Source organism: Lepidochelys olivacea (assembly GCF_965140295.1).
Source record: "Lepidochelys olivacea isolate rLepOli2 genome assembly, chromosome: 4".
NCBI lineage: Eukaryota > Metazoa > Chordata > Testudines > Cheloniidae > Lepidochelys > Lepidochelys olivacea.
In genome coordinates this window covers 50,896,901-50,957,848 of record NC_140414.1, presented here as the reverse complement: position 1 = coordinate 50,957,848, position 60,948 = coordinate 50,896,901, and the positions used below count along the sequence as shown (strand labels likewise).

Here is a 60,948-nt window from a genome sequence, read left to right as displayed (position 1 = left end):
GGGAAAAGCGCTTTTTTATTTGGTTCAGCATAAAGTGGAACATTAGAAAGCTTATTAACCTAAATGTGTGGGGAGTAAAACATATAAGGCATTCTTTCTGCACAATGCTAGCATTCATAATAGTGCAAATGAATCAGGTACCTCTTTCAAACTGATGTGAGGTTAAATGTTTGCTTAAAATCAAATTTATTTTTTTTTCCTTCTATGGCTTGACAAATAATTCCCTATATCACAACCTCCTTACAGTAATAAACTTAGCCCTCATCTAGAAATGTTGCTGAATTTAAAAGTGAAATCAACTGTACTTCCCTCTTCTCCCATAGCCAATAAAAAAATTTTAATCAAAGAGAACTTTAATATTTTAAGTCACATCAAGAGTGAATCTCTGTATGACTCAGATCCACCATTCCTTCTTTGTTATGTGCAACAACAAATTAATCTGACCAGCAAAGTCATGAGATGAATCTGGTTTCTCAGGAGCAGCAATGTTTAAACAAAGTATTGTTTCAATACAAACATTTCCCCTTCCCAAGATTATCCATTAAGTATCAAAAGGTTACGTCTCAATTTAGTTTTAAACATTTGTTTGAAGTTTTTAATTTGATAACTTGCATAGCAAGATGGAATGTCAATAAGCCTATTTTGTCAACTGAATCCTCTGGAAGACTTAAAGTTAACAGCAAAGTTCTATTGTTTCTTTATTCTTTCCCTGCCCCAATAAGGAGGGGTTAAATGTTAAAATGTATTATGTAATTGAATACTGATAGTAGTGGGTGGGGGAAAAGAAAAAGGGATTCTTCCATCTGCCCATATTTCTAAACTCACTGCTGCTTAAACTTAATTACAACAATTTCATGTCTGCCTTACGTTGATGCAGAATTCCAAAGACTTCAGGCTCTTATAACATCCATTGTTATGATACATATGCACTCTATTCAGTGCACAAACAAAATCTCTCTCTATGTACTGTTAATGTTATTGCTGATAGCTTACTCACAAGTTATTGCCATTCGTGGTTATTTAAAAAAGTTATGTAATCAGACTGTGAGCTCCCTCTCTCATCAATTCTAGTCCAGAATAGAATGAAATCACTTTATCTTGGTCTGAATGTAAAGAGCTAATCACAATTTATTGCCTTTCCTTTTAATTCTATTTAAAAATATATATTTGTCTTTTTTTTTTTTTTTTTTAAAGTAACGCTTTAGTGTCAGATGCTTGGATGTCCCAGTACATACCATTAGTGCATAAGTGGCTGGCGTTGGGAAATCCTGCTGACTAGTGCCTTCAAGTTAGTCATGCCCACTTGAATTATCATCGTATTCCTGGAGGGCAGGTGACTGGATAATGGTAAAGCTGCTCTGTGGATTGTTCCATAGAATGCAGTAAGCCATAAATTTGTCCCTTTCTCAGAACTGGACAAACTATCTTCTAAATGTATTCCTTCCCCAGAATTGAAGAACTTAAGAGTATGGCTCTGTGCTCAGACTGGGTCTTTTCATGTTGTTACTGTTGTATCACTAGGCAGCTGCAGCTCAAACCTGTCCCCTTCATTTTTCTCCCATAATTGTGGTTAAAACTGACTACCTGTTGTATGTATTTACATGTAAACTCTCTGGAGTTACGGAAGATTTAGAGCTGCCATGTATACTGAACTCTAATACACCAAAAACATTTTGCAGACCTTAAAGACCTGCCACAGTCCAAGGAAAGTGAGCATTTGTAACGGGTTTAGAAATGCTGGATGGTTAACTAACCAGATTTGATATAGTATACACTAGTTAATTTAACAGCTTGTGCTTTTGGGGAGAGGAAAAATGCTTGTCAGTGCTGTTTTGCTAAAGAGAGACAGATGCAACCTCCCCTTCCCCCCCCCCGTGTTTAATGAATTCTTTTAGTGTTCCGCCAAAGATTCCATTTTAATAGTGATGTTGTCATGTTTCCTCAAGAAAGTTGCAAATAAAAAGATTCAAACTTCTCACAGAAACAGATTATAAGGACTCAGGGACAGGGGCCAAAATCGTAGTCTTAAGTGCACGTAAACATGTTTATACAGCTTGTTTATCTCTTTGTCAATCTGTAGCCATGTCTAAAACCCCATCCTCCCCTCCTCACACCAATAAATAATGCAGAGTGGGTTTGTAGGCAGTGCCTCTATTGACCATGGTGCTGAAGATGTCTTACTGTCCAGTCAGGAAGCGAGGATACTTCTCCTAATAATATCTGTCCTCCTGTTGATAGTGCTGTTTGGACTAAGCCTTTGCTGTCTGCATTTTTTCTCAGCCACCTCAGTTTCTGAGTCACTCATTTCAGCATCTGGAGCATACCCATCATTTTCCCTGTCTGTCTTTAGTTTGCTCTTTGCCCTGTCCTTAGGCAAAACTCTGCCCATGCCCAAGTATGGATAGTTAGAGTTTTGGTGGCAGGTCTCCTCCTGGATCTCTCCCTGGTGTTGTCTCTCCCCCTTCTTTGGAATTCGGAATCCGCCCCAGTTTTTCACTGGGCTTGTGGGTGTAGTAGGCACTTTAACTACAGGCCGGTTACAGTTTATTTTTATGAGAGACCCATTGCACTTAGGCACTATATCCCTCCGTGTGCCAGGTGCTGACCTACCACCTGGATGGTTCACAGACCTTTTGTTTTCTGATTGCCTCTGAGACACTTCTGTGGATGTCAGTGGCTTGTGGCTGTGCTTGGAAGGCTTTTCCTTCAGTTCTGCCTTGATTACCTCATAAGGGGAATGATTGTCTCTTCTTTTCCTGTGGTCTGTCATAACTATCCCATTTCTCTGTTGTGCTGATACAATGCGTGCTTCTGCAAAGGCCTTTTCAAAATTTAAAAAGGTACCTGGAGTTGCAACACCTTCCCTTCGGCTGGGCTGCTTGAGCAGGGATTTGCTGTCACTCCCAGAGCTGTTCCTTACTCTGTCTCTCTTGTGTGATTTTTTCAGTGTGTGTGTCAGAGAAGTGCCCATTTGCTTCCTGAAGAAAGCAGAATGCCACTTCAAATCCTCTATCTTGGGAGCATCAGGACCCAAAGGTGGACTGTTGAACAATACCACGTTTTCTACTGAGGAGGAGGAAGGCACACCTAAAAGCAACACAGAGAAATTACTTCACAGTTCAGCCAAAGCAAATCACTTTCCCGATATAACAACTGCTGCTTTTTACCTCCTAAAATTCCTCTCTTAATTTTTTCTTTCCTGCCTCCAACTTGTTTTTAATTATGCTGGCGCATGACCAGCATTTAATGGTTTTCATAATGTCCAACATCTGACAGTGATCAGCCTTCAGTAACTCTCCTACTTACTGGAGCTCTAATTATATTTAGATGCAATTTCCATAGCACTACAGATACTATAGCTAACATGTAGCTCAGATTTTAAGGCCAGAAGGGGCCACTGTGTTTGTCTAGTCTGATCTCCTGCATAACACAGGCCCTAGGACTTCCCTGTATTACTGTTTCAAGTCCAATAGCTGTGTTTGCATTAGAACACAACTTCTAGACAAACACCCAATCTTGATTAAACTCTTTGGAAAAAAGCATCTTCACTTAAATAGACAAACTACCACATATGTCATCATGCATGATTTGACTAGCTGATTGTGCAGCTGACTAATTATTAAATCCTTAATGATAATCTAGTTAACCTTTTCAATGTAGCATTTTCCTGCTGGAGAAGCAACTATTTTCAGTGAGCAGTAAATGGGTGGGAATGATTTTTTAACATCAGTTTGCTGCCGCATCAGAATTCATGCCTTTAAACCCACTGTCTCGCAGACTCATTCAGAAGGACTGTTAGTCAAAAACTGAACTGAGTATCGCTGAGTCACTTCTGGAGTAGTAGAAACGTGCCTTTCGTTTGACAGATCACAGCAACATGCTTGGTCTTAAACAGCATGTGCTGAAATGTAGACCTTTCCATTTCCAATTGATTTTAATAGGTTCACAATGCTTCCAGATGGGGTCCAAAAGATGAGTTCATCTTGATGGTGTTTTCGAAAGGGTTTAATCCGGGAAGGATAGAAAATGAAACATTTGACAGGCAAATGGACAGGGATGTGATTTTTCTCTTACTTATGCAACTTTTTTTGGTTGAAGAATGAATACAAATACATGCAGAAAACACCATGACAAGCAGAGCTATCATTGTCTTTTCTTAATCTAAACTTGGAAATGCAGAAAATAATCCATACTAGCCAAGGAAAACCAACATTAAATCAAATGAAAATCTGTTAAAGAGGTGATTTTTACCAACAACTCATTTTTCTTTATAACCTATTTAAAGGGACTCTGTCAACCTGAAGTTTAATCCATTTTAAAAAAAAAACAAAAAACTGACTACACCTGCTGCTGGGTCCATATTGCCAAAATCTGTGGTTTTATCCACACACTTTCCTTTTGTTCTTAAAAATGTTTGCTCTCCCCTGTTGTTTGAGACTAATATAAACAACATGAGAAAATACTAAACCTACAAATAGAGTGGGGGGGGGAAGTGAAGCTGACTGCACGGAAAGTGCTGTCAAAAGTACGAAGAAAACAAACAGACATAAACATAGATAGATCCAAGTTACAGTGATCTTAGATCTTATTTGTTGCTATAATCGGTCCAACATTTTCAGAGAAGTGTGATTTCAGCATGAACTATAACAGCATAAAGGTTCTGCACACACCCAAGCTGATGGGCTGCTACCACGACCTGAAAAGAAAACCTCTAGGAACAAGGGGAGTTCTTTCTTCATGTCCATTCAGTGCTGGGCCTTTCTGATAAGGTGCCTAGATGCATGTCAGCTCTGTGGACACCCATCCACTATGAAACTGAGCTCACCAAACAGCTATTATTACTATTAAATGTTTATAAGGCAGCAGCTCCTAAACGCCACAACCAGGTTGGGCCCCATTGTGCTGGGTGCTAAACAAACACATAATAGGTGACAGTCCCTGCCCACTAACAACTACCAATAGTGGAAAAAAAATTGGTTATAGCAATTTAGGAAGGTTTTGAAGCAGTGAGCTAAAACAGAAGTCTCTTCATCCCATTTCCAATTCCTTGGGACACTCAGTTCCATAGGGATAGCTAGTTAATTCAGGCCCACTTACTTATCTATTTCTATGGCTTCTCATGTGACTGTCCTTAATATGTTGTAGCTGAAAATTTAGAATATACTGGCCCTTGGTTCATTAGGGGGTTTTTCCTCCAACTTCCCGGTGCAAAGTGAACTAAACAAGAATATAAGGGTGAGCTTCAAAACAGTAAGTAGACCTTAACCAAACCATTTTGTTCCTCTGCTTGGATGTGATAATGAAGTCTGTGAAACATACCTGAAACTCTTTCTTGATCCATAAGTTTTGTGTAGAGATTGAATATCTGTTCCTGGACTTTGCAAATAGATCTCTTAATCTTCTCCCTTCGGGTCACCATGTAAGTCAGATTCCGAACCTAGAAAATGCAAATAATGTCACTGAGCTTAATGATAGTAAAACTATAAACTGTACCAGGCTGGTACAGAATACAGTTTGTCTCTGCCTCTACAGCTTGTTAGCTAAGGAGCAAATGTATCACTCCTAAGTATCCTCCTCTACCATATCTGATGCTCAGAGAATCACTGAACCGTGGCTGCATAGAGAGAAGGTAGCCACAACATGAGGTCCTTGAAGTTGGAGGTGGAAGTAAAAGGAGAAATAAGGAGGGATCTTTGAGGACCATACCCACATCTCTCTGCTATTGGATACATACATACATATTTTTAAACATATATATATATATACACACACACACCTTTTTAGTTATGTTTAATAGCGTATAGGGTCAAAATTTGGGTTGTTGTAAGAGTGTCCTTCATGAACCTTCCATTTTAGTCTCATTTGGGTCAATTAATACATGCAGTAGGGCTCCTATGTATGCCACTGTACGACAGACATAGCATGACTGTTGAAAGAACTGGAAGTGAGACCAAATTATTAATTGTTCACTAGGCTCTGTATAGAACAGTCACTTACCCTACAGTAACTGATTCTTCAAGATGTTATGGTCAGTGTGGATCCCACTATAAGAGCACATGTACTTCATGCATGTGAGAGTGGATTTTTTTCCCCACTAGCAGTGTCCATCAGAGCTGTGCATACGCTCTGTACTTCCTTGTGTGTTTGTCCATGCAAGAACATAGAATGGGGTTGCCCATGACTCTCCCTCATTTCCCTTAATCAAACAGAGACTGTAGTACTGCTCTCCTGATCTTGGCAACTGATTTGGCTGCCATGTCAAGTGCAATGTTTTACAAGACAGTAGGTCACTCTACATAGCTGCCTAACAGATCTGAGATTGGAACAGACTTTCGGAGAGAGACGTTAACCAGCCATCTGACAGCAGGTGGAAATGCACTGTGTGATCCACTTAGTGAGTCTCTGTGATGAGATGGCTTGAGCCAGATATTGCCACAATGAGATGGGGAGACAATCTGAAAGGCTTTGTCTTGTTGAGCTAACAGCAAGGCTTTGGAGACATCTCGTTGCTTTTCTCATTGTTGAGTGCAGTTTTGAGAAGACAATTGGTAAGGTGTTGGAATTCCATCTGAATAAATCCAAGATCACCTGAGGGATGAAACTGAGGTGTGGTTTCATCACCACTTTGTCCCTTTGAAAGGAAGTATAAGATGGCCAAAGCACAAGAGTTTGGAATTCACTGACTCTCTATGCTGATATAATGGCCACAGGACTGACTGATAGTAAGGTAGCATACTGAGCACTCAGACAGTGGTTCAAAAGGAAATCTTTGAAAGGGAGTCTGGATGAGCTGAGGCCTGTAGGATTAGCCCATAGGTGTCTCAGCAGTATCAACTGCAGACCTTAGAGGGGAAGAAAGTTCTCTGCTCAGTGACAGGGAGAATGTATGCTCCAGTGATGAAGAGAAGTAGACTTCCTGTAGGGGGAACACCAGCATGTAACGGTGCTTTCGTATCAGAGTCTGTGTTGGTGCTGTGTATATCTCAGCATGGACCTGGTTCTGCCTGAGCTTCACCCCTCAAGTTCGGGGTCAATGTTAGTGCTGGCAAAATCTTTTGCATCACAGTCTGTTCGTTCCCTTCATCCTTGATGCTGTGAGGACTTCAAAGACTGTCACTGAAGAGTTTGCTGTTTGTCCTAAGCTTCTTCTTGAGCTTCTGCCTGAGTGCTCAGAGCATTCCCTTTCAGTGCTCAACTTCTGAGATGGTAGTACCAGCTTCCATATTAAAGCAGGTCAGTTTTGGTGCCAATGTCAGTGCCAGGTTTTTCCTTGGCACTGTATTCTTCACAGTGGTCTTAGACATTGTTTGTCTACTCGATGGGGTAGCAGATGATGCTGGCTTGTCCATTAATTAGATTCTGGAGCTTTTTTCCTTTGGGTTTGATGAGATTTTCCATAGACTGTTACAGAAGGTGGAGTTTCAGCCTTCCAACTTATGACTTTTGAGTCCTCACAGAGAAGGGGATAAACATACTGTCATGTGCTTGAAATGTGTGATTTCTCCAGACAGAAGGCATGCCTACTGTATCCATCCTTCAGGGGGAATAGTCTATCACAGAATGGACAGGACTTGAAGCCCCTGGGTTTTGAGTCTGCCATTAGAGAAACCCTGGACAAAGGGGTCTGCTCAGAGAAGTTCAGTCCAGAAAGTTGGTGGTCAGTTCATGTTAGTCAAAACAGAAGATCAGAGGTGGTTCTGATGGTTTGCAGAAGGTTTTGCAGAAGTTTAGTCCTAGCTAAGTACTAGTGGGTTGGACACTTGCTAGGTTCAATCTCACTGCTGTGGACAGTAAAAGAGATCTGAGGGAGGCTGTGAGAGCATGAGGTGGCACGCACTGCATTGACAGACACTGCTAGTCAAAAGAAAATTTGATCACGCATGCATGAGTGCCTACAGTGGGATCCACACAGACACATATTTGAAGAATGTTTTCTAAAATATAAATCTTTTTCTGATTTCTGTGGTAGAGGATTTTTTCTTGATTTTGTTGCTGATTGGGACAGTCACACAAAAATATCACAAGAGAGAAACTCCGCATTAGGACCTGGCCTAATTTTTAAGCCATGACCCCAAACCTGAGTCTGCGCCATCGTCACCAAACTGTGGAATTGGCTCTCTGCTTCCTGTCATGAGGTTGGCATGGTAGCAGCTGCATGCCCTGTGCCAGCTGTCCACCACCCCCTGCTGCTCTATGTGGGCTGCAAAACAAGAGGCCCACAGTGCACACAGAACAAAGAGATGGTTGTAGCCAGCAGAAGCAGGTATGCTACTGCCACAGGAAGGTAGATGTGAGGCAAATCAACACAACCTGCGCCCAAGAGGGGCTGGTTATTTTCCTATCCCACCCAAGCTGGGCCCAACACTTGTAGTCAGGTCCCAGCAGGCTGCAGAGCTATATGCCCTAGCATCACCGTTGAGTTATCTTCCTGTGAAACTCAAAACTTCTCTGAGATTACAAATTTAGTGGATGAAGTATATATGGATTTCTCTGAGGCTTTTGACTCGCAACAGCATGACATGCTGACTAAAAGGTTAACACTGTACAAACTCAATATGGCATGTTAAATAAATTAAAAACTGGCTAACCGATCTCAAAACATAATTGTTAATGGGGAATCATCCATGAGTAGTTGTTTCTAGTTGGATTCTACAGGGATAGGTTCTCAGCCTAATGCTAATCATACTTACCAATGATCTCCAAGAAAATTTAAAATCATGTTAATAGATTTTAAGACCAGAAAGGATCATTATTAGATCTAGTTTGCCCTCCCATACAACAAAGGCCACGAAATTTCATCCAGTTACCCCTGTATTGAGCCCCATTTGCAGGTGACAGAGAGACTGGCAGAGTTGTAAATAATGATGAAGACAAGTCACCTATGCAGAGCTAGATTGCTTGGTAAGCTGGGTGCAAACAAGCAAGGTCACACATCTAAGAACAAAGAACATAGGTCACATGTACACGATGAGAGACTGTATCCTTGAAAGTGCCAATTCTGAAAAGGACTTCGGAGTCAGACTAGAAGATAATCAACTGAACATGAGCTACCAATCCAAGCTGTGGTTAAAAGGGCTAATGTAACCTTTGGATATATAAACAGAAATGTCAAGTTGGAGGAGAGAGGCGTTATTACTTGCGTGACCATTGCTGGAATAATGTGTCCAGACTTTTAAAAGAATGTTGTAAAATTGGAGCAGGTGCAGAATATTACACAAGAATAACTTGTGACGGCTGGAGAACACACAGACTTAAGGAGTTCAACTTATTTAGCTCTTCAACGAGAAGGTTAAGAGGAGACTTGAACACCTGTAAGTGCCTATGGAGACAGAAGATTTCTGATACTACAAAATGCATAAGAGACACTGACTTGAAATTGAAGCTACAAAAATTCAAACTGAAATAAGGTATAAATGTTTACTAATAAGAGTAATTAGCCTTGGAACAGTTTTATGAATGGTTAGGGTAGATTCCATCACCTGAACTCTTTAAATCAAGACTGGATGTCTTTCTAAAATGTATGCTCTAGTTCAACCACAAGCTTTTTGGACCTGGTAAAGGATCTGCTGGGTCAGATTGTATGGCCGGTAATGGTCCCTTCTGGTTTTTTAAAAAAAAATATCTCTCTCTTTGCCAGTTAATCTGAGAGCAAAAGTTCAATTTCACATCCTTGTTAAGGCAGATGTACTAAGGTAAAAGACCAAGCTGATACCATTCCATTACACTTTTTAACATTCAAAACCCAACCCAATGGTATACCACTGTCTACTCAAAATACTATGTACATATTTCTGGTGAAATGCTGACCTCACACTGTTCTGTTAGCAAAGTAAAAACAAGCCAGCTCCACATCAAAGACACAAGGAAAGACTGATTTGGTTTTTCATTTGTTTGAAAAATGTGCATCAGCAGCAGGTACCACCAGGAGAAAGTATCACAAGCTAACTGCTTGTGATAGTGAAAATATATTACCCAGAAGTGGCTGCAGTACAGCCCACGATGTCACCAATACTGAAGTGAAGTCCACAAAGCGTACACCTACACAGCAGCTGGGAGCAAGTCTCCCAGCCCAGGTAGATCGACTTGTAAGGTAGTCTACTAAACAGAGCAGTGTGGATGTTGTGGCACTAGTGGAGACTCGAGCTAGCCACCCGAGCTTAGACCCAGAGAGTCAGGTGGGCTTGAAAGCCTGAGCTGCCACCCAAGCCACAACATCCATGCTGTTTTTTAGCATGCTAGCTAAAGCTGAGCTAATGTGAGTCTATCTACTTGTGCTGTGAGGCTCACTCCCAGCTACACTGCAGACATATAATCTTAGGATTAGAAGGGACCACAAGGGTCATCTAGTCTAACATATCCGACACTGTTCAGATTGAGACTGGGCACTAACTGCCAGGACCTGTCACCTCTGCGGGCTGACATGCTCTATTCAAAAGATGATAGCTGCAACTTGTTGTGCTCTATACAAATTCAATGCAATCTTCAGAGCACTGGGTTGGAACAAAATTTGGTTGCCCACATCCATTGGCAAAAATCAAGGGAATATATTATCACTGATTTAGGTTGTGAACTCAGCTACCCAAACACAACAGCTTCTCCCCACAAGCATAAGCTTGCATTGGTTTACCCTCTCCAAATCCTGCCGGAGGTGCGTGAAGAGCTGCAGTCTCCTGAACAAAACATCCTGCTCCCGCTTGGCCAGATTGTCCTCTTCGTCTTTCTTTGGGGTTATCAAGGGCTTGTTGAAATTGCCTTTCCTCTTAAGCTTCCAGTACTGGTACAGGAACTCCATCAGCTCTTCAGGCAGCCGCAGGGCCTTGGCCACTTCCAAGACATTGACAAATGTGTAGAACTCATCCTCCAGCTGCTGGAGCTTTTGCTTGCGGACACTGACCCTGTGGGCCTCCTCCTGGTTTTGATCAAGGCTGTGAAAGGACTCTATATGGGCACAAGGGGAGCTGTCCTGTGTCCCATTCTCATGGCTGGTGTTTTCACTGAGGTTTTCATCATCCAGTTTCTTGGTGGAGCTGTGCTTGGGGCAGTAAGACTTGAACTTGACCTCATCGTTCTCCGCCAGGATGGTCTTCATCTCCAAGCCACGGTCAAATGCGCATGTGACATGAAAAGCTGTTCGGCAGTTTTTCACCGAGCACTGCAGAAAAAATAAACATGTTTTAAATAAAAAGTCACATACTATGCACAAAATACCTACGCAGCCACGGCTCCTTTGAGATCAATGCTTACACCAGCACAACTGCGGTACAACACACCACAGTACTGGGTTTTGCATCTAAGCCAAGTACTTTCTCACTACTAGGTTTGCAATTTAATGCTGTCAGTTCAAGCAACAACGTAGCGGTCTCACAGACATGAGTGATGAACTTCCCCTGGGCTTATCATACGATTCAATATGAGCAACTCCACAAGAGGTGGTTTCTCATGGTACCACTGGAGCTAGTCACTTAACGCAATATCATGACAGGCAAAACGATCCCCTTTGGGTGTGTCAGCACTCCAGAGAAGAAATACCCTGTGGCTCCCAGCCAGTCGGATACTTTAATTAACATCTCTCACAGCACCTGGAACTGGCCACTTTTGCAAACTAACGAACAAATGAACAAGTGCTACTTAAAAAGCAAGGGCCCGGTGGGATTCTTTTTCTTTTATCATCAATTTAGAATGTCACGTATTAAATCAGTGACATTCACTACTTCAGTCACTTAGTGCTCTTCTACTTCACATGAGAAAAAACTACAATTTGCTTCTTTTGTCATCTCCCAAGCTCTCCCCTATCTCCCATCTAGCCATTATGGAGCTAAACTGCTTTAGCACTTGATTTTATCTGTAGCTAACTTTCTTTTGCAAAGTGTTTAATAGCCATAACCAGCCATAAATAGAAAAATAATTTTTTTTAAAATCCCCCCTTGACTTGGACCCTTGTTCCCAACATAGAGAAATAGAAGTGGAAAGGCCTGTCACAGACAAACTCTGACAGGACTAAACTATACTTAACCCAAGTGATATAACCTTAAAGAGAAATGCACTGCGGCAGGATATTTATACAGTGATTTGTAACAAAGCCAAGTATCTGTCTCCTCTGGGTTTTCCAGCTCAGGTTGACTCAGCAGCCAGATGTCAGCTAAATGTATACTACAGAGTTTAAACTGCAAAGGTTTCAGATAAATATTCTTTAATAAAATCAATACTTGGAAAGGATATGAAAAATGGTGAAACCCTCTTTTGCCCTTTCGCCTCCTCCAAATAAATGCTTTGTGGACAAACAGGGCAACAGCAGCACAGCTGGATATTAAACAACACAAAAGAAGTGCTTTTTGCAGCAAGTTCCATGGTACTAGGAGCTCTTAATAATTTGCTTGTATCAAAAGTAAAGTTCTGTTGAGTGGAGAGGAAAGCTTGTCTCATCTGAAGGAAATTTGAACTGGGAAGAAAATGCAGTCTTGCTTTTCCCAGCTTGCAGCAGCTGCTTTCTGCCCATCCCTATGCACACATCAAGCAGCTCGCTTTTTAAATTAGTGTGAACATCTCATAATATAAAACATATCTGGAGCAACTGCCTCTTCTCCCTCCAGTCATTCAGTTGATTATTACCTTTTTTATTACACACTTCGTAAATTCTGTTTTTTTCCTGCTATCTAAAAGTTTCACAACACAAATTTAAAGTATTTATAGGCCATGAGAATACTCTCGCATTCATGTTTCTTGTATCACAAAGCCCCACTAATACTCTTTGGTGATGTCACAGAAAACTGGAACCAAGAGTATTTCTCCAAATGATTTTTTTAAATGTGTAACTTTCTACTGTGGCAGCTGTACAGCATACGTATTATCCCATTCTGTTATTCCAGAAGACAGAGGTTTTCAGAGCAAGAATGTAAAGAAACCACAACAAAAAAAATCTGTATTCAGTATGAAACTGCTACAGAGTTACCTCAAACAAGTATTGGGGGACAAAATAGTTTGATCTCTCCATTATTTAAGTTTCCAAGAGACAGAGGACAGGACTGTTTTATTTATTAAAAGGCAGTGGACAGATTAATTTTCTTTTCTTGAGATGTGTATTATTTCAGACCTTAACTGAAGTGCGAACAGCAAACAAGGCTGCTGACAAACAGATTAAACGGTTTCACTAGAATGTCTGCTGAACTGCTATTTTATAACTTTTCCCAGAAAACGCCATCAGTGCCTCAGCGACAGAGGAACACAGGAGAGAGTGGCACGATCCAGTGATCTAAACTCAGAACTCGGAGCTCTACTTTTCGTCTTCCAAGTGCTTTACTACATACTTTGTTTTTTTTATTAGATAGCACAACTCTGCCGACAATTAGGTCATCTAGCCTTACTTTCCCCAGCAAAGGCAGGACACCACAGGCTGTAAAATGCATTCAAACATACCTGTGGTCTTTCTCACAGTGATACCAATAGAACTAAGATTCAGATCTAAGCAATATGTACTGTAGATCTCTACATATTGTAAAACTGCTATCAGAGTTAACACCCCTTTACATAACATCTATATACTGTCTTGTATCCTGAAGGATCCCAAAGTGCTTTATAAATTTCACAAGCTGATGTAATGTATACAAGGAACCTCTTCACTCACTTCTGAAATGCAGGTAACTCTGGGGGAGATCAATACTGTTTAACACCATACTGCAATACCACAGAACGTTTTACAATAAGTGAAAAATCCGCATCCCATTGAAATTTTAGAGATAAATTCATTAGGAAGTATATGACCCATACTGGAATTTTGCCAAGAATGTGAATTGGTGATAGGAAGCAGGATATTGGTGTTCTTGCTTTAGTGCTGGATACACAGCCAAAGATTAATTCTTTACTGTACATGGAGATAGTTATTTCCTTGAACACGCTGGGCCTGATTCTCCCATTGCCTTGCACCTTGTGCAGTCATTTACACCTGTGCTAAGTGAGAATAAACATCAAAATATTAGTGTTTTACAGCTACCTTACAGATGTGTAAACGATTCTGTAAGGCGCAAGGCAATGGGAAAATCAGGGCCAGAAGCTTTGATTCTAGAGAATACAAAATATCTGCAAAGCCAGCCACCCCTAAATCTGCCAGATTTGTGGCTTTTCATCACCAGCTGAAGAAGGGCCTTGTATTTCCTCTGCTTGAGGCTCATTTGTGCTCCTTTGTAGCAGATTCTAAGCATGCAAACTGTTCCTTTCCTGCGTACTCTGGAGCTCAATGGCAGAGATTCTCATAACTGAACTAAAAAGACCAACAAATGAGAACACCTGATTATTTATCAAATAAAAAAAGACTATGATAGTATAACTCCTTTCTTACCCACAACCGCAGACATTACCAATTCACTTTAATTCCTGGTAGACCCATAGGCCAAAATCTTTACAGTTGGGCGCTATCTAAAGTTAGGTGCCTAAATCCATATTTAGTCACCTGATTCACAGCCTTATCATGAAGGGTGCTGAGCATTCTCATTCCAATTGACTTCAGTGTTGGCTGCAAGTCTTCACCATCTCTGAAAATCAAGCTGCTCATCAGAGGGAAGATTTTCAAGGGGAATTGGGAATCTAACTTGACAATCACCTTGAACATACGTGCAGGTAGATTTTAGCACACAGTTTTTGGCATCCAAGTTTAAATATTTTGGCCACAGAAAATTACACACTTTTACAAATTAACGAGCAAAAGAACAAGTGCTACTTAAAAAGCAAGGAGAATGCACCACAAAATGTATTTTGTTCATTGAACAAGTATGTTCATTCAAATTTCATTATTTATATTTCGGTGTTCTCATAAACACACCTAAGTACATTTGTAAAAGTTAGGAATCCTTAAACTATAACCTCCCTACATTACCTGCTATTAAAACTCTACTGAGATGTTTTTCTGTGCAAACTGGGCAGGGAATCAGGGGTTCTATAGAATGCACATTTACATCTATAACAAACACACTCATGTTAGTTTATTACCTGTATGGATGCCCCAATCTTCTCATTGCAAAGGCTGCACACTAATGCCCATCTACTGCTGGGAATGTGAGAGACCTTGGTTATGGGCTCCATCTTTTCTGGGCTGCCAATACTCACCTAAGCATCAGAGTGAAAAATATACAGTGAAAGATAAGCAGAAGGGGTGGGAACCATGAAAATATTTAGGTGCCTAAACCCCAGACTTAGGCACCTAAGTCCCAGCTTTGGCTCCACTGCAATCCACAGAACTGCCACTGAACCATGCAGCACCTAAACTCACTCAGCACCCAAGTTTTTCAGGGTAAGAGTTCCCTAGGCACCTGTATTTCTGTCTCTTAGCATGCGCAGCACTGTCTTGCTTTAGGCGTCTGGATGCCTATCTCACGCCAAAGCCGCAGAATGATCCACAAACCAGGGGAAGACAGGCATTTGCATGTAGGGCGCAATCCAGTAAGCATGCTTAGCATACACTCCTCTGATCAGCATCTCCCACTAGCTAGCTTAGGTGTCTCCCCACCTAGCATGTTAGCTTCTGTGGATCCCCATTCATTGTACAGGGAGACTAGGTACCTATGGTCAGGCTTTGTGGATCACAGTGTTGTTCCAGAAGTTTCTAGGCACATAATATCATTGCAATGCTTAAGTCCCTTTGTAGGTCCCACCCCAGGCAAAAATAAAAGCACAACTCTCCATTATGAATCTGTTTCATTGCTTGGTAACATGCCAAATTAATATGTACCAGGTTTTTCAGTTTACAAAGAGAGAAAAATCCAGTTTCAAAACCACTTCTTCCCCAATAAAAATGGAACAGCTTTGATGCAAACTGCATCAATTTAAGTGATTTTAAAGGATGAATATTCTGAATGCCAGAACTTTCAAGAATTACCACTGTTAATCCAAATACTTGCTTACCCAGGTTCGGTTCTGAGTTTCCATCTACAAATACAAACACTGCTTACTTTGTGCTCTTACTAAATTAGTTTTCCCAGCAGTTGTCCTTTTTTTAGGCCTATGAGCCATTTGTATTGTAGTTCACTGAGCTAATGTAATTACCTTTTTCTTATAGATCATGTATTATCCTGCCAGACTCTATGTCCTCTATGTTTAATTGAAAATTAATGTTTCCCTGTTTTTATCTTTTATTTTTTTCTACTCCCTAACAACAAATGCTGCACGGATGTTACATTCATTATAGCAACAGACTTCAGATTGTATGTTGTTATGAGCAGATTTGTCCTTTGCCAAGATTGCTCTGAATCTGAACACAGGTACATCAGTTGGATTGACACCTACCTCTGGAATCCACAGAGCACAGCTCACATGGACCCACTTCGTCCCACTACGAGTAGGCTTCATAGCTCCACCTTTCTTGGGACACAATAAACACTTTGGCTGAACACCAAGCGCACAGGTCCGGCATAGCCAGCTGCCTTCTGGCACCTTTAAAATTCCGTAACATGCCTGTACTCATGTTTATAAAGGAGGGGAAGAAAAGGAAACAACAACAGCATGTTCCTGTTAGTATTAACTGATTTACATTTAGCCTTTTGCTAACCTCAAAGCCCTTTATGGGACTGCATGCTATATAATAATATTAGCTTACATTTATGTAGCCAATTTTGTTCTGAAGGATGGCAAGGTGCTTTTACAAATGTAGCAACTCCATATACACATTACACACAGATACTTTTCCCACCACTGAAAGGGAGCTAACTCCAGCTGTTTAACAATGCAAACCATCACTCCACAACAGTTTAGGACAGGAAGTGAAGAAGAATATATTAATCAAATTAAACAGAACGGGAAATTTAGATAGCTGTGTGAGTGGTTAGATATCTGAGCTGGACGTTAGCCAGGACACTGGAGCTATGAAGTCCCATGAGATCTTTAAAGATCCCAAGTGATAGGACATTGGTTTTGCATCTCACCTGAAAAATGAGATGATGACATTAAAGATGCCCCCAAGGTACAGTTCAATTCTTACTCATAAGGGTAAAGTGACATCTACTGAATGATTAACATCATGTCCTGTAGTAGACTGGAGTGTCTATGGAAACCTCCAACCAAACTATTGCCAGTTCTGACCCTTTCTAGCTTCTAAGATTTGATGTGATCAGAGTTCAAGACAGAATGGCTACAGATTTATCAATGTGCCAATTTTAAACTCTTAGACCACTTTACAAGATACGCAATGTTTGCACAGAGCCACGCTCAAAGATACATTTCACCACCATACATGCAAATACATTTATGTAACTTTAGCCTGAGGAGCAAGAAAATTAAATGTTCCTTGCTTATCAAACATCGCAGCTGCCCCACTGCTTAATGACAAAGCAAACATTTTAAGGGATGGAGAGAAAGAAGACCCATAGCAAGGTCTCTTTCACAATGGAGCAGTCGAGGAAGCAGATGTGTTACAAACATATCTGTTCCTTCTTCCATGCAAAGAAAGGCTTGTTTAATTTCCACAGAAAGACATGTTGTCCTCAGAATAACCTAGTTGTTCAGGCACTCCTCTAGCATGTTAGAGATGCAGGTTCAAATTCCTAGTCTGCCTCATTCAGCGTCACCCCAACATGGAACAAAACCAACTGTTAACAACAAGCCTGATGACATAAATTAAGTTTAAACTACGATATAAATCCTTCCTGGTTTCCTACTAGTTGGATGGAGGTCATCATTTTTCAGACTTCCTCTTCCTCTTCAATCAAATTTATTGATACTGCAAATATATTGCCAAAAAAGAGGACTTCAGTGCATCACATGGCTTATGTGTGGAAAGTGAGGGATCAAACCAAAAAATTGCAGACATATCTGAAGAACAAAACCAACTGGGCCAAATTCATTGGGAATGCAGATGGTAGTGTCAGTGTAAACTAGTGTAGTGTGCAAACTTAGTGGCAAAAAGGGCATGATTATAGCAACAAAAGCAACCAGCAAGAGGGTACAAGATGCCTTTAGATAAAGCAATACCACGCCCATTTTAATCTTATATCTTCTTACATCCTCCAATTGGTTGCTTTTCCTGCTACACTCCCACCTTTTGCCCTCTCAGCATGTAACGCAGTAAATGTACATATTTACTAATGTACAACCTACATTTACATCACTTGTGAGTTTGTCCCGTGGGCCAATTTCACTACTGGTGTAACTCAGTTAAAATCAGTGAGTTACACTAGAGAGGAATCTGGTCTTTAAATCTGTCTTTAACAGTAGTAGTTCTGAGATATTTCTGTAACCACCCATCGCCTGCCTCTAGCCCCAGCACATAAGCTGCCCAAAAGGCCACTCCCACCTCTACGTCTGGATGCCATACCTGGTGTACACAAATATTGCATTTGTCACAGAACACCATTTCATTGCCATCCTCCCCATCTGGGGACTGGCAAACGTCGCAGACAACGTCCTCATCATACTCGATCCCAAGCCCTTCTTCAGTCTCAATAGCATGATTCATACTGTCATAGCATCGCTGTTCAAATTCCTCCAGGACTCTCTCCATCGTGTACTCATCCAGTTCAGGCATTCCTGGGAAATTAATCCAACACAATGGATTTTTAAAATGATAACATCTGGAACCCCAGCTCCTTCCACCAATGTATCAAAGGCTGAGCTTCTTCTCCCAGGTTGACCCATAAGCTGCAAATGGCACAACACGCCAGACCACCTCGGTGTCGAGGATTAATTTATGGCTGTAGGGTTGCCACGGCAAATGTTAGAGGGGAAGTGCAGAGTAGTTATGGCAAAAATGTCCAAAGCCCTAGATCTGTGTTGAAATAATGGACATTTACTCATTTCAATCAATATTTGATATCCTCAAAGTTTTCACAAGCAAGTCCCACCTCTCTGGGTTGTCACTGTTGATCTCACTCTCTTTCCTTCTCATACAACACTATCTACAGTTGCTTGTTTCAACTTTGTGACCTCAATCATTTTAGGAAATGGTGACTCTTTTGAGAGTGATTCTAGGACCAACGCACTCCCCAAGTGAGCAACAAGCTGTCCATCAAAATGATGATAACACAGTCCAATGCAAAATCTATCAGGTACATTTTGATGTGTTAGAATCCGCAACCCAGATAAGACAATCATTTATTTGATGTAGTGCATTTTCACAGCACCCTGTACAATCAGGTCCTGATCTTGGCTAGGATCTGTTGTAGTACCAAGAAATAAATAATTATTCGAATATATGGGGAACCCAATTATACTAGGTACAATATCTAACTGTGGGGCTTGTCCATTTTAATCACAGTGCTTGTGTCTGAACATTACACCCAGACACCACCACAGTGATCATCACCTAAATCACAGTAGTAGTAGTAATAAAACTGTTATGTTACATGTTCATTACAGACCTGAAAACACCTACAATAAACTCAGCAAGAAAGATACCAAAAGAAGTCCAGCTTTCTATGTGGATACAACTACTTGACAAAGTATCCCATTTCTCAACTTTTAATGGCCCTACAAGAACCAGTAAAGCTTCAGAATTGGTGTTGCAACAAGCCCTATACAACCCCTTTCATACAGACAGCTGTAGGACTGAAAAAGCAGTTCTACTCCAAAGCAAGCTCTCTCCTCCACCAAGGCCAGTTTACCTCCGGCACTTCCAAGCTGAGATCCTTATGGAAGTTTGCAAAAGGGTACAGGCTTTGAAAAACAAAGATCCTGTGGTTTTAATCCTGTTCCCAATAATTACTGTTTACTATGACATACTGAAGATAGAAAACTCTTGACATGTGTATTATAAGGGTAAATCCTCTTCTTAGTTCTCAGGGCAATTAATTCACATGGGTTCTGAGGAATTCCAAAGGAAGATGGAGAAGGAATCCCTAGCTCCCCCAAATCACAGAGCTGGAGAAGAAACTTTCTAACAGGTCTGCCAACCTAAAGGTACCACCTTCATCATGGGGGAATGGTTTGGAGAATCTGCAAAGCAGTGAATACTCTGCTTTGCTCCAACCCAGCCCTCACCCTTTTGGCCCCACAGCTGAAGGGCAGCTGCACAAGCAGCATACAAAATTCTGCCCTCCCCTAGCACTTCCACAGTGGAAGAGAGAGCAGAATTTGTCCCTAATGGCAGAGAACTGCTATTCTGGAAAGCGGGTCATGATGGATTGAAAGTTGATGAGTTAGTACAGTTGGTAGTTTGAAAGGCGTTTACAACAGCACTAAGTCCCAATGCAGTGGCCTCTATCACCTTATAGATTTAGTTATCTGTAATTTGCCTCACAATTGGACTTCACTGTAATTTAATAGCTATAAATTTAAAAATGATAATGAGAGTTTTTATTAAAAAGTTTTATATTTTTATATCTGGTCTTTTGGAAAAATAATACACATTATAAATATCAAAAGGAGCACCGCAGAGTGCGTCATGGTCAACCTCTGGAATTCACAGCCACAGGAGATCCGATAAATGCTACAGCTGGAGATTAACAAGTAATTACTCATTTTAGTGACCACAGTATCTTTTGCTATGCAAAATTTTTATAAGTGTAACTCAAATGTCATGTTTCAGGCCTCGCATGCACTGCCTGTGGGGGCCAAGAAGGAATTTCTTTCCCACCTTTTACAGAATAACTACATGTGTAAAGGGTTATAGCAAACAAACTACTGTGCACTGGCATATCAGTCACAAAAATCTCCCATAAGAGAATGTTTAGGATCATAGTAAAACCTGTCAAATCCTGGCTATCCCTAGACTATACTGCTGTAGCTCACAGGAGACCAACCTGAATTTCACCAGCGTAAATCAACTCCACTAAAGTTACAATGGTATAACCAAAAGCTGAATCTGTCCCCGAATTTTTAAGAAAATCAGGAGAAGCTGGGAATAATGGGGCACCAAACACAGTTCTCTGAACACAGGGAATTATTTTCTCCTGTCACCTGACATGGTCTCTCACAAGTAGGAACTTTCACTTTGCTCTGTGCTGAACTTTCTTCTCCCCCTGCCCTCTGATCAGTTTGTACAATGGAATGAGCCTGCAGAGGATGCCTCCATGGTCACTGTATCTGCCGCTGGCTGCAGGGTAAACCCCATGCCTCCTTTTTCCTTTCCTACAGAGATACCCTAGATCACTTTCATGTACATCTGTGCTGTAATTGATGCTGTGCTAGCCTTCCCTCTGGTTCCCCTCAGGATCAACCGCCCCCTTCTCCTCCTGGAGAGAAGGGGAAAGAAAGAGATGAAGAGAATGCATGAGTATCTCAGACTGTCTGCTCACTTTTAGGGCTTGTTTAAATAAAGCTGAATATTTAAAAGCAGCCAGAAGTGTAACCTCAGGCTGACATCATGTAAATCCACCTTGGGTATTTAAATAGGCCTGACCTGAGATTTGGGTAAAAAGCCTGAACATGAGACCAGGTCAGAGTTGGTGGTTTTGTTTGTTCTGTGTGGGTTTTCTTCAGGATAATTTTTTTTCAAGTTTATAACCAGCTGACCCTGGCTTGCAGGTCCTGTAACTGTTTAGTCTATGGACAGTGTCCAGGAAAACCCATAAAACTATAACCATAACCCAAATGAGGGAATTGCCACAGAGTAAAACTCAATAGTATTATCTGTGCTCATGAAAATATCCAAAACCCTTCTAGCTGGCACAATATATTCTCACATATCTAGACATTATGGTGAAAATTCTGCATTGACTTACATCCTGTGTAACCCTAGTAAAATCCATGGCGTGCTCCCACTTTTGGAGCACACATCGTACCAAAACAGCGGTCTTGTTCTCTTCCCTTCCTGCACACGCAACCTCTTCCTGGAGGGAACCCTCAGCACCACCAGGACAAATCCCTTTCCTGTTTGAAAACCACGGACACAGTAATAGAGTTTGGGACATTTTCAAAAGGAATCACTGAGCTAATTCTTTGCTGTCTCACTCCCCAAACAGTCTGGCTTCTGTTTTTAAACCTCCCAAACACTTCTGTCTACTACACTGCTTCTGTACAAACAGAAAAAAATAACTAGCTATAGAGGGGCTGAGAGTTTTCTCATTCCATTTTAGGAAAGGGATGCATGGAAAAGCAAGCAAGCAAAAAAAGGATGGATGGACAGACAGATGACTTAAATTGTCTATTTGATATCATCTCCAAGGAAGTAAACAATAGCAAAAAAGGTTCTTTGAGGGAATTCTTGTGGGTGATCTGATGTAAACAAGTGCAACTCTACTGACATTAATGGAGCTATGCATAGGTCTGATATTCTCCACAGATCTAGCCCATCGTAGCAATGCCACCCTTCATTGAGGGCTTTTGGGAATAAGAGTTTAGAGGCTAGTGGTTTTTAAAAATAAGATCACAAGTAAACTACATCCTAATATACATGATTTACACCCTCTCTCTTCCTTTCCAGTTTTCTCACCCACAAACCCTGCACAGAACTGCCAGCCTACTTCAGCAGCATGCATAATTTTACAGGGTTAAAAAGACCAGAGGCTTCTCTCACCCATCTCTTTAAATTCTTCATTGGCCAGTTCTAACCATGCTGCATCCACATCATTGAGGTCATAGCGACACACACTGTCCGCCAAGGTTCGAATGTCAACGTACCCCAGCTCAGGAGGCTCAGAACCTGAAGAAAGGATGTACTTCCTGGGTCTTGTAAATGTGACTGCTTTTGTCTCAGGCACAAACCTGAAGAAACAGTAAATACAGATGTTACTTATACAGGTTGTAAATCTCCTAACACAGACTGGGAAATGCTTAATCCTGCTGTGTGATTAGTGCCTGGGGGTTAAATTGCACTTCCTTATTCTATGCAACTAAAAATTCCCAGCAATCTTGTAGCATCAAAGTCCCGCACAGCTGCAGGAAGTAAGGATGGGTACATAAAACAGAGAAGGAGTCATTCAGATATCTTTTAAAAGTGACCTGCAATGCTACATAAAATAATTCACCTTTTTAAAATTCTAGTTCATTAAAAGACTTACAGGTGAATTTAAGAGAAGAGAGATTGCAAATCATCTCCTGCAAGAGGACATGGTACTTGCTACGTTTAAATTGAATTGTTACTGACACACTTTAAAGACATATGCGCCATACTCTGTTAATGTGATGATAAGCACTATGTGCATGAGAATTAAATTAATAATAATAGATATAAATCAACTTACTGAACACTACAATAGGGATACAATTCTCAATTAAATTCTAGAGGATCGTTTAAAAATTCCATACACCAGCTAATATTCTCTATTAAATTCTATTGTTTTTACAGTAATTTTGTATAGATAGCTGTAATTTTCATTTCTGTGACATCCTAAACTCCTTTCCACAAGGAAATAATAATGACAATTCATAAAATTGTTTATAATCAGTCTCTCCATCACTTACCTGCCTGCTCAGATCTAAATCCAGGCTCGCAGGGATTTGCATTCCCCCTGCAAAATCACTAAAACCTTGACTGAGCCAGACTTTAAAACAAAATCCATCCACTGTTTTTAAATTCAGATGCAGCTGTACTATAGCCTAATATGGTTTGGTGTGGTCCCCATAGTGGCAAGCCAGATTTAATTAAAGCATATTTTGGTTGCAACCACATTTAAACTGCATAAGCACAGTTGTTAACAGTTACTTGTAAAGACTTTGGAGACAGAGCAAAACACTTAAAAGTGTAACTTGCTCTACATTTTAGTTGCCTGGATTTCTTTGACTATACAGATCCAGTAACTAAGAAAGAACGCATCTACACTGTACAGGGGCACAGGTGTATTCCAGCCCATAGGAGTGGCTGCACTGCTAACACCTTGCCTTCAGGTAGCAGGTTCCATATGCCCCATCCACATCAATGTTCTCTGGATGTTTGCAAAGGAGGTTCCACAGTCTCTCCTTTATTTAACTCTAAGCATTCTGAGATTCAGTTTGTATGAAAGATGCTACAGAAAATAAAACCTATATCTGGATCAAGTTCAGGCAATGAGCCCAGCCTCCAGCTGAGTCCTCAGATCACGGCAGCCTCACTAGTGCTAGTGTGAGGGTTACTGCAGCCATGCTCCAGTGCCTCATGGTGTGGAGAATGAGCGACTTCATGAGAGAGCTCCATGGGGGAAGTAGCAGGTCCTTCACTCTATTGTGGCCTAGCTGGCACATAGTGCATGTTCTCTCCTGTTCAACAAGAACCCTTGATCCACTATCCCTATATCTGAACACATCCAGTTCTGGACACATTTATCTAGTCCAGCCTCCATCATGGTACCAAACCAGTTCTGGTACATCATAGGAATCTGAAGCAGAATGGGGGGAAAAGTCATACACTGAATCTTGGGCTTTTCAGCAGGGGAGGTATCAGTCATTATATGAATGGCCCCAATATCTTGAGCCAGCCCTGGCTGTACTATACTGAATAATACTGTACTGCAATATTATATACTACATCTCACAAGGAAACTGCTTTAGCCTGATCACTGCTTTCCAAATATTCTACACACTAAATCCCCTACTATAGGGAAATTATAGCTCTCTAGGCAGCATCCTGCTCATGCTGCCCAAAATAGTGTCAATTTTCATAGGACCTGCAAAAATCAATTTTTTTTACCTTCATGATGTAAAGTAGTAAAATAATAATTACTGTATACCCAAAAACATGTAATTGAGTCATCAGTTTGAGCACGTGTTAGCACTGAGTCACCACATGGACATATTGCTGTAACCTTCATCCTTCCTCGCCCCATCCCGTCCCTACTGTTTGTTACCCTAATTGGTTGCATCAGGGCAGCGACTCTGTCTCTTTGTTTCCTCCTACAAAGCACCTCGCTCACTGCTGGGCACTGTAATAACAAGAATCATTTCTCTGTGAAATGTATTGTATTTCCTCCTAGTCTACATCAACTGCCAGTGAATGTCATTAGTTCACTTTACAGTCATGCTTCCCTCCTACTAAAATTATGCACAAGATCATTACAGCATTTTGGTATCAACTATGGGATTAATGAGCAATGACCATTTGGCTCCCTTCCTCCAATCCCAACCAACCCTAGTCTGTCCTCTACACACGTGAAGGGTAGCAGGAAGAGAAACAAAGATGCTTCCACAATCCTCATGAGGGGTAGGGGTGGAGAGAATCAAATGACTCCACTCCTTCCTGGAAGAGGTGAGAAAAGGTAGGCAGGGCAGAGGGATCTTTACCTGGTGTTAGTATTTTCCACCTCTTGTGAGGTTATACAGACGCTCCCTGGGTTACGCAGGACCTGACTTACGCAAATCCACACTTACAGAAAAAGTTCCGTAAGCTAGAAATAGGAGGGGTTTTTTGTTGTCGTTTTTGCATAACGGTCAGGTATACATTTCCGACTTACACAAAATTTGAGTTATGCAAGGCGTTCTGGAACAGAACAATTGCGTAAGTCGGGGAGCGTCTGTACAGTATTTTTATCTGAAAAATATAAAATTAGGGCATAGCAACACACAGCAGGGAAATCAAATTCTGCAGCAAAACACCACCATTCCCAAAGAAAGGGAAAGATAGGCAGGGGCTAGCACAGGGAAACAGTGGGATTTTTAACTGCCCTGTATCCCCTTTCTCCTAGAAGCACAGCTGTGCTTTAAGCAGCAACTCCTGAGCTCCGGGCCACTGCCAAGTCTCACTTCCTATTATAAAAACTAAAGAGGGAGCCAGCTGCTATTCTCTATTTAGTTTTTATAACAGTAAGTGAGCTGGGCTACAGCTTGCTACTGAAAGGGAAGCCGGACTCCTGGGAAGTAGGAAGAGTGAGAAACAACCCAAAGAGTCAGGAGAGCGGCACCTTAACATAAAATAGCTATCAAAAATAATAATTTAACAAATATACTCAAAACAGCAGAAGAAACATTTTCCCTACTATTTTCTAACAACACGGAGACTGCCAAACCAACTCAGATCAATAGCACAGTATCCTGTCTCCAACAGATGTTAGTTTAAAAACCCAGTATAGACAATTATGCACTAACTTACCCAGGGGGAAAGTTTCTTCCTGACTCAGGCAGTAAGTGGTTAGTTCATGTCCTGAAACATAAGGGTTTATGACCCTTATAAAAATTTTATCCAATCTAAAGTAACTGTGGATATTCTTGTTATTCGTATACATACCTAACAGGGTAAGTTCTCCTATTCTTTTACTATCAACTACTTTTCACAGTGGAAGGACACATTACATAAACCCTCCCAAAACTGTTTAAAAAAAATTTTTTTTTACATTAAGCAGCCAGGCTCTACCTGTAATAAGCCCTTCATTAATAAGCTATGGGTGCACTTTTTATGTGGTTACAGACACTTGGCCTACAGCCTCATGCCTCTCAACACACCCCAGGCATGACAAACAGACTGCTAATGGACACTCCAATGTGGGTTATTGCAATAGGCTAATGATGAACAGGCATGTGTATCAACTTTGACTACCAAATAAACGTATATACATACATAGTCCATCACCAAAAATTCTGCAATATTGAGTTTGGGTTCAGAATGTATTCTTCTTAAAAAAAAAACAATGATATGTGACAGTTCTTGCTTTTTCCCACACCCCTATTTTATCTTCTCACAGAATTCATCCAATTAAGCTATTGAACAGTGAAAACTCTTCTTGGTAAGGATCATCTTTTTGTTGCGAGTGCGTACTATGCCTAGCACAATGGCTCCCGTTCCATGACTAGGGCCTGTAGGCACTGCCACAATACAAACAACAACCATATTTACATGCCTTAATGAATCGTTCTGACTAAGTACAATGAAGTTACCTTACATAATAAATATAAATGTTTGCAACAGATCCCTGCCCCAAGGAGCATACAGTCTCATTTGAAACAAGACACAAGATGGAAGTGTAACAAAGAGAAGGAAGATTATGGTAATTACAGTAACAAATGTGAGCATTCACATTTATGTACCTTAACTATGTGCCCAACCTGATGGCTCTGAATCATTTGAGAGTTTTTTTAATCTAGTTGCGGTGTTGTACAGCAAGCTAAATTTAAGTTATAAGTAAACAGAAAAAGGTTAGAAAATTTCATAAAACCAAATTAAAACCAGCAGTTTTCTCCAAGGTCTGTAATTTAAATTTGGCTTCTATATTCATATTCACTAAAAAGAAGTGGCAAGATTTTCAATAATGCTGAACACCTGCAATGCCCACTGATTTCAATAGGAGGCAAAGGATTTGTTCACAACCTCTGAAAATCAGGCCATTTCTAACTAGATAGTTACATATTAATTTACAGCCTAGGCAGCCAGATGTATTACTGGTGGCCCAAGCATATATATGTTTGTTTATATTTCTCCAAACTATACCTGGCTACTGGTTCGGGGATGGCCCCCGGGCTAACTGGCACCTGAACTCCCTTTTCCCACTCCTGCCTCCAGGGGTCTGCCAGCACATAGTACTCATCAGGGTTCAGTTGGTAGGAGTCGGGTAGCTTCATGGCAGTGATCAAGTCCGTTCTGAACACCTGTGAAGAAACCAACCAAGAGAAAGAACAGAGACACTGACATTTGATATTTACACTCTATGATTCACAGCTCCAGGGTAACCATGGAGCAGTGCATAAGAAGGTCACTGTACCAACACAAACTAACAGCCTATTACAGGACAGCCATTTAACTTCACATCAGGGGGTAGAGAGAAGTGGACATTGATACAAAAGACATAAGGCTGACGGCTCTATGATTTCTAATGTTCACACTGTGAAAGAAGCATAAGCCTGAGTGGTGCCCCATGCCTGTAAGTCCCTCTAAAGTTTATGAGAATTGCGGGTGCTCAAAGCTTCTCACGATCAGGCACCAAAACTGTAGCATTACCCACTAATAACAATGGACCCAATCCGGTTCCATGTGAGCACTGTACCAATACTCCCACTGACTTAAATAGGACCAGGACTAAGCCCTGTGTTTTTCAGTTTACGAGATCCCTGACTAATCTAAAAGAATTCTAAAACGCCTCTGTGATCGTAAACAAGGTATGACCGTAACGTGACCAGCTGCAATAGCAAATTCTAAGCACGGCAGCTAGTCTTGAATTGTTGTGTTTTTTTAAATTACCTTAAAGATCAACTAAAATGAGCTTCAGACTAGATCTCTTGGGGCATCTCCACATTCAGCACTAGCGTTCGCTCATCTACCATCTGCACTTTAACACACACAATTCCACTTTGCCTTTTCAAGGCATCAGCCTCTAAAACCTGCAGAATGTCTGGCAAGTTTTGGGTTATCTGCCATAAACAAGCAGGGATGCGGTCTTTAACAAGCCATAGGAGGAAATAAAAATGGATTCACCCTTGTGAGGAGTATGCCGTGCTGCTGCTATGGCAGCTCCATTCTGCCTGGTTTGCTACTGCCTCTCAGTGAAGCAGAAACTGAAGGGTGATATCACAGGCATGAGAATAGCAAGACAGCACCTGCCTACACATCTTCCAGCATTCCCTGCCCCTTTTCCCCCCAACCAAAACTGCTACATAACAGTAATAACTAATACTTCACCCTTTTCATCTCAGTAGCTCTTTACATACATTAACTAATTAATGCCACATACAAAGGAACGGATGTGCAACAGGGTTTTAAAGCAAACAAGCAATGAAAACTAAAATGTAAGATTGTAAACCAAGCCCTTTGCCAAACAGAACAAGGGAATCAGCCCATCCAGCACCAGCCAGGAAAACCACAAGAAAAGTTCATATGCAAACTCATCAGTTTATGGCAGGTATAATCAGCAAGGCACATATCCAGCTCCATTCTGTATAGTTATGAAGTTTCAGGCAGATTTTCACGAAGGCAAGACACTGTTCCTAGACTCTCCAAACATTGCTAATGATGCAAATTTACTTTACTTTACTTCAGATTTACAGCTACTCTTGTGCTGAATCCCTAATCCAACTTCTATATTGGCTGTTTTGAGTTAGTATCTGACAACAGTTGTGTCTGGCTGTGGATAAAGCACAAATCTGTAAGGTATGTGCATCCATTGTGGTTGACACAAATCATAAATAAATCCCTGGGGATAGTGCCTTCTTTCATACGCCATTAAAACACTTCAAATTACAATAAATCATCTATAATTTTTTTACATGTTTTAGGGAACCAATCATTAGTCTGATCATTAGTAAAAAAAATCTCTACAGTAAAGTACAGTATAAAAAGCTTGGCCACATGATATGCCCAAATGTTTTTTCCCCCACTCTCTCATTCTCTCTGTTTTGCCCTGGATTTCTCATTGGGGAACATCCAAGTGTAACTTATTTTTATTCTTCAAAACTGTTTACACCCAGTGATGACATTTTTTGAATTTCAGGTGCAAGTCTACATTTTTGTAAGAATAAATCCCACTACAATTAAGTATTAATTTGTAAGTTTATCAAGAAAAGAAGAAAAGGGTGAATATAGGTAATGTAATACAATAAAATGGTTTTTAAAAAAATCTAAACTATCAGTCCTGTGAGGTTGCAATCAAGAAATGAAACAGAATCCACAAAACAAACTTGCTCTCCCAGTAAACTAGCAGAGCCAGCCATAGGGTTTTAGACTTCTAGTGATTTGAGTAAAGAACAATATATGAAAATTTTTCAGTCTGATAGCTTGTGGCTAGTTATTTTGGCTACCTCACAAGAAGTTGTTAATGGAATACTTGACCATCAAGAAAATCCTTTCCAAGACTCTCTGCCTTGTGTCACTGTCCTTGCTGTTCTGCTAATTTCTGATGCAATCAAGGTGCCTGGAGCCAAAAGAAGTTTACAAAATTATTATCTCTGAAGAACTGGCATGCAGCACTTCAGAGATAGAGAGAGGGTGAAATCCTGGCCTTGCTGAAGTCAATGGGAGTTCTGCCATTGACTTCAAATGAGGCAAGGATTTCACCCTGTGAGTTTAGTGAGTGCCACTTATCTGCTGGCACACTGGCATCAGCATAGCATGCTGTCGCACACAGAGACAATACAAGAAATAAGAACAAACAGGAGCTTGGGGGAAGTAGGAGAAAAACCTCTCAGACTTAGAAGAAAGGCAAAGGGAGGAAAAAACAGAATATTGGAAGAGCCACAGGTTAATGTGTGTGTGGCGGTGGGGAGAAAGAATCACCACAAAATAAGACTGGGCCAAGAAAGACAAGATCAGGGTTTGAAAAGTTATCTCTGGTCATTTACTTGATGGTCAAGTGGCTCTCTTGCGTACATAATACCCCCATGAAAAATTGATTATCCCCGGGGCGAAGGAAGTATACTGTCATCATGAAATCTAGCTAAATATGCCTCTCCCCCAACATCAGACCTGCAGCATTTAAAATACTCTGACACAGTGAAAATGACTGAACCCAAGAAATTTCACCTTCTGAAGCTAATACCTGGTTTTCAGCCACAGTGCAGTCGGAGGTCTAATGACTGTCTCAGACCAGTTCAGGCAAGGGCATCTGCAGTGGGTCATATACATTTGGTGCCTACAACTGACCCACCCAAAAAGTCCAAATTGATTTACATTTCCTTCCTTGATTTGAATTCCTCAAAGCACTGCATATGAAGCTTAAAAGAGACAGATGTCTGGTTTGACAAGTCTGTTAACAAATAAAAACTATTAATTAAGGCCAAATAAAGGCTATGAAACTACTAAAAATAAACTTTTACTGTTCACCATAAATCAAGAACAAACAACCCAAACCACTGAAAGAAAGAAAGAAAGAAAGAAAGAAAGAAAGAAAGAAAGAAAGAAAGAAAGAAAGAAAGAAAGAAAGAAAGAAAGAAAGAAAGAAAGAAAGAAAGAAAGAAAGAAAGAAAGAAAGAAAGAAAGAAAGAAAGAAAGAAAGAAAGAAAGAAAGAAAGAAAGAAAGAAAGAAAGAAAGAAATTTCAGAGCTATGCTGGGCTGGTGCCAAACTAGCCCAGTATTCATGGCTAAAAACTAACTTGGTGCTGGCAGTGACTGTGGTAGCAGCTGAACTCCCGGCCAGAGGAAAGGTTGCTGGGTGCCAGCTGAGATGGAGCAGAAAAGGAAAGAAAATATGATTAGGAAGAAATCTATTCTTTAACAAGGCACGTGTGTGTTTTACTAGACAGAGGTAGCAAAGTGCAAGTACAATTCCAGAAATACCTCAGAAGGTTTTCGGTCTTCATGTCTGGAGCATGAATTCCTCCGGTGTCGCGATCTGGAATGCTGGGACCAGGTGGACAAGCCTATGGGATAAAAATGATCAACTGAAAAGAGTGCTTTCATCAGTCAGAAAAGGACTTTGCTCACACTGTTCACACAAGTAGGCCAGTTGACTTCAATGATACTACTTGACTAAGTAGAGCAAGATTCAGCCTTTTATCACACATCTCAAAAAGACTATTTCATAATGAACAAGCAGGGGAAAACTGCTGGCTCAGTCTAGCACTTCTGTGATCACTTCCATGAATTTTTTTTATCCCGACAGCTACATTTATTGACTTTGCAAAAATGACACTTTTATAGGCATCATATTAGAAAATCTATGGCACAACAGTTCTTTATTTGAGCAATACTGATCCAAACACAAATCACTTCCTTAGGATTAAAAACTATCTGGGAGATCTGTGGATAGCCTGAGATGAAATCTACAAAGCTAATGTACTGATGTCTCAGCAGAACATACTTTGTCCCCATGATTTCTCTTAGGATGGACTTCTTTTCAAGGTGAAACAGAAAGCCATTCCACACCCAGGAACCATAAGACTATATGATGTCTGTCTGTCTCCTGGCATGAGGAAATTACCGAGCATGGTCATGGGGTTTTTTATACAGTAACTCCTCAAAGTCATTCCTGTTAAGTTAATGTTGTTTCATTGTTACGTTGCTGATCAATTAGGGAACATGCTCGTTTAAAGTTGTGCAATGCTCCCTTATAACGCTGTTTGGCAGCTGCCTACTTTGTCCACTGCTTGCAGGAAGAGCAGCCCGTTGCAGCTAGCTGGTGTGGGGCTTGGAACCAGGGTGGATCGGCAGCCCCCGTCAGCTCCCCGCTCCCCTAAGTTCCCCCGTGGAGCAGCTGCCCATCAGGCTATCAAATGCCGGCAGTTCAGCTGTGCCTCCCCCCACTGCCGTGTGCTGCTCCTGCCCTCTGCCTTGGAGCTGCTCCTGGGAGCCTCCTGCTTGCTGTGCAGGGGTGGGGGGAGGAGGGGCCTAATATCAGGGTGTCCCCCGCCCCCCGCCTACCCCTTCTCCATATAGAGCAGGGTGGGGACAGGTCAGGGCTCAGGACAGAGAGAGACCACAGCTGCTGTCTCAACATTTTAAAGGCAATGTACTTAGAGTCAGGTCAGTGTACTTAAAGGGACAATGCGCATCTCTCTCCCCCACACACAGGGTGTGTGTGTCTGTCTGCCATGCTGTCTCCCCTCCCTCCATTCATGCGGCCTTGTAGAGTGTGAGGCTACATTAACAACAATGTGCTAACCCTTGAGGGCTCAGCTGATTGCTAGTTCATAATTTAGTAGTAAGGCATTCCCTGGGAAATATTCCACTCTCTAACTTCACCTCAACCAAGCTTCACAATCATCATTGCTGTGTACAGTATTAAATCGTTTGTTTAAAAAACTTATACTGTGTGTATATATAATTTTTTGTCTGGTGAAAAAAATTTCCCTGGAACCTAACCCCTCCTATTTATATTAATTCTTATGGGGAAATTGGATTCACTTAACATCGTTTCGCTTAAAGTCACATTTTTCAGGAACATAACTACAACGTTAAGCAAGGAGTTACTGTATGTAGAATTCTTCAGTCACTATACTCAGGACCAACTATTTCCCCTGGTCCCAGCATTCTTAAGACTGGATGCCTTTAGGAAGATTATTCTATCTGAAGTTGGGGGGGGGGGGGGAGAATGTATCTCACTAGAAATGCTGTCACAAAACTGTGACCAAAACCTGCTTATGATGAGCTTGTGCTGATAAATTTAATTTAATCAAACAACATTTATTGGCATGACAAGGTAGACAAATGTTACTCACGTCAAACTATATGACAATGGTGAAAGGAAGAGACAACACATTAGCATGATGGTGGTTAACAAAGGAGGAGGGAAGACTGGAAAATGAAGCACAGAAGTTGACATAGAGGATGTAATGGGGAGATCAGAGTGTCCACATAATCAGAGATAACACTGCAAAGATTACACAGCTCTGAGCCTTAAACATTAACAAACAAAGCAGGGTTGGCACAATAGCCTTAAGGTTAATACTCAGTTCTTTGCTGTCTCGGCTAGTAAGTGCTGGGAGCAATTTGTAGGCTTCAGCTGCGGACCATGAGAGCAGTATTGCCTCACATCACTCAACAGAAACCTGCAGTAGTATGCAAGTAATATGGCAATGAACACTGAATAAGAACAAGTCTTCAATCCTCCCTCTACTGGGAGCACAAAAAATTATTTTCAATGTAAACTTACTTCACAAGACTGTCACTCAAAAGAGGTAATACATAGTTGCTGGACAGAAGCATCCTCTAAGATATAATTTTACAACATTTGGCATCCCACTATCTTCAGGTAGTAACACATTTGTGAGTCTGGTTAAAAAAATGCTCTGTTACAGAGTGGTACACAATGGATGGTACATGGAATGTTCACAGTGGCACAAGTTAAGTCAGTGTGTGTAGCAACTGGATAGAAATCCTAACCTTTAGGATAATCCCATCAGAAAATAGAGATATAAAGGGACACATTCAATGTAAAAGCTAATAATTTTGGGGTCCCTGTCTCTTTATATGCCCTCACTTGGGAGCACGGGCACTGCTTTGCACAGACATGGACCTGAAAACGCTGCTACTTATTATTTCCAGTCAAGAGGGCACAGGTGCATACGCTCATACAGTGAAGCACCCACAGAGACATACTTGAAGTCATTGCAGGTACTTCATTTGACCTTGAGTCCTCCTTGCCATTGTTGTTTTGTTTTGTCTTATAATCACATTTTGATACTGTAAAATGTTTTTCTCTTCCTTGTGCTGCGTGAAAGATCCACACAAAACAGAAGAAAGTAAGTAAGGGCGATTCATTTATGTGCAGAAAGTCAACACAAGGTTAATGTAACACTTAAGTCTCCCTTAAAACCTATTTTGAGACCTTAAGTGAAACTTAAGTGGTGCACTGGTCTTCTGCTGGACCTTACCACAGTGGAGAATTTCACTCTGACTGGCTATCCAAGATAAATAGTGAAACCAACCACAAAGATCTGACAAATGCACAAAGCAAATGAATGGAAAAAAAAAACTCACATTAAACTATTTTTTTCTTTAGTTCCTTTCAATTATAGTATTTAGATGTTATTGTTAAACATGTAAGTAAAAATTATTCAGAGAAGTATGCTTTTCCAATTGACTTTGCCCCTTAAGTTACACAGCCACACACACTTTTGCACCTAGTTGTCCAGATCTTAACATTTTTCCAATCTCAAAAACATTCATGTCTGATCAACTACAGCCACAGCTATTGAAATATTTAGCTAATTAGGCTGTTGCAGCAGCAATCTAGCAGAACTGAGATTTCTAATTCATAGGTGGACAAGATTGCTGTTTTTTCTTACATATTGGGAGGGGTTGTTTGTTTTTTGCATTCAAGGTACAGAATGACAAACTCCATTAACAAGATGTTGTTTTATTCTGTAGTTTCTGCCAGTAACACAGCTAGTAACTGGAAGTTTGTTACAGTTCACAGAATCATAGACTTTAAGGTCAGAATGGACCATTATGATCGTCTAGTCTGACCTCCTGCACAAAGCAGGCCACAGAATCTCACCCACCCACTCATGTAACAAACACCTAACCTATGTCTGAGCTACTGAAGTCCTCAAATCGTGGTTTAAAGACTTCAAGGTACAGAGAATCCTCCAGCAAGTGACCCATGTCCCACGCTGCAGAGGAAGGCAAAAAAATCCCAAGGCCTCTGCCAATCTGCCCTGGAGGAAAATTCCTTCCCAACCCCAAATATGGTGATCAGCTAAACCCCAAGCAGGTGGACAAGACTCACTAGCCAGACAACCAGGAAAGAATTCTCTGTCGTAACTCAGATCCCACCCCGTCTAACATCCCATCACAGGCCATTGGGCATATCTACCACTAATAGTCGAAGATCAATTAATTGCCAAAATTAGGCTATCCCATCATATTATCCCCTCCATAAACTTATCAAGCTTAGTCTTGAAGCCAGATATGTCTTTTGCCCCCATTGCTCCCCTTGGAAGGCTGTTCCAGAACTTCACTCTTCTGACGGTTAGAAACCTTCGTCTAATTTCAAGTCTAAACTTCCTGATGACCAGTTTATATCCATTTGTTCTTGTGTCCAAGTTGGCACTGAGCTTAAATAATTCCTCTCCCTCTGTGGTTGTTCACAACTGATACATGCATCTGGCAAAACTAAAACAGTAGCAATGTGATATACTTCTGGATTTTTAACTATGTGCTTTAATTCAGCTCTAGTGATACGTTTATATCAATTGGAGGTTGACAGTAAGCAAGCATGTGACTTTTTCTGAACAAGCTGCTAACGGATAGATTTTTCAGATTGTATGTGTGTGTCCCTGGGAAGCTACTGGAGGTGGGGAACAAAAATAATTGTTGGCATATCTTCTGTCTCCATTTGTTTCATTAATACCCTTTTGGTTAATTCAAAGTATTTCTCAGCTCTGTTACTAACAGACACTACAAAACAAAACATCCTCCTAAATGTAATTCTGTTAATCATAAGAGTGCAGAACATTACAGCTATGCCACTGACCTGACCTCTTAGTGCTGCATGGAGACTCAAATCCTATCACCATTTCCTAAATCTTAATACTACTTCCTAAATTGCTCTTACATGCTTCTGTTAATAGAGAATCTTTACACAAGATTGGCCATTCTGGGAGGAATAATTCAAATTAGAGCAGACCTCTACCGAGTATATCTGTGGTTGATATTTTCTCCCAAAAATCTAATCACTTCCTAAAATGAAGGACAGCACGAAGTTTCTTACATAATTCAAGAGTGACGGTTTCCTCCCACACCCTACATTTTAGCTGATGAATATATAGTGTAACCTTTTAATAAGAGGTACCAATGGGTCTGCTGATTTTTTTTCTGGCCAACAGAACAGGCGGTTTATAAAACCATGCAATAAGCGTGGGGGGACTTCTGGCTGAATTAAGATTTTACTGACCATTAAGACAGGCAAGTGTAGTTAACAAGTTAAAGTTAACCTCGCACAGGTTTCATTTTAACAGGGAAAAACATCCAATTAATGAATAAACAAACATAAAAATAATTATTAAGCATGCACCATAACAGATGCAAACATCAACAGATTTAGATAACATCATTTAGAAACACAAATGCAACAAATTAAAGGAGCAAAAGAAGTGACACAACAGGACTAAATATAACTAGTCCTAATAATACGTAAAAGGAAAGATCTGATTCTACTTCCAATTAAATCAATGGCAAGATATCACTGGATTCAATGGAACAAGGATCAGCCACAGCGTTTCAACAAAGGGGGTTTGACTAGTTAAATTTGTTCTTTCTTTGGGTAACCCAGGAACAATATTATTGAAATAACCAAGAAAACTACAACAAGGAAAAGAAGGAAGTATGAAAGGCAAATCACTTTTCATTTCCACCCTTTAGTAGAAATTTGGTAGCAGAGAGATCTCTGAATAATCACTGAAAGAAAAAGTTCACAGGCAATTACAGATATTTCACTGATAAATTACCTGATTTTTATGTCCAATTACATGTACTGAAGAACATTCCTGGACTACAGGAAAGCGACTACCTGTCATTGCTAAAATAAAAGTACTGGAGCAGGTCTAAAAACAATGTGGTACTTTTGTATCATATGTGCTGTAGATAAACTTAAGAACACACGAATCTGTATTTTAGAGAGATTCTTGGTATTTTTCACACAAAACAAATCCTCAGCATTAAAGCTGCACAACTTCTATGTCACCAATGTATTTCTAAAAAATAATCTTCTCCCAACAGTAATTCACATGTTTCCCCAGTTTCAGAGAAAAAAGCACAAGACAGTTATTGAGACTGGCAAGCTATCAAAGATCAAGACAATGTTTTACAGTTAAACTCCAGTCTTTGTAAAAAAATAAATAAATCAATCAATCAAATGGAGATATCAAAAGTCTGCATCACTGGGGGTTTTACAAATAAAACATTCCTAACTAAACAATTTACCTTGGGGAAAATTTTTCTTGTGTACTACATGAATTAATTCTATAACAGATGGAAGATTGATGACAAACGGTAACTCCATCAGAGTTGTTGTACATGCCAAAATCCACATTTTATTGTGAATATGAAATGCACAACTTCAAAGCACAAAGTGTACCAGGCATTGCAGCGCATCAACCTGGGTATAGAAACAATGGAGAAGTAATGAAAATTGGAATCCTTCATCCTAACATCTCTTTCCTTCTTCAAGTGGGCCAAATTGTTCCGTGGGCAGCTTGACCCTAAAATACACCTTCATAAGCCTGGTTTACAAGTTAATAGGAAATCTTTATAACTAATGTCTGACCATGACACTTTATTATGAGCAGTGAGAGGATGGTCTGATCAAAGTACTGTATTTAACCTACAAATAAAATCACAGTGATACACTTTAAGTCTTCAAAACTAACAAAACATTACCCAAAATACACAATCCAATCAGCATTAGAAAATCAGATATAAATATATACTCTTAAGGGACCTATATACTTCCTATCAACAGGTGATGTATGTATTCAGCTAACATTAACACCTACTGAGAGTTAAGCATACAAATCATCCAGGCATTACTGCGAACAGAGACCCCTAGAAAACTCCTTTTTTAAACCAAAAAAAATGCCTCGTGGGTGTTACAGTGGGTTATATCGGTCTGTTTGGGCCTGATCCAACAACTCCCACTGATGTCAATGCAAAATCCCACTATTTCAATGAGAGGCAAATCAGCCCCTTACTTCAAGTCTGCATTTTGTTTTCCCTCATCAAAAAACTTATTTAACTAGGCATAATTAAAAATAAATGGACAGTCTCTGGTTAAGAGAAGCAAGGCTTTGGCAGACCGCAGCACTGGAGAGACAAGGAATGAAACTTATAGGAAGATGTAAGTAGAGCAACTTTCCTATATTATCTGCGGAGACTACGTGCCTGATATTAGCCAAAGCCATATCTTTTTTTTTTTTTTTTGCTTGTACACTATTAATGAAATCACAAAAATACAGCTCCTTCAGTATTAGAAGAAAACTGTGATCAAGAAATTAGAGAAGAGACCTATGTTTCACACTTGTGAAAAAACTAGAATTTGTAAAAGGAAAAGAAAAAATAATTGTCTCTAACTATATCAATTTGTGAAATTACCAATCAAAAATATGTTTTGATTTTAGAAAGCCCATTAAAACAGAGAAGTCCTTAGCGCTACCAAAGCGCATCCAAAACCTTAGCAAATTCTCCCCATCCACCAATATTCCACTCAGCATGAAGATATTCAGTTATACTGTATATCATGCATAACACTGTTGTAAAACCACCTGTAAGGCATCCAGCAGTGTCCCAAGAGAGCTAGAGGCTGCTACACTCTGAACACTTCAAAGCTTGAGAACACTGGGAGTCTAAACACACTTTTTCTACTGTAAATACAACTCTGCTAATCACTAAACCAAGCAGGATAACGGTGCAAAACATTTCTGACATGGATGCCTGCCTGGCTGCTGTTTTTGCTAAGTGCTGGCATTTCCAGCTGCTTATACTCTTTCCAGACTCGCTTTGAGGTAGAGTAGACACTGCTGCCAACACTACACTCTGTCAGAAAGATCTGCAGCCTGAGAAGTAAAAGGAAATGCTTAGTCTCCCTGTCTGCTGCCTGAGCTGCCACTCTTCACAGTAAAGCCCTATTTCAGGCATATCTCACTGGCCAATGGTCAAACTACAGGATGAAAATCCAACATGAAGGGCATAAAGTAAACAGCAGTAGAGTATCTGAGGCTAATTTCCCCATTGTACTTAGTAAAAACAGCTGCACACGTATAAGTCCACATACCATTTCTTATAAACAGGGCCCTACCAAATTCACGGCCATGAAAAACACGTCACGGACTGTGAAATCTGGTCTCCCCCCGTGAAATGTTGTCTTTTGTGTGCTTTTACCTTATACTATAGAGGGTTCAGAAGAGGAGACCAGTGTTTCTCAAATTGGGTGTCCTGACCAAAAAGGGAGTTGCAGGGGAGTCACAAGGTTATTTTAGGGGGTGACGGTATTGCCACCCTTTCTTCTGCACTGCCTTCAGAGCTGGGTGGCTGGAGAGCAGTGGCTGTTGGCTGGGCGCCCAACTCTGAAGGGCAGTGCCCCGCCGCCAGCAGCAGCCCAGAAATAAGGGTGGCAATACCATACCATGCCACCTTAACTTCTGTGCTGTCACCTTCAGAGCTGGGCAGCCAGAGAGGGGAAGCTTCTGACTGAGGGCCCAGCTTTGCAGTCAGCAGTGCAGAAGTAAGGGTGTCAATACCATACCATGCCCCCCCTCTTTACTTCTGTGCTGCTGCTGGCAGCAGCTCTGCCTTCAGAGCTGGGCTCCCAGGCAGCAGCCACCATTCTTCAGCTGCCCAGCACAGCCACCAGCAGCAGCAGAGCAGAAGTAAGGGTTGCAATACCGCAAACCCTCCCCCCAACTCCTTTTTGAGTCATGAAATTTACGATTTTTAAAATCCTATGACCACGAAATTGACCAAAATGGACCACGAATTTGATAGGGCCCTACCTATGACTACTAAATAAGTTAATATTCAGTCCAGTGGTCTAATTAAAAAAAGACTGAAAATGAATAATACAAAAGGTATTTTACATGCAGTTCGAAGACAGGTGCCTCATTTTTCTCATCTTTCATCGCCATTTGACTTGGTTCTCTCCAGACGCTACTTTGCAGACTTTTTGTCCCAGAAAGCATACATCATCTTCTGTAGCGTAAGTCACTAAGCCAAAACTTTCAACTGAGAGAGCCTAAAATCAAGCATCTAAATCCATATTTAAACACTAAACTAAAAAGACCTCATTTTTGAGGTGATGATCATGGGATGTCAATGGAAGTTGTGCACAGTTCTGAAAATCAGGCCTTGGAGATCTCAGATTGTGCCCTCAGAAATTAAGATACCTGTAATTACAGTTCAGTTTTGGACATTTTATCCATACAGTTTGGTTGGGTATAAAATGGCCGCAAGCACATCTTCAGAGTTGGAAATCTCTTCACTTTGCCTGAGTTATAGGCCCTCCATATGGGGGAAAGAGATTCTCTGCATCTCAAACAAAATCCCCTTTTGTCATCTGACAACATATTTGTTTCTGTTCCTTTCCAGATAATTCATTACAATGACCAAATATCCATTAGTAGTAGCCACGTTCTTCAGATGGATTCTTCACAGGGAAGTTAGGCATCGACTCTTGATCAAAACCTATATTAAGTAAATTAGTATTGTTTACCTCGGATTCTACTATGTCAGGTTACCTATAGGATGACCAGGACAATGATATTAGAGTGCAATTCTGGTTACACTGCATTTCAGCTTGCTTCTCCAAAGCAAAAGAACTCCTCATTGAGATCCCAGGTCTGGTGTTAATTAGGTATTAGCTCTAAATCCTTTGAATCTTTTGTGTTTCTACCTGACTTTCAGCTTTAATGGCCTGTCTTTCTGCAGTGACAACCTGTGCTGAACGTGCCTCCAATTTTGCTTCCAGATTAGATAGTGTATACTGTAGAGTGCTCGTCGTTAACAGCTTCAATGTGTTCATCGTCCACAGAGTTTCACATCTTATCTGAAGATGTATAGGACAAGGAATATGCCTTCTTAGAAGTGCCAAATATGCTTTTGGGCACGATAACATAATAAACAGTAATCTGAAAGACAGAACCTTTAGGAGCATACTGCCTTTATGCAGCGTGCTTGGGCATCAGCTCAGTACACTTGAGAAGGACAAGAAACATATACTGAATCAGCCATCACTATGGATACAACTTTGTAATGGTAAAAATAAACAAAATTCGTGGCACAATCATGGCAAAAAATAGATATTTCACATGGCAGTCACAGCAACCCTGTGGACACTGCTGGTTAATTCACTTTGGTCTAATATTCCTCTTTGAAACGGGACTAGATCAAATTAAATGAACAAACTGTTAATGTGCAGCAGCTGATCAAAATGAAGGCACTTTTAATGCACAGTAACTAATCAAAGCAAATGAATGGACTCTTACTGTAGACCCTGCTGCCGCACATTAACAGTTTGTTAGTTCACTTTAATCTAGCCCTGTTTCAAAGAGGACTAGATCTCAGCAAATTAATGAATTGTTAATGCACCACAACTGATCAAAGCAAACACACTGTTAATGTTTGGCAGCAGGGTCCATATAAATGGCAAAATTCATGGTTTCATGGCAACAGTAACTGCCGTGACATAATCATATCCTTATTCATCATTGCTGCCTCTTGTGAGTTTTCCTTATAAGGCTCCTATTCAAATACTGAGCATACCCAATTTTGTTTAGGCTGTAAGATCTGACAAGATCGCACAGTGATATGGACGCAAATACAGATGGTACTCAGACAGACATTGAAAATCTGCAATTAATCTAACAATAAAACTTCAGAGACACAAGGTAGGTGAGGTAATATCTTTCATTGGACCAACTTCTTTTGGTGGAAGGGACAAGCTTTTGAGCTTCACAGAGTTGACAGAGAGCTCTGTCTACAACAACATTTGCAAATAAAATGTCAGAAATGACTGCAGTGGAATGACTTCACAACAGGAAAGAACTAAAGTGGGCCTTGTGAGTATGAAATATCCCATGGGATCCATGAGTTCGCCACACTTTTAGAGGAGTGGCACAAAATGAGATATGTGCATATGCAAGGTCAAGTGTGCATTGTCAAAGGTAATAAAATATTCAGATGTATACTGCTGAGAGAGGGGAGAACAGAAGGGAACCTGCATTAACTTAATGTGGATAGTGTATGTTCATGATTTCAGTGCCGCACATAGTGTAATTGTGTGAAATTGCTGTAAACACACCACAGGGATCATACGGTTCAAGAGGAGTAATTGGACAGTTACTGATAATATTTTATTTTTGTGCAACATAGACATTGATTAGAGAGGGGAGGCTGTTGCTTTTTATGTTTTGATGATGAGTGTGTTTTTTCATCGCCAAGGATCATCACATCATAATATGCCACTACAATTATTATTATGATTGTAATGGTGTGCCAATTGAGGTGAGGTTGATGGATTAGCAAATCCTCCAGCAGCAGAAGCATGAGAAAGGGAACTTGGATTTAAGAAAATGTGTTTCGGGTTGTGTTTGCATCCAGACCTCATATATAGGTAGGGCTCTACCAAATTCATGGTCCATTTTGGTCAATTTCATGGACATAGGATTTTTAAAATTGTAAATTTCATTATTTCAGCTATTTAAATCTGAAATTTCACGATATTATAATTGTAGGGGTCCTGACCCAAAAAGGAATTGTGAGGGGGCTGCAAACTTATTGTAGGGGGAGGGTTGCGGTATTGCTATCCTTACTTCTGCGCTGCTGCTGCTTGCAGTGGTGCTGGGCAGCTGGAGAGCGGTGGCTGCCGGCTGGGAGCCCAGCTCTGAAGGCAGAGCCATTGCCAGCAGCAGTGCAGAAGGAACAGTGGTCTCTCCCATGAAATCTGTATAGTATAGTGTAAAAGCACACAAAAGACCAGATTTCACAGTCCATGATGCATTTTTAATGGCCGTGAATTTGGCAGGGCCCTAGTCATAGGGTTATAGTTTCCCTGTCACTCAAACAGTACCTGGTATTATGTTTCCCATTCTTTGAGAATGCATTTATACAAAATCTGAACTCATAGCCTTGCTTCCATGTATTAAGCTAAATGCAAATAGTTACACCATAGTCTGTTGATTTTTAAAATAAGAAAAATATTAAAACACAAACTCTACCTTTACATTTAAGTCTTAATGAGAGACAAATGCTTGTTTTTTATTAATTATTATTATTATTATTATTATTGCCTTGTGAATACGTAGGCTTCTGCTCTCAGGAAAATAAAGCACCTATTCCCTTTAAGGTAAAAGCTATTAGGGCGGGCATTAGTGGACAAGTTAGGGTCAGCCACTAAGGGGTCATCAGTGGACAAGTTAGCCCCAAATTATACACAGTCAAGCTCATACTGAAGCCAAAATGCCTGGCCACACTTTCCCATTGAGTTGTCTCTTGAAAAACCCACAACCAAAGGATGAATAGTCTAACAGTTGGGGGCCCAATCCTACCCATTAATCCCAGTGGTAATTCTGCCAATTAGTTCAGTGACAGCAATGTCAAACGCTAAAGCTGTAGTTCTGCACTATTCAATGTGACATGTGTGCACTAAGCTCACAGGAGGTCAAGAGGCACGAGTGACTCTGATGAGAAGCAGATGTTAGGCAAGAGGATTCCAACTAAGTGTTGATTAAAATTTTAATTTTTCAATTAGAAGACAGCTGTTTGAAGTGCTTAGAATAATAGATTTAATTGTCTTGTGCTTCTGAAGTCTTTGAGGAGTAAAATGGTTTGTAAAAAGATTGAAATCTTTCAACAAAAACGTGGAGGCAAAAGTTCAGAGAATTCTCTATCTAGTGCTGTATCACACAGGGAGGCTCTAGCTAAACTGCAGAATAAATGCTTGTCGCAAGTACTGCTAGTGAAGTGGATCAAAGAGATTGCTGATAAAATAATTGTGTGTCTGAATCTGGAAATTAAGATAACAACAATAGATATTAATAATCTGACCAAAGAGAAGAAAGCATGAGAAGATGAAGCAGAGAGAGTAAGATCTCTTATCCCACTCACTGGCAAATTTACAACTTGGAGAACAAGGCCTAGAACTATGATTCTTCAAACATTTACTACTGCTTGTGATGCTTACTATATTAATTAAGAGAGTCATGGAAAACCGATCAGCCAATGGGAAAGGAATTGTGCTAAGATTCTTCTTCGGGCAAATCAAACAAGAGATTTGTATTCTCCAGCTTTGTAATTTATGCAGTTGTCAAAGGCATTATCCTGGTTCTCATCTGGTCTACATGGGTACATGTCATCTGGGACGAAAGACACTATATATGTGCAAAGCATTATTAGGCCAGATCCTGAGGTCTTTAAAGCTTAAACAAAACCCAACAGAAAGTTATTGGGAGACTTTCCACTGACTTCAGTGGACTTTGAATCAGGCTTTTAGGCCCTGATCCTGCAGCAGGAGCTATGTAGGTGGACTCCTACACCCATGTGGAATCTCATTGACAATAGTGGGGGTCTGCCTATGTAGACCTAATATCAGGACCTACAACTTAACCCTTACATAGGCAAACTGCTCTGGAAATCAGTGTGTGAAAAAAGGAGTGGAGAAGGTGAAAAAAGAAAAACCGGACTTTACTGGGAGTTTGCCTGAATAAGGAGTAGATAAACAGTAAGGGCTTTTAGGATTTGGCCCCTTAATAAAGCTGGGAGAACCTCATGGAGTTGGAGAGTTTGAAAAATCTATTAAGCTATTTTTGGATTCGGGAACAAGTGTTTTGGCATTATGTAAAACAATTTAAATCCTTCCAAAGAAGATTAGATGAAAAAGAAGCAAACATATCTTTCTATAGAGAATAGAAAGTAATCCTCAAAATTCTACATACAGTGTATTTTCATCTCCCTCCGTCCACCCCCAAACTCCCTTTTTTACAGTCTCCTTGTATTTCACTTTGATCATTGTGCCATTTTCACCTTATATCTTCATCTGGTTTTTACTCTGACCCCTTTCTGCTCTTTGTATCATGGACTGTTTAAAGTAGAATCTGAACTAGATAATCTTTGAGTTGAAGTTTCAAACTGTGACAGTTGACTGGGTCTGAAATTCAGTAGAACAAGTTCACTCATCTGTTGTTATTTCATTATATCACTGCTTTATATATTGGAATATCCATCTCTTCAAAAATGAAGTTGTGTTTTTCTAATAATCATACTCATTTTTTGAACAAGAGTCTGATACATGCTAGTCAGAGGTCTAAAACGGCTAGCTAGGATAAAAAATACCTGTGTTTTTATGCCCGCTGTGAGTTAAAGGAAAAAAGTAGTTGTGTACTATTTATTACGCAGTGTTAACTAACAAATTGATAATCACCTTTCTATGTAATAATAAAGTATAACTTAGTAGGTCTTGTCAAATAATTCAAAATGTATTTGTTAAATTATTTGATAAATACCTGTCAGATTTTATTAATATTTTCTCCAAATATTATTTCAAGTATATACCACTTCCTTCCTCTCTTGCTTTTGTTGCACTTTCTTTCCAGGCTTCACTTGGCTTCATTCTAGCTTTTCTTTACTATTGTCTAAAATTACTTCGTAGTTTGAGACACAAATCCAACATACGCATTATGCTCACCTATAGACCTCAAATCAAGAATTTCCCATAAGATCTGAGATGATGTGTGACATAATGATAAAACCTCTGACCTGTCATCCTGAGAGGCTTCAGCGTCCATGATGCAGTGGCCCCAAACCTGCTCACTGCACTTTCACATCTGTTTTTTCCTAGGTAATCTCTGTATTTATACACAAAGCTGGGCTTTGTTTTCTGACTGGCTGTAAGAAACACCCTTTTATTCTTCACGTATCTCCATGTCCTCTAAGTGTAGTCAGGATTCTCCTTGTTTCCAAGCAAGAAGCGACCATAATGGTCCATCTCTGGAAGTTCATAAACCTTGTCAGTTTACAAAACATTCTTGCAAGTAGCTCCAGCCACCAGAAAGCCATGGAATAGAGGATCTAGTGAGTTACTAGGACCACATATTAAGCACAATGATTGACATTCTGGCACTGATGTGCTAATTCTGTTCTTTTAATGATAAGCTGTATTGCTTGCACCACAAAGGACCTTTAAAAAAATTATTTGTTTCACATTATTATCAAACACTCTATAATCAACAGCAAGTCTTGTGGGATCCTGTTATCTACAGCTCACCTATTCTGAAAATATTTTTAGAACAGTTTCCTAATATTTGTGTTCTCCAGCTTTCTGTGACCCAGCTGCTATGCAAAATACCTCTGTTATGTAAAATATTACATTAAAATATGGTTTCAACAAACTCATAACCTAGTGCACTCCAACCACAACAAAGAAGCACTTACTGCCATTGTCATCAGAATCCTCACTGCTGCTAGGAAGTCGACCTCGTTTCATGATCTCCACGGGAAACAGCTGGTGGCCTGTAAAGAAATGAGACAGCACTTAACCCAAGATAATACACAACCATCAAGTTGTGTTTCAGATGACATTCCAGGATTTATAGCACACAAATGAAAAAAAACAGCTTTAAATAGCATTTAAAATATAAACAGTAAACATCCAAACGATGAGTAACTAGACATATATCATATGGGCAGATGAAAATGTGATTTAATGAGGTGTGATGACAGTTCTGTGGTCACATTCCTCTCAAGAAGCAAAAGCATATTTTTGTGTTTTGTGTAGGTGAACCCTACAGTAAAAGTACTCTCACTGGTTAGATTTTCCTCCACCCCACTGTGGCTCTAGATAAGCAATAAAATTATAGTATTATTGCCTCTGTAAATATGTACATTGGCTGATATGCTTTTAAAGCAATTTCAGTCCTGGTAGAAGGTGCCAGCCTAACAGCACTGGAGAAAAAAGTCTTCCATTTATCCACAGAGCACGGAGCAGCAATGCCGGCTTCCCTTCCCTAACCAGCTAATGTGCGTCAACCATGCTCTAGAACAGAGTTCTAGAACATAGTTCTCAAACTATGGTCTGTGAACCCAAGCTCCATTCAGGTGGTCTGCGGATAGTTCCCTCTGAGGTGCGCGCCTGGGTGGCCGCACACAAGAAAATGAAGGGCCATCCACCTAATTAGTGGAGGTGCAGGTGTGGCTCCACTAATTAGCTACCTGGACCCTGGAGATGATGCACATGTAAGGTGAAGTGGTGGCCTGGGGGGAAATAGGAGGTAGGTGGGAGGGGGCAATGGGGTGAGAAGAGGGAGTGAGGGAAATTTGAGACGTGCAGGAATGCAGCGGCCAGGGAAAGACGGCCCTCCTTCCCAGCCCCAGCTTGGGGGCTGCCATGGCGGGGGAGAAACCCCCCTCCTTCCCAGCCCCAGCTTGGGGGCTGCCATGGCAGGGGAGAAACCCCCCTCCTTCCCAGCCCCAGCTTGGGGGCTGCCATGGCGGGGGAGAAACCCCCCTCCTTCCCAGCCCCAGCTTGGGGGCTGCCATGGCGGGGGAGAAACCCCCCTCCTTCCCAGCCCCAGCTCGGGGGCTGCCGTGACGGGGAGAGAGGGCACATCCATTGCATTAGAAAGGTAAGACTACTGATATTAAAATATGAGTTGTGTGCTTTTATTTGTAGAACAAAAAAATGTTAATTATTATTACTTTTTTATATATAGCTTTTTTATCCAAAGCGCTTTACAATAGTTAGCTAATGGTACAAACTACATTTGGAAAGATCATTATGTGGTCCACCGAGACCCTCAGCAATTTTCAAGTGGTCTGCGAAAAAAAAAGTTTGAGAACAACTGCTCTAGAAGAAACTACCTCTGTGATGACAGAATAGTTCCGTCCTCCCAAGCGTGCTTTTATTACCCTTCCTGGCCTAATGCCAATTGTTATGCTGGCTTCTTTGATACAGCATGCCTGTTCTGGAGGAGCTAGACAGACTCCCCAACTTGTCATACAGAGGCTGCTAGGAAACTGCTGGATGGCAATGACTTTCAGTAACTATCAAGCTGAGCTGCCCTTGAACCTACTGACTTAGAGGTGAAAGGTTGTGTATCTTAACCCCAATACCCCAAGCAGAGGTGATATGTTCTAATGTTTTATGATGTGGAATAATTCTAAATTAAATTTTCTTTAAGGTCTTCAATAGCTGGTGAACATCGACATGCAAAAGCCCATAAAAATTGAAGTTAAAAAGCGGAAACAACATGACATGACAAGTGTAGCAAAGCATGTTCACCATGAGTTAAAGTGACAAGTATTCTAGGGTGTACATCAAATTCCATGAGTCTTCATTTGTCATGTATCAACTGTAGTGACAATGAGAACTGGGTGATGTATTAGCAGCAAAATGCCAATGCACACCTTCTAGGGGAAGATTCAGAAATCAGATGCCTAAGGTTTTCGATTCTTACCTGGTGCAGAAAATCTAAACCTGGTATTCTCATATAAACTGGGATTTCCTAAGAACCTTTCAGCAAAACAGCTCCATGCTGTAGGGGCCAGTGGAAGAAACAGCTTCAATACATAACCAGGTTCAGAGAGACAAATACGTCTAATTGTAGTAAAACAATACTTTAGTGCTTTCAACTTTTGTAAGAACAATTCCCACTTGAAAAGAGGGAAGTCTTGACCAAAACCTGCAGATTGTATGGTTTTATTGAGACTAATACCTTCTCAAGCAAAATTACTCATATACATAAAGGGTAAGGGTTTTTTGCTTAATTAACTCCCATTTTATCATCGTTGAAAGATCTTGAGTAATGAAAGCCACAATTATCTTTTACTTCTCCAGGGAACCTGGTACAATAATAAGGGTTGATGCATTGGCGGATTTTCCTCCTTTGTGGCACAAGTATATGCAAACTTGATATGTAAAATCAGTAAGATTGATTTATCTAACCCAAAGTGACTTACTATATCAGACATTAGAGTGAATATGGCTGTCTTGGAGATCCACGGTGGTTTTATGTTACAAATGTTTGTCCACTAAAAGTTAATATGAAACCAAAAGCCGGCTGTAATAGATCGAATAAATAGCGGAGAAACCCAGGCCAAAATTTCGAAAGATACTGGGATTGCTGAATCTACTCTCTGAGGATGGCTAAAAAATGAATCTAAACTGAATGGCTTTGTACAAAATATTGATTCTGTTGCGGGGCTTAAGCGAAAACATGTGTGCTATTCAGCAAAACCCACCATAGACAAAGCCATGCGCACGGGGTTTGCTCAGGAAAGGCTGAAAGGAATGCCGCTAAGTGGGCCAATTCTTCAAGTCCAAATGACAAAATTTGGAAATTTAATAGGGGATGAGTCATTCCAAGCCAGCAAGGGGTTTATAAGTCATTTTAAAAAGCGCCATGGCATAGCGCAGGTATCAATAACTGGAGAAAGCCGACCAGCCAATGAATCGGCCGCGAACACGTTTCCGCCAAGTTAAAAATCTATTTTACAAAATGAAGACTACCATGAAGAACTTTATAATTGTGATGAAACAGCTTTATTTTCAAAACTGCTACCTGATAAGACTTTAGCCTTTAATTACAAGACACAGAAAACAGCTGGATTTAAAAAGATAAAAGATCGTGTGACTCGTCTTTTTTGTAGTAATAAGACGGGCAGCCATAAGCTTGCCCCTCTTCTCGTTGGCCGCTTTCATAACCCTTGCTGCTTTAATCACCTCAATAGAGCCAAACTGCCAGTAATATACACTAACAGCAAAAATGCTTGGATGACGAGACACATTTTCAACAACTGGTTCCACAACAGCTTTGTTCCAGCTGTTCATAAGCATCTGCAATTGAAGAAACTCGAAGCCAAAGCACTTTTGCTACTTGAAAATTGTCCAGCCCATCCTCCAGCCGAATCACTGGTATCGAGTGATGGAACAATTTGAGTGCTATACCTACCATTCAACACAACATCAAAAATTCAACTTTTAGACCAGGGCATTATTCAGAATTTTAAGAACAATTATGGACAGGAGCTGATTTCAGCAACCGTGTCATGCACATTTTCAGGCATTTCCGAATTCCTGAAACAGTTAAACATGAAGAAAATTATTTATTTAGTTAAAAAAGCTTGGGACGGAGTAAAACAAAAGTCCACTGAAAACTGCTGGATGAAGGCTCTCGGTGATGTCTTTTCTGTCAAAGACGGCTCAGACTCGGAAAACTCCAGCAGTGGCACTGATTCAGAGCCAGACTTTGAAGGATTTTCGGAAGACGACATCCTTCTAACACGCACACAGTCAAAAGAGGATAAAAGGTAAACTTCTCTTTTAAATGATAAAAGATTTTAGTTTGTATACGTCACCGGAAATCATTACTGAGTGGCTAGAGATGGATGAAGATGGCCCGACTTCAGAATTTCTGTCCGAGGAAGAAATATTAACGGGCTGCTAGGCTATGTCGGACCGCAAAAGTGATGGCGAGGATGTCGTTGAAAAGGTCAAATTTTCGCCCACAGAAGCCCTTAGTGCTGTAGAAACTGTTGTAAGATTTATGGAAGAGCAAAATGCAGAAAATATCGAAATCATTCATCTGCGGTGAATGACAGACTTCATAAGAAAGAAAAAAATGCGAGCCAGAAAAAGCAGAAATAATGGCGTTTTTTCCTAAGTGAATCATAGACACATTTTTCAGCATGGCCCTCTTAATCCGCGGTCCGTTAACACAAGGTGGTGACAGCTTGACTCCTGACATCCACGCGTAAACAGGTCTGTACTGTAGCTCATTTCATCATGACTTTTCATAACTATTTCAGAGGGCAACATACATTCAGAGGTGAAAGAATAATAATCAGTTACACAATCTCCCACAATTATATTATTAAACTCTTTCTGAATCAACAGTTTTAGAATAAACTAGAACTTTATGCATTTAATAAACAGATACAAATATCAAGATCAAAATACATGAGTCAGGCAGCAGCCACAAAGTTTGGATATAGATTTGGATTAAGTTTAAAGATTACAGATCCAGGATTTGGTATGACCCATAATAAAGAAAGCTCATTTGCAAAATTCAGATTCAAATCTCAAAAAAAGGCTTGGAAAACATACCCAGGGAATCTATGAGCTTCAGGACTAAGCCTACTCACGAGGATGAAATACACCTGTGCCCCAACTTACACCTCCTCCCAAGCCACAAATTCTACTTGCAATTTAAAGAAATTTAACAATACCAATGTAAAATTTTCTTACAGTGAAAATATTTCCTATGATTCAAGTAAAGAGGGCACTGAGAGAAACAATGAAAAAATAAAATACAAATATCTAAGCTGCATACTCATAGCCCTAGACATCCCTGTTGGTCCATCTCAGACTTTTTCGCATTTGGTCCACAATTATTATATACACAGAAATTGCAAATAGCATTTTATGTACATTGTGACGCTCAGGTGCCGATCATAGCAGATTCCAAGCATACATAGTACAAACTACTATTTCTATTTCTTTCAGACAAGAAATGAGAATAATATTTCTATCCAGCTTGGACTGAAATACTAGATAGCCTCTGGCCAAGAGCAAGGAGACTAACCAAGAACTTTGGATAAGGTAGCAAATATAATTTCAGTCTTACAACCATTCTACTCCAGCTTTTCCTGAGTTCTTGCCCATCTGTGAATGAGCATTTGGCCACACAGTATTCAACCCAGCACGATCCCAGCTATTGATAAAACAAAGCAAAAATCTACTTGGCACTAATGGAATAAAGTGCAGTAATCACTCTACAATATATGTTCTCTGTAAGACAAATTTGTCCTCAGTTATGCTGGTGTAAATAGCAGGAATTCCAGTGATAACAAAGTTATTCCAGATTTACACTGATGTTAATAATTTGGCTCAGAATAGTTGAATATTATAAATATTTAAATTGTTAGTGCAGTTCACCTTTACAGTAAGACAGAAATCTCGTTTATTAAACCTTCAAAACAAAGTAATTCAGAATTATAGTTCACACTTTGTCCTTATTTTGTTGTGACCTGATACTGCGTAAGTCTTAGAACATTCTTACACATCATGCATGATAAATCAACACAAAGGCTTGATCCATATGTCAGTCTAGAACTTTAGAACTCTTCTAACTTTTGCATCTTTAAATCAAACCTTTAGCATTCCTTTAACAATGTAGGTTGTGGCTTACTTTCCAGTGACATACTTTTAATATTAAAGATCAACCATCTTTCCTGGAAGTGAGACTGTTAGTCTCTAAGGTGCCACAAGTACTCCTTTTCTTTCTACCCATACACAGTATGCCAATACCTATGTCTACTAACAGCTTTATTACAGCCGCCCATTTGCAAGTATGGTGTAGAAGGAAGTGGAGACTGGGGAGCCCTAAAAGCACAGTTTTGCTCGAGGCAGCCATGACTCTGCTGCTTGCGCTCCTGGATCACAAGGGGTGTTGGGACAATCAGTGTTTCTCTAAGTGCTGCACACAGCAGCGAGGGCATGTCTGGATGGGGTAGAGGTCATGACCCTATGACTCCCCACCACGTGCAAACTGACTAGCCACATCAGGGCAGTACTGGGAGCTGGATGACAGACACTACACATGCACAGGGTACAACTAGTGCTGCTGCTCTCTGCTCTTCCCTAGAGCCCAGAAAGCATTATTGCCTACACAGACATACCTACCACCACCGGTCACATCTCTGGGCTACTAAAGGTGCTCTGTTCTTCCTCTTTCACTCCACTGGCTCTACGAACTATAATCTGTCTTTAATTCATTAGTTAAGTACACTGCTTTGAAGATGTAAAGCACTGGGCAAGTGCTGAATACTATTCAGACCATTTTAAAATGCATAATGTTTAATAGTCTGGGAGGCGGCTTCTGAGCCATTAGTGTCTATGACATAGTGATAATCCTTACTTAACAGAAATATCTGTAAAATATGATGCAAATAAATGACTAATTGGTAATCAAATACAATGTCCTACTTCAGAATCATTTCATACTTCCAAATCTTTGCAGGTGTCCAGTAATAATATCCATCCCCAGTACTTTGCTACACAACTGGCTAGGTGCAGTAAAGACACCGAATTTCTGGCTTGCCTCAGAGTGATCCATTGACAGATGCAAAGTACTGGATCTGAACCTACAGTGAGATACAGTATGGCAAATCCTCTGTTCTTATCACTAATATACGTTGATGGGCTTTGCTTTTCTTAGCGCTGTAAGAGACTAATTTAGACAAGGAAAGAAGAGACAAAAAAATTAAACTAAAGGCCGATATCAGGATTGCACAGATATAGAACTGAGGACAAAATCTGACCCCATTTCTTTTTCAAGTAGGCAATCTAGTTTCCTCAGAACAGAAGCCCAGACAATGTCATGTAAAAAATGGCACAAAATGTACACAAACTCCAAATAGAATTTTTCATGCTTCAATTGCCTGGTAACAAAACTCCACGTATTTTTTCTTTTTTGGTTGTTGAATCTGACCTGAAGTTCTTTCTAAGTGATGGGTAGGCTGGGGAAGAAGGTGTCATTTAAAAGCGGCAAACTGCTATTATTTTACAGAAAGATTTTTATAATGATTATAAAAAAATTAAACGAGCATCCTCAGGTCAAAGCTTTTATATATCAGATTTCCCACCAGAGAATTTTTTAATGGTTTTATGAACCTCTGCATAAACAGAGTTTATAATTCAAACTCTAGACCATTAACTATAACAGCGTTAAATGTGTGTCACTGTAATAAACTGCACTGCACAGCTGCAGAGACAGTAAGGAAAGAAAGCAGAATTATGACAGATGTACACCCTGAACACAGACTCAAAAATTAGCTTTTCTTGAAAGTAACAGACTAATTGCAACGATACTGACTACACTAAGACCTAATTATCATCACCACACAAGAGATCACTTCAAACACTTTTGTATAAATGGGAAGCAAAGAATAATCTAGTCTTAATCAACTGAATGTTAGATGAAGACATTTGTCTCCAATTACTATATCCCTTAAACAGCTTTTCTAGTTCCCTTCACCAACAAATACCACCCAGAAAACATTGTGCTTTATATATTACAGACAGATATGTGAAAAGAGGTATAAACCCAAATCAAAAGTAATATTATCCCAATAAAATCCATGCTGATACTTTAGAACTCATCTTGATCAAGTTTAAAATACTCTGCTATCCCACTTTTTCATGCACACAAGAAATATAACTTGAGCTAGCATTCTATCTTTAAAGGGATATTGGGCATTTCTGCAGTAGAAAGGCCACAGAGACTGGATATGTGGAGAACAAGCCCTCACAAACTTGCATGGGAAATATATGGGCCAAATCTGAAGTATGAATCTTGCCATATGAATCTGGAGTATTTCCATTGACTTCAGTAGAGCTATTCAAAATCCACACCAGGACAGAGCCAAATTCTGCTTTATCAGGTCAATTATCATTGCCTTACCACTTGTGTACTCACTTACACTGCAAAGTGAGTGCAATATGCTACCATTCTGGTTTTGGTAGCCTTTTACATTGCCTTTGCACTGGTGTAAATGACTACTCAGGGTATAGAGGAATGAGAAATTGGACCCTACCTATTAATTTAACTCACCCCTCACCCATTAGATTTATTTGACTGCTTCAATCTAAAGTGAGCTGTTAACTGGGCCAATTCTAGCAGGTAGCAGCAGTGTAAAGAGGCAGCACTGAGCATATGGGAAAACCATTGGGCAGAGGATGCATTTTTTTAATATTTCTGTGATCTAGAAATGAAAACAGAGAAGCTAGAAGGGAAATTTGCAGCTATGTGTTTTTTATTATTTCATTGTAGACATATGTATGAACCACAGCTTAAAACAGGCAGTGGGAGGAAATCTGCCTCTGGAGGGAGAATCCGGTCACTAAAATGCACACCCCTTACTGTCTGAACAGAATATCCCACTGAGTGTGAGAATCTCTAGAAACAGAATCATACCAAACATATTTTAGTATAATATTTAGTAAGGTTTTAGAGCTTGCAAACATGTTTATTTAAAAAAAGAGAACAATTACTTGCAAAAGAGTTAATCCAAATTACAGTTAAATCTCTTTCTTTGGGAATGGGTGTGACAGTAATCATGTTTTATTTAAAATAAAAGTTAAAATTGAAAATAAAAGGAAAACACCTGTTGCTATTCGATTACCATAACTTCTAATGTAACGACTACTCAAAATTTCTATGTTTAAAGCTTTCATGTGGCTACATAAACTAGTCATTTGTGTAAAGGCATGGCCCATTATTACTTGATGAGTGACAGAACTGAAAATCCAGCATAGTCTCTGCTTGCTGGCATCAGATTAATTTTATTAGAATAAAAATTACTACCTAAAAGGAAAGGGCCTGCAGAGGAAAATTAATCATAGGTATGTTAATTCCCATAAGAAAGGCCATACTAGGTCAGACCAATGGTCCATCTACCCCAGCATACTGTCTTCTGAGAGTGGCCAGATGCTTCAGAGACAATGCACGAATGAACAAAACTGGGCAATTATCAACTAATGCATCCTGTCGTCCAGGCCCAGCTTCTGGCAGTGAGATTCAGGAACACCCACAGCATGGGACTGCATCCCTGACTATCTTAGCTAATAAGCATTGATGGGCCTATCCTCCATGAATGTATTTAATTCTTTTTTGAACCCCATTACAGCTTTGGCCTTTAGAACCCCTGGCAACGAGTTCCACAGGTTGATAGTGCATTGTGTGAAGAAGTACTTCCTTATGTTTGTTTTAAGCTTGCAGCCTATTTATTTCATCGGGTGACCCCGGTTTTTGTGTTACGTGAAGGGATAAACAACACTTCCCTATTCACTTTCTCCACACCATTCATATTCTCCCCTCAGTCATCTCTTTTCTAAGTTGAACAGTCTCAGCCCTTATTCATGTCTCCTCTTATGGAAGCTGTTTCAATCCCCCTAATCATTTTTGTTGCTCTCCTCTGTATCTTTACCATTTCCAATAAACCTCTTTTGAGACGGGGCAACCATAACTTCACACAGTATTCAATGTGTGAGTGTACCACAGATTTATACAGTAGCATTACAATGTTTTCTGTTTTATTATCTCTTTCCTAATGATTCCTAACATTTTTGTGTGATTTGGGCAGCTGCTGCACGCTGATCGGATGTTTTCAGAAAGCTATCCACAATGATGCCAAGATCTTGAGTGTTACCACCCAATCATTCTGTATCTCTCATTGGGATTATTTTTTTCCAATGTGCATTACTTTGCATTTATCAACAGTGAATTTCATCTGCAATTTTACAAGAGATAAGGCGGGGGAGGTAAAATCTTTTATTCTGTTGGTGAGAGATACAAGCATTCAAGCTACACAGACCTGCATATAAATCTGCCATTTTATTGCCCAGTCACCCAGTTTAGTGAAATCCTTTTGCAACTCTTTGCAGTTAGCTTTGAAATTATCTTGAGTAATTTTGCATCATCTGCAAATTTTGACACCTCGCTATTCATCCACTCTTTTCCAATTCATTAATGGGTATGCTGAAGAACACAGATAGAAATACAAATCTTTGGAGGACCCCATTATTTACCTCTCTCTACTGTATTGTGAAAACTGACTGTTAATATTCCTACCATTTTTTGTTTCCTATTTTTAAACCAGATACTGATCCATGAGAAGACCTTCCGTCTTATCCCATGACTGCTTAGTTTGCATAAGAACCTTTGGTGTAATACCTTGTCAGTATTTTTAAAAGTCCAGGTACATCAACTGAATCATCCTTGTCCACATAATGCTTGTTTATACCTTCAAAAAATTCTAATAAATGAGAAATCATGCCTCACCATTTACAAAAGCCGTGTTGACTCCTAACCAATATACTGTGTTCATCTATGTGTCTGATAATTCTATTCTTTACTATAATTTCAACCAATTTGCCTGGTACGAAAGTTAGGCTTACTGGACTGTAATTGCCAGGATCATTTCTGGAATCTTTAAAAAAAAATCAGTAATGCAGAGGCTGATTTAAGCAATAGGTTACATCCCACAGTTAATAGTTCTGCAATTTCATATTTAAATTTCTTCAGAACTCTTGGGTGAATTCCATCTGCTCTGGTGACTTATTACTTATCAATTTGTTCCAAAACCTCCTATACTGACACCTTAGTTCCCAAGATCAGAGCTCTTGAAAGCTAAATAACTGACAAAAAATAATTTAATAACTTTAATAATTTGCATGTGTGATCAAAACAAATATTCACTACTGGGATAGTGGACTGCAAATCTAGACCTGTCTTAGTTACAGGAAGGCTTCCTTATTTGGAAGGCTCATTTTAAGGCCATGTTTAAAGTCTGCTTTTCTGGTAATGAAGCAATTTTGCTGCTTGTATTCTTAAAACCTCACCCTTTATTTTTCAGATCTTTCTGGTTCAAATATACGTTCCCACCCGGAGCTCCTAGCATGCTCGGGCAGCAAGCTGCTAAGCGGTAAAGTCATGTCTCCTAAACCCACCCAGCTTTCCCGATCCACACAACACAGGGCTCATTTATCGCTAGCCTTAGCAATTCTGGGCCCGAGGGTTCGCCGCGGAGGCGGCTCGTACAGTGAGGTCCGGTCGGAGGCATCCGACACAAACAAAGACTGGGAAGGGAGGTGGAGAAGCCGGGAAGAAAGTATTACCCCCCCCCCGCACGCAGCGCTGCTGTCGCCAGACTAAACCCTTCTAGCGATTATAGCACCTTCGTACACAGCAGGCAAAAATCCCATCTCATCCGCACCTTCCCTGTCTGCCTCCGTTTGAAACTGAGCAGATCTCCCCCACCCCCTCCTGTCCCTCTCCCTCTGCTCCTCCCCTCCAACCAGATACACCAATCCGCTCAGCCTCAGCTGCAAATCAAACTTGATGCCCCGAGCTCAGCTCCCTGTTTCCCAAATCCATGCCATTGCTACAGCCATGCAACCCCCCCCCCCATCTCCACCCCCCGCTCTCCATGTTGCAATGTCTGGGGAGGGTGAGGTGGGGGACGGTTTAGACTAGGACTGACTCGCAGCGGCACTGAGACTTGAGCTTGTTTTCTGTCGGTCTCTCCTCCCACTGCCAGACAGTTCTGGAAACTGTGTATCACCTCTTGTCACAGGAAACCATCCACCAGGCGGTGCAAACAAACACACACCACCCTCTACCACCAACCTCCCCCAGAATAATAAAATCCGCACCATAAACTGCTAAGGAATACTGAAGGGGGAAAAAAGCAAGACCCAAAGCTTGAAAATCTGCAAAATCTGAGCATGCAACGAGCAGAGTCCAGGGATACGAGCAGCAGGAGCAGGGCGGCTTTGTCTAATTTCAAAGCAACTGGAATAATCGCCAGCGCTGCACTCTGGGGACGCCGAGGATGGCCCGTTAGATCGAAATGAGGCGGTTATTTGAAAACACCATAACCTAGACCCATTTCCTTGTCAAGGCCTTGCTAAAGGGAGAGGGAGAGCTATTAAGAGCCAAAATCTTCCCTTACACCTGTACAATCTCACAGACATTTTGAACCATCCTCTTGATTTCATTAGTATATCCTTACAACTACATATGCATTTCAATATCGCCTGGGAAATTTAAGAGCTTCATCGGTAACAGCCATTGCAATTCACTGTATTTACTATGGTTATACTACTTATTATGAATTGTCCTGTTATTTATTTTAATGCATAGTAATAGTATCCATCACCGTAGTATTTGGGAAATTAATGTGCCACCCCAAAGATCTAATTCTAAGTGCCCATAATAGAATCGGGGTTATTCAAGGGGCACCCCTGTCTGAATGCGACTGCACGGGGTAGTTGTGGGCAGAATCTAGCCCCCGATCTCTGCCTGAATGAATGAAAATGGCTTGCAGAAGTTGGTATCAAGCACCCGCACGTGTTTGCTTGTGCAATGAACCCCCGCGTGGATTTGAACTCGCCAGCCCTCCGCGGGAATGGGGTGGTGGAACTGGGAAGGATCGCACTGAATGGAGAAGTTCAGAAGCCTCTTGGCCGCTCTTGCAGCCGCCGTGCACCTGCTTGCAGTAGCCCCTTCCCCCTCCCAGACCCAGCACAGAGGAGCCCGATGAGGCAAATCCCGCCTCCCCCCCGCGGGGGGTGGGGGGGACGCTAGCGGGGTGTCGAATCTCTGCAGCAAACGAGACCGTTCAGGCGGGACTGAATCGCGGGTCCCCACTCCAGCCCTTGCCCGCATTCATCATTCTCACCAGCAGCAGCGCTGGGCACCGAGAGAATCTGCTGCCACCCAGCAGAGCCCGAGCAGCCAAACCACCCCCCCCCCGCCTCCTCCCTACTCAGACACACACACGCACACCCCCCCTTCCCTCCATACACTCACACTCTCCCAACACGTGCACGTCCAGGCTGTTACAACTTGCTCTCCAGCAGGAGCTACACACTTGCACTCGGGTGAAAATAAATGGGTCTGTGGCACAATACTAAACCCCTCCACTTCCTCAACAAATGCCTATTAGTGCCTAAAATCACAATCGCATCGAGTTCACGACTAATTGGCCAACGCTCTCCTACTCCAAAAGGAAACTTCTGCCTAATTTCACCGGTGAACGGTTTTATACTTTCCAAGCATTTTTTAAAACTACTGCAGGTAAAATCCATGATTTGGGTGAACATAATTGCAAAGCTGCCTGCACACAAACTAACACCCTCGCCGCCCTTGAATTGATGCAATGGATATTTTGGACATGTGGGTGACACAGTGACAGATACCGGCCATGGCCACCCCTCCCCCCGTCTATAGGTCTATATCTAAAAGGACCTGCGCTCTGCCATTGCCATCTGTCTACCAAGTTGATACCATGCTTTTTACTTTTCAACTCGGCTGATACAGCATTGATTAATTCAGGGTAACCCCCTTCCCACTCTCCTTAAAAAAAAAAAAAAACCAACTGCAGCCAGGTCAAATGCATATACAATAAAAAAAAAATCTACGTGCAAAACTGTGTTAATTTAGCTGGTGCACCTTGAAAGCTGCAAGAGCCTTATTTGCCACTGCAAAGTCTGCAGCAAAATGAAAACCAGCTAGCACAACACTCCCTACATCCCATCGTTTCTCAAAGCTGCAAAATAATCATCTATTTCCTCCTCCCACCGCTCCCTCCCTCCCCAGCAATGCACAAGTTGCTTGTGGGATAGTGAAGCTGCAACTCAACTGCCTCCTCTCGCTCCATATCAAGAAGCAAATCTTTTGGCGCCATATTAATGACGTACTATATTATTTCCACTCGGCAGCGACCTTCGGCATTAAATTGCTCTCTAGCTGCTTCTGGAGAACTCCAAAGCAAAGCAACAAAAACCCATCAAATATGGCTGTGCTGGCTGCTCCCCCTGCTCACTCTGCGGCGGCGGCGGCGAGGAGGAAAGTCAGAATCTGGACACAGTTACCTGCTGCTGCTGCCGCCGCGATGGTTGCCAGTGAGGCTGGAGTTTCTCTGCGCGAAGGGGTCTGTGCTGCCTCATGAGTTCAGACAAGCACGGGAAAGTGGGAGCAGATTGTGGCTCCCTTCACTCTCTCTCTCTCTCTCTCTCACACACACACACACACACAGACTGACGTTTTTACTTGTTATGGAGGAAGGACTCTGTGAATCAAACTCATTTCTGGGTCACTGCTGCCACAGGGGGGAGCTACTTTAATCCCCTGCCAAAACTAGAAGGAGAGAGAGAGAGCAGAGAGGGGAAAAAAACAGGGTGGGGAAGAGAAGAGGAGAGACTACAACACTTAGGAACTGTCTGATTTAACTCTTCACAGCCCTCACTGGAGAGGTCGTGCTCCATTTACAATTGCAAGGAGACGCCTTCATTTTTGAATGGATTTTACTGAAGTATCTCCCTCTTGTGATGAAGAATATTTTGCACTGAAATGTTTCCAGTAGAACTCACCCGTTGCTTGAAGTCATACTCATTCAAAATTGTCACTCACTGCTTGAGAGCAGCCCTGTATTCCATTCCTACTGTCTGGAAATTATTTATGCATGTTTGCACAAGGTATTGCTACTGTTATTTTTAATGTGTACTCATGAACACTTTTTTCCAAATATCTCAAAATATTTCACAACTGTTAATTTATTAATGCCTCACACCATTCAAGCCCCATGGCCAGGGCTCTATTTTTTAAAGGGGAAACCAAGGCAGAGAGGTTAAATAACTTGCCCAAGTTCATACAGTGAGTAATAGTCACAGCAAGGATTAGAAATGACTTCTGATTCTCAGTCCCCCACTCTAACC

General features: G+C 40.7%; 1 protein-coding gene across 2 annotated transcripts; it reads right to left on the bottom strand.

Moving 5' to 3' along the window:
- Nucleotides 1-1,158: 1,158 nt before the first annotated feature.
- Nucleotides 1,159-60,292, bottom strand: JADE1 (jade family PHD finger 1). Of its 2 annotated transcripts, XM_084625816.1 has the most exons (12): nucleotides 60,106-60,292; nucleotides 46,104-46,181; nucleotides 31,023-31,105; nucleotides 30,839-30,904; nucleotides 27,248-27,405; nucleotides 22,433-22,620; nucleotides 18,296-18,507; nucleotides 16,273-16,440; nucleotides 14,980-15,096; nucleotides 10,628-11,152; nucleotides 5,320-5,437; nucleotides 1,159-3,087 (listed from the first exon to the last, which is right to left on the bottom strand). In XM_084625816.1, exons 2-12 carry the CDS (start codon nucleotides 46,153-46,155, stop codon nucleotides 2,189-2,191), a joined length of 2,586 nt encoding a protein of 861 aa, XP_084481942.1. In that variant the 5' UTR covers nucleotides 46,156-46,181; nucleotides 60,106-60,292; the 3' UTR covers nucleotides 1,159-2,188. The 2 variants fall into 2 exon arrangements, with proteins under 2 accessions (XP_084481942.1, XP_084481943.1); XM_084625817.1 differs by lacking the exon at nucleotides 30,839-30,904 and having other exon boundaries at nucleotides 60,106-60,291.
- Between the last annotated feature and the right edge of the window lie 656 nt (nucleotides 60,293-60,948).

What these genes read in the sequence shown, in the direction of transcription:
- JADE1 (XM_084625816.1), bottom strand. Translation starts at nt 46,155, where the DNA reads ATGAAACGAGGTCGACTTCCTAGCAGCAGTGAGGATTCTGATGACAAT. An exon ending in ACAGTCACTGCCAGCACCAA is followed by an intron (nt 27,406 to 30,838) that starts GTTAGTTTTTAG and finishes GTTTCTTCACAG; the next exon opens with GTGTTCAGAACGGACTTGAT. An exon ending in TCCGGCAGGATTTGGAGAGG is followed by an intron (nt 5,438 to 10,627) that starts GTAAACCAATGC and finishes TGCATTTTCTAG; the next exon opens with GTTCGGAATCTGACTTACAT.